Here is a 72,089-nt window from a genome sequence, read left to right as displayed (position 1 = left end):
CAAAATGGGTTGAATAGTAAGAGACTCTAGTATACTGAATAGGTAATACAGGTTTCCTGGGACATAGAGGGGGACCTATAGATTGCAAGGATATGGTACAACACCTTGTTTATGGTGAGTTGCACATGTATGAGTTCCACTGGGTTGTACACTTTAACTAGTCTGGATTTGAGATTGGTTTTAATATAGACTAAGACTCCTCCACGTTTAGTTCTTTGCTGTGCAGTAGCTGGTCTAAAGGCGTGAAAGGCATTATAACCTTGCACTGCTGGGGTACTCTCAGCAACTTTAAACCATGTCTCCATTACTACACAGATGTCTACACTCTCCAGGGTGAGGGAGGCTTGCACAGAGTGCAGTTTTTTATTAAGACATTTAGCATTGAGCAGTACCACCGTCAGATATTCCTTCATAGATTCAATTAAGTTGGTAGGTTTATCAGTTTAATTGCCTAAAAAAGACACTATGGGGATAGAAAAGGTCTTTACCAATATACAAAACTTAGAGTGGACAAGTGCAGACTATCCCTAGAAAAGCAACGTGGTCTGTCATCCATGTCCTCCCAGCTATCAAATATTGTACCCCCCTGTATTGACACCAGAAGCTAAGCCAATTGTTAAAATCAAACATTTTCTGTTGGTAACTTGACATAATTCTTCGAGAAGGTAGTATGCTGCTCAGTGCTAGGCTCATACCTACCTGAGATGGGTTCCTATCATGTAGTCGAACGACAAGTTTGAGCCACATATGGTCGAGACCATATGTTCAAATTTGTAAAAGTTTGAGCGTGTGAATGGAAATCTCCATAAGCTGAGGTTTCCATTCAGTTCAATGTGGTGCGATCTCGGAGTTGGTATATTTAAGTAGAGGAGGGTGTGGGGGGAGCAGGGGGGGGCTTGCCCCTTGCATACAACAATTTTTTTTTGTCTGTTGTATTTTTATTTTTTTATAGGTAGTCAAAGTTCTGTAACTTCAAACTTAATGGTTCGACCATTGGGTGTTCGGAGTTACGGAACTTCGACTGTCTCATATAGACCCACCTGAGACATAATCAGTGAGCTCAATCATGTCCCACTTCATATTGTCAAGGGAGATATGTCTCAGGTCATTAACACCCACATGAACTATGACAGAGTCATACTGCTACCTGCGGTTCAGTGACTTTAGTGCCTGTGTGACTTGATGAATCCTAGCTCCAGAAAAGCAGATAACTGTGACTCTGTCCTTACTCAAGTCTGGTAAGGGGGACATCTGTGTGCCTTGCTATAGAATCACCAATGGCCATGAAATTTGGTATTGTACAGTGGAGGCAATGGATACAATATTACTATGTGTAGTTGTGGGTGGCGTTTTAATGGAGTGTTTACATGATGGCTGAGGATCCTTTCTTTGATTGTACTGTGCATGAGGTCTTAGTGTTTTAGGAAGGTTACTTCTAAGTGCTTCAACATAACTAGTTTTATGTGTAGGATCTTTACCCTATGCAGTAGGCGTGGTGCAAGTGTCACTGACAAGCTCTATAGGACTAGTTTTGATTGTATGAGAAAGTTTTGCTTCCAGTGTTAAAGTGTATTTACACAACTCACATACACTATCTGTTTTATCAAGAATAAGTGGGTTGCCAGTATGTGGGAGGCAATTGCTACAATGCCTCAAAATACCCACCTCAACCAGACTGGACAGAGAGAGAGAGAGAGAGAGAGAGGGAGAGAGCCAGGAAGTGCATATTCATGGCCACTGATCTACTAGGGAGGAGTGAGGGAAATTTAAATATTGAACAAGTCAATAAGACAAGGAACTTGATAAGCAACACTCAGATATAAGCAAACTTGATGATCTAGTAGCTGAAAATAATCTGTCTAGACAGTAATGCCACAAGAGTATAGCTCACAGGACTTCTTTATGTAAAATAACTGGTTTGGAGTCCAAATGCTTAAATCAGAATAAAGCCACTTAGAATGACAGGCACAATAAGCCTTCACCAGCAATGCCCAGCTCGGAAGGGTGGATGCTACCCTTTCATCCTACAAGAGTATAGAGCACAAACCTTCCCAATGTAAAATAACTGGCCTGGTGCCCAAGCGCTTAAACCAAAACTAAGACATTTTTAGAATAACAGACACAATAAGCCTTCAACCAGCAATTCCCAAGTCAGAAGTGTATAAGCTACCTCTCTCGCCACAAGATTGTAGACCACAAACCTTTCTTATGTAGGATAAATAGCTTGAAGCCCAAGTACTTAATTCAAAACTAAGAGCCTCAGAATGATAGTTACAGTTTGATCAGGCTACTAACAAGTAATAATAAATGCAGCAGATTAAATTCAACTAAACACTTTAAGAACATGCAGCAAAAGCCTAAATAAAGTAATAAAGTAGGAAGAAGCACAGATACAGTAAAAGCAGTTGAATAAAGTGATTTTTTTTGTTTTAGTAAGTGGGAAAGGAGGAAACAGAATATAATTCAATTTTGAAAGACTAAGGGGGAGGGCCTTCCCAGCTGATCTCTTAGTGCTCAGTAGAATAAGCTGATGAGATGGGACTGGGAGAAGTGTCCAAAATCAGATTTATAGTAGGGGTGGGCAACTCAAAAGCCACCAAGTTTAAAAGTACTGCAACAGCACATTCTCATTTTTATCAGTGTGGGTTTTCTGTACCATTGTTACCTGTACCCTACATGTCTTAATATAATTCAATACTCTTTGCTTCTTGACCGTATCTGCAATGACATTCACAATCCATGGCATAAGTGATGACAGTCATTCTAATAAAAAATCTATTGCTTTCACGTATTCTGTATGACAGTTTTTGAATATATGTTTCTAGTTTGCAAATCAAATGCAGATATTAATATTTGAAAGGCTGATCTTATAAGCAGTTATGGCTTCCTATCTCTATTTGAACCCATATTGTATCTTCCCAGACTTTTTAATTAAAAAAAAACTTCAAAGCAGAAAAAAAACTATGTACATTTCCATTTTAACCACCTCAACACCTTTTAACTCACAGCAAACACACAAAACTATATATACTTTCCAAAGAGGGTAATGTTTTCCATATAGGGGTAATTACCTCAAACATATAGCTACACTGACATGCTTTACATATTCAAACATTAAATTTAATAATGTTGTGCATATTACAGTCTGTGTTTCCTTTTGCACTAACACCATCCACTTTTGCCCCATCTCCAGTTCCCTCTCAGATGTGAAAATCATCTTGCATATTGCCAAATCCCAGATAAGTGATTTCTATACTTAAGAGAAAGTGTTGTGGCTACTCTTAAATGAATAACCTAGAATGTGCAGTGTTATCTTTTATAGTTGTTGTTGTTGTTGTTGTGTCTTTCGGCTAGGGGTCGCCACAGCGGAACTCCGGTCTGCTAATGATTGGTAGTTGATTTTTACGTGCTGAGTTACTAGCCCTGACACACAACCTTCAATGAAGTACGCCCATTCATGCATGTCTCCATGCAGAAGATGCTCTAGCTGAGAATCGAACCGTACAGTGTCTTACTGTGAGGCGACAACGCTACCGCAGCACAAATACTGCTATGAATGCAACTATCTACAAAATGTTCTCTTCAATATATCAAACTTCATTTATTTTTATTGCACTGCTTGCTAGTTCTCTTTAGGTACCAATTATAGTGTTTATCACACAAATGCTTCAGAGTTCTTGGTTTGGTCATTTCTGATAATTACCTGTACCTGCAGACAAACCATCTCCAGCTGCACAGCTTTGCTGGTGGAGAGGAAACAGTTAATAGTTTTACAAATGCATGAATTAGGTCTTCTCAGATGTGAAAAAAACTATCAGTTTACATGTTTTTTATTTTGTAGTCTGTTGCTCAGAAAAAGAAATTAAAAATTTGCTTTGTCTGCAGCACAAACCAAGAACATTAGTCTACACATCCACTTGTATAACACCAAAGGAAACCCCCATAATTTAATACACACATATGCTCAGTGCACTTCCACATCCACATCCTCCTCACCAGTCCAAGATCACAACATTACACTGCTTATATCCAGTAATTACCTTGACACAGTATAAAGTCCAGATACATTACCTTGAAGAAAAAATACTTTCTTACTTCACTATCACTAACCTAAGCAGTAATCACTGATAAGACTCCCCCACTTCACATTTACAATATCTCTGCATAGTGTGCAGAACTGTTTTGCAATGTAACATAATTTACTTCAGGAAATTTATTATGCATACATTACTAAGAAAAAAAAGAGTTTTTAAACTTACACTAACATCATCAGTCCCATCATTATCCTTCCAAACAGTAACGAAAAAGTGGGAATTATGCTTCAGAATCCTCCCACCAATTTAACACTGTCCACAATCTTCCAATCATTTTAGCCACTTCTTGCAATCTCTGTTATATTTCTTGTACTTGTCTTAAAAATGCATCCTTTGTGGATGTCTGTGTTGCAGTCTCTTGGATGTCAGTGTGTACCTTCACCAAATCCTATTGTTTGGACTACTGGTTCAGAGTCATGTTTCCTTTATCAGTTCTGTACTGTATGGTTTAGCTTTCTTAGTCTTGACCTTTTGGGTGTCTTCTGTTTCTGCATCCTGGAAATTTTTTCCCCTCTCTGTTTAGCATCCCTTGCAACCATCATCTACTACAGCAAGTAATTTGTTATGGTGTAGCAGATTTGTGAGTACTTCCATGACAGTTATTCTTCAAAGGATCACTCCATAGTGTGTGATTACTATTCACCCTTCATTTACTTTTGTATGGTCCCTTCACCCACAGCATGTGAGTATAAAACATTTACAAATGTTAAACCTTGTTTAGTGGCTTGTGTCTTTTGCATGTTGCTTGTTACGTTATATGGTGTCAGAAGTGAGGACAGTGGCTAGATGTGTCCTGCTAGTCTGATGTAGTGATGCCATGTGCCTGCAAGGGGAGGTGTATCCCAGGTTCAGTGGTTACAGGTCTTTGAATAACCTTTGCCAAGGTCTACTTCTCAAAAATGGAGATTCCAGTTATTACCTAGTTCAGAGGGTGTTATGCTAGTTGGACACCATTTTCTGAATGGCATGGAATCCCTTTATGTATGTGCCATGCTTGTATGCCTGGTCTCACTAAGAGGCTAATGCACTCTTTTAATGCTTTCTTTTGTACCTTTATACTACTGTGACATACCAACACTTTCCACACTCCATTACAGACATGCTCCAACAGGTCGCACTACTGTGCCGTACTATATCACATGAAAGTCAATAGGAATGACAGTGAGAGGCGTCCTATAATTCTGTAGTAGGAGCCCTGGTGAATGAACATGGATTTTGAGGGTACTGTTTGTGTCAGGGCACCTCAGTGATGCAGCAAGAAGTCAAAGATCTTCCTCCATCTGCTGTATAAGGACACCAGTAGTGCTTCACTGATGACTCATATGAGGGTCTTGCTAGAGCAGCATCTGGTACTACTGGCATACCCTGCATGGTGAGCAGTGCAGGCACCACTGCAGTGACCAGCAGAGATGCCATCTGGACCTGGTCAGCTGATGGGAAGAAGAGATCAGAGTAACAGTACCTGAGATGTATTGCAAGTATCTGTCCAGTCTACACAGCCATTACATGTGTGCATAATAAATGTATGTGATGTAGGCATGTAACTTAATGAAATGTATTTGTTTTTTTTTACCTCATAAGGACATATATGAAAACAGTCTTCTGTATCTTGTTGCAGGGGTGAATATTATTTCATTTCTTTCCGTAATTACTAATTATTTTATTTATTTATTTACCATTTTTCTGACTGGGTATAGTAAAAAAAACTTTTCAGTGGAGCAGTAGGTATAAGTATCACCCTGGACAAGTAAGAGTATGGTGGGGAGATATAAAAGGTATTAGGTTCATATGTTAGTACTAAGCTAGCTGCCCTTGCAAGCCATTTTAAGCCTAGCCATTTATCCCTTGTGAGACTCAAACCCTGCACATTTTGCTTGCAAGGCAAACACCTTAACCATTAGGCCACCCTCCCAACCCCAATTATTAAAAATTATAGAAAAATTTATTTACAAATAAAAAATTATTTCTAATGCAGTTTGGATGGTATTCAGAGAATGAACATTAAAAATGGGTTGTTTGTGTGAAACCTTTGCAGTTCAAGTCCTGTATAGGTGCTAGTGTTAGAAAATAGGATAGTTATAGCATAGCAGGTGGGCACAGGCTCACCATATTGCGCCAGCACTGTATAGACATATAAGGATTCCTTCCCACAAGTTAGATAACCACAGCTACATGTCAGGACTAACACCTGTGCTCCCCCTGTTCAGATAGCATCAGACTTTCATGCAGTTAGTCAGACTTTATATTTATATGGCTCTACTGATATAGCTGGATGGTGTTAAGCATTAAATATGTTTGATATACTAGCTGTTTTTCTGTTACAGTAATGTTTCCCTTTGTCCCCCCCCTGCCCTTCCTTCTTTACTATTGTTGCCTTTGTTTTTTTTCCCTGGTTGTTATTTTAGTTCTTTCTGTTTATTTTTAATTTTGCCCAGCAGGCCAATCCATTCCCTATGGCCTCATAAGCAGTATCAAGCAGTATCTTGGTCTGCTTGTCTGATAGCTACAGTGGGGAATAGCAAGGTGGTCTCCTCTTGTGCCCTGGTGGTACTTCACCATGAAGGTGGTGGGGAATATGTTGGACCAGCATCTGGAAACCTGCATCACCCACTTAGAAAGGCTTCTCTTGTGGCTGGTCTAGTCACATCACTGTCCTGCCCCTGCCATCTTGACCTCTGGCAAGGCCCAGTGGCAAGGGAGAACTGAGTGTTGTCTGACCTCCCTCTGGGTATTGCACAGGCAGTGGAAAGCAGAAGGCCATACCCACACTAATCCCTCCCTTATGTGCCAGTGTTTTCTCCATTTGTTGTCTTCTCCTCCCTCCCATCTCCAGTGTCCTCCCTTTGTTTGTGTGTCTGTGAATCCCCAATCTTCCTTCTCCCTCAGTGTGACAGCATGCAGCACTATGTGCAGACAGGTTTAAGGATTTGAAGTAGTCAGAAATAGATTAGCATGGTGTGGTACTGCTGTGACAAAAGATATCATTAACTGTTCAGCACATTTTATTGACCTTGGTAACCCTCTGAAGCACTTAGCAAAAGAAGGATGTAGAACGGAAACTGGACAAAAGGAGATCAGGCTGACTTTACTGACAATTGATAGCTGCATTGGAGACAGGGAGACAGTTTAGGGCAACTAGATTCTATCATTACTGTGTTCCTGCTTTTGAAACTGAAGCCCCGCCTTCTTTCATTACAGCTTCTTTGTTGCTTCCTTATTGCAGTACTGGATAGGCTTACTGCAGTGTTCACATTCATATTGGCAGACCTCAGTCCATTCATAAAGTCAGGCAGATCAAATTACGTTATGCTGTCACCAATAATGTGAGCTGAATGCTGATTATACAAATGTTACATGCATATACTTTTGCAATAATTGGTTATCGTGTAATTCTGCAATAATTGGTTATAATGGGGAGGGGGGGGGTTGCACGTGGAAAGACAAGTACAGAAACGTTGAAGCTACAGTGGAAATTTATGCTACTAATCAAAAAATCTTTTGTTTCAGTCGCACAGTGCGTAGCATTGTCTGTTACATTGTAAAGTTACAGCAAGAGGTTCTCTGTTTAAATTCTTGGGTGGTGTACCTTCTGTAAAGACTCTGGATGTCCTCCTTGTGTTAATAAAGGTTTTCTTTAGGTTCTGATGAATTTAATTGTGTGCATACCATGTGCCATGTGTTTGTAAGTGATGCAGAAGAAAGGACTGGCAATGTACTTTTGTTCTCTACTTGTCTAGTAAATGGATACCAGCAGCCGTTTACAGGGTCACTGTATGAGGCATATGTAAATATAAGCATAATGGATGGAAACTTTCTGTTTACTGATTTGAAAAAAACTGCCTTCCACCCTCTTTCACAGTGTGGACAAACCTGTTTGGTAAGATAGGTTGCATGCCATGATCTTACCACAAAGTGTCTCGCTAAATGTATAATTTCACTGTTTAAACATGTTTTGTGAATTTCTGACAGAAAATAGTTGTCGAACAAATGAAAATTGGGTCACATTTTTATATTGCTAAAATCAAAACTGTTGTACAGACATTGTTGCCTGAAAGGATGAGGCTCCACAATATTCAGAAGCCTGGCTGTGAAGTTATTATACCATATTTTGAAAAATAATTAGATTCACAGCTGCAGCCTCCCCAGATATTTATCAATAGTACTGTCATAATAGAAAGCAAAGGAAAAAAGTATGTGCAGAACTAATCTCGAGGTATAGCTGTTTTTAAATTAAAGAGCTGTGGATGAAGCATTTTTCCCCCAAAGTCTCCTAGTACAGTTGTTTGTTTCAGGCCGAATTGCCTGGTGCACTCGCATCTCAATCCTTCCACTCCCTTATCGGCTTCTCTTTTCTTCCCTTTTCTCTAGCTTTCCCTTATTTCTTTTTATTTTCTCCAGCTTCTTCCTATTTCCCTTTCCTTGAATGTAATCCAGGCTAATAGTATTCTCTTTATACTTGTCAGTCAAGGTCTACCTCCTACCATCATCTCCTGAACTCTTAGTTGGCTTTCAAGGGTCCACTATTTATGGCATTGTTGAATAAGCCTTCGATGGTTGATTACCTCTGGCTTAGTATAAATTTCTGAAACTATGAATTTGTACAGGCAGTGCAGACTATTTAAGCAGTATGAAGTAATGAAAACAAGAAATCATATTTAAAATAAAATAGTAGATACTGTTAATGGTAATTTGGAGATTTTTATTATTCACTAAGTGGCTTAAGTTAAAAGAGGTACAGGGCATACTAAAACCTTGGTATCAATATATTTGTCCCTATGGAGAGGTGAGCTTCAGGGGTAAGGGGTTTAGTAATCTGTGAGCTTCAGGGGTAAGGCGTCTAGTAATCTGTGAGCTTCATGGTTAAGGGGTCAAGTAATCTGTGTGACATCTTCACCTGACCTTGACCTTTCCTTAAGATTCATGTGGTGCGGTGGGTAAAGGCCAAAAAGTGTTAAACTATATTCCAAGGTACTTAAAGATGTCCACTTGTTCAAATTGCTCATCATTTGGCTTTTTAGGGAGGAAAAAGCATCATCACCCAAACCTCTCAACCTCTTAGCAAAATAATTCTAGACAAAGCCATAAATAATTGTGGGACAATCTCCCAAAATCAGGGACAGATTTTAAATATTGATATTACAAACTTAAAAAGTTAACAGAATAACAGGTTTTGCATTAGCATGCATTTTCTGAAGGATACAAAGTTTGAAATCCAAATGTCAGTTGATTTCAATCTTCAATGATTTCCCAGTAAACCACACATTTTTATGAGGAATAGACAAAAATATAAGGCAAAATCTAGACAATTGGTGAAATTCTGGACAGTGGAGATGTATGTTAGCAGAAGAAAGCAGCAACTTACTACCAGAAATATACATATTGAATTTATAGCATTCATTGCCAGCTGATTCTTGAGGAACTAGATTCTAGATTAAATTAACATTGTCTAGTAACAGCTTTGCATAATAGTGCTGAGGTTGCTGGTTTTAGAAGAATTAAATCATCTGAAAACAATATGGCCAGCAAGTCAGTGACAAGTTAAATCAGCAATGTAAAAGAAAGTAACACTGATCTCACTCTGCCTCCCGAGGACACACCTGTGGTTGCAGGTCCAGGTCCAGGTCCAGAAATGACACCTGTAAATTTTGCCCATGCAGTCCAACAAACAAGATTCTTAGAGAACTATTTCTGACAACAAGACCTGAAACCAAATCCATTTAATTAAGACATGAATAATGTATGGTTAGTATAATAACACGTCCGTTAAATGCAGTAAAGATAAAGTAAGCAGAATCCATGTTGGCAGCCAGTAAAACAGTGACTGAGAGCAAGAGTGTGACAGTACTATAACCTTTCCACAAGTGTCATGCACACACATATAAAATAGCTGCCCCTCCCTCCAAAATGCATTGCATCATTTACTTTGTGGTCAGTGTTATCATGGTGCCCCATTCCAAGTCTCAATTTTTCCATATGTGACAAAGAAAGGAAGTAACACTTTTGTTTGTGTGATATTAAATGGAAACTCTACAACTATATTAAGTAGGTAGGTAGCAAATGGAGGTGTGATGTGGAAAAAAGAGGTAACTGGCAACATGTATTTTGGAAATGCAATGAGATGGTAGATTTTAAAAATTCCCTACAGAGTACTCTGTTAGAATTTTTGAGGGCACTTATGGTTGTAAGTAAGGAAATTATTCTTTTGAACTGGGACACAGGATCTGAACTGCCTAGACAAAGTAAAGCCTTGTTGAGTTTAATTCTGTTGGCTGCCAAAAAAGTAATCATTAGAACATGGAAATCAAAATCTATATCTACTTTATTTGAAGTATTGAATATTATAAAAGAGCTAAAATTACTGGAAGAGGGTTCTTTAGAAAAGGGAAGGGCAAATTACTTAGAAACAAATGGAATTTTTGAGAACAATACATGCAGAATAATGTTCAGGAGGAGGAGGAAACTGAGGTTTAAGTGAAGGTGGGAATTGAGCAATTACTGTAATGATGGACTGAATGTCAGTTGTTATAAAGACAGAAGGGATATGTAATATATAATGCAGATAAATGGAAAACTATGAATTTGGTTTGTTTTCTTTTCTATTGATGTATGTGTGCCTACATCTTAAGTGATAATTTAATAAAGGTGTTTAACAAAAGCAAAAAGTAATGCTGCTGAAATGCTGTCTTGTTTTGTACTTTATGTGCCTCTGAATAATGTGCAGACTCTTTTATAGTTTCTGAATTGCTGTTTATGTTGGCTGTGATGATATTCTGCCCACCCGATACATCACAAGTTTCACATTAATGTGTCTGTGATGATTGGGGAGAGATGGGCGAAAGCTGCCAGCCTAGTCAAATAGAATTTAATATATAAATTCTATCAGCTGTATAAATAAATGTAAAATACAGGTTTGTGTTTTTAAATGTAAGAAAACACTGTGAAATGTGGAACTGCAAAAATATGTGACAACATTGCACTCTACTGGCCCAGTGAAGCATGTTGTATCCTTTCATGTTAGAATTTGGCCCGAGGGTGGCTGAATGAAGATTTCATGCCCATTGTTTTAAGGCTAAAGTTTATGACCAGAATTTAGATGTGGAAGGTGCTTTTATTGCTTTAGTTTCTGTTAGCATATACATGTGAAATATCTTGTATCGTTGTAAGTTTCTGAGGAGGTGTTAGATTGCTAAATAATGCAGTTTGTGTCCTGAGAACTCAGACCAGGTGTTAAGATGATGCAATATGAATACTGGGAAAACCTAAGTGTCAAAAATGATGTAATTTTGGGAGGGCCTTAGAGACATGTCTGTTAGTAATGTTTGAATACTATTTCTCACAAGAGACCTGAAGCATTTTTTATCTGGACATCTAACTTATCAGCACTCTGCTTATGCTCACATGTAAGTTTTTTGCACTGTGATATGTTGTTGGAATAGTTAAAGCTAGTAAAGACTAATTAGGTATTTTTCTTTGAAACCAGACCTGTCCTACTGTATTATTTTAAGATTCTGTGTGATCTCTGAACTCTTAGATATCTCTGTGGTGTAGTAGATTTGTCTTGTGTTTTAATTATTTATTATTAAATATTTTTAAAACCTTCTACCTGTGGTTGCTTTGTGTAGAGATAAGCTCTAGAGTACACTGCATATTTATATAGAGTTTATTGTAATAGGCCACTCTGCTAAGCCTTAGACTGTATAGTCACATTACCATTGGATATTAATATTGCACAGTAATAATTGGACACCCTTTTAAGGGCCTTTTACTAGCTGATATTATTAACTGGGTGGTGGAAGTAATTACTACCGTATAGTCTGGGTAAAGGGGTACAGCTGGAGAATCTGTGTCAGCCTTTCCCAGGAGTGTCTGTGAAGTTGTATAAATACTTATCTCAAAGTGTGTGTGTTGTGTCAGCTACTTGGGCAGGGACACAAAGCGCTAGTTGGACAGAGAGGGTACTGGAGGTTCTAGCTTGCCCAGTTAGGCTGAGACCTGGACCCTATAGCTGTGCCAGTGGGGAGTCTTATTGGGGACCTGGTGAGCAAGGGAGCAGCCAGCCCCAGACTGACTGTGATCTCTGTGTGCACTTATGGGAAATTGTACTTTACTGTGTGTATTAGTTATCCTTTCCTCCTCTAGGAGACACCCTCTCTGGTGTCAGTGGTGAGGACTGAGGCTCCTTGACTGCTGGGCCAGGGCACGGTCGTCACAGTGTCCTTTATTACCTAATTCTGAAATTAATAGTCTACTACCATGGATTCTTACAAGGAAGCCAAATACTGTTGTTTATATTGTCTAATTCTCCTTTTCTGCATTATGATAACTGATAACCTCACAGTCAGCCTGCAAGTTTCTTGAGTTTATACAAAACATACTGATGGCTTACAGAGAATCCACCAAAACCAATGACACAAGAATTTAAGATGTGACTTCTCTTAATATTATAAATCGACAGAACTGGATAAACAAAACTCCAACAGATAAGTAGAGAAGCAAAAGTCCCATTGAGCATTGTTGTCTTAACATGTACACCTGCTACAGTTGATAGGCTAAGACAGAATCTGTCAGGTATCAGAAATGACCGAATGCAGTCTTTCTGTGCTATTTCATTACTGCCATCTTGTGGAACATGTTTGGTATAGCAGACATTCTCTGTCATACAGGACAAATGCTTGAAGCCTGTGCTTTCTGTTATCTATGTCCGCAAACTGCTGTAGTTCAAGGACTGTAACTGATGAAAATGATCCCCAGAAGACAAGATACATTTGTGACTTTGAATGTAGTGCACAGAAATTGCCCATGGTATTCAGTCACATGGAAAGATGGAAAAGCGTCAGCCTTATCAAAATAACTCCCTTGTGGTTGGAATGAAATGATATGAAAATAAGCTGCTAAGAAAAATGGAACCGGGAGTCCACCTGGATAATACATTTGTTGTTGTTCAAATCATTCAGTAAATAAAGCCAGTCTCCTTCAATTCAGTGCCGTATAGGGAGGGTTGCATTCATATCCACAGTAGCTGTGTGAACAAACACATTCTTTTTTTAATACATGCTTTTTATTTTTTTACTTTGTTTTCACTGTAATAATATACATCTAGAGTAATGCGGCTTCACACTAACTTGTTTAAAATAGTATCGAAAGGCTGCACACAGCATGTGCCAGTTTTCTTCTTTCTCTCTCTCTTTTTGAGGTACTCTAGAAAAAAATGAAAACTGGTAGTATTTTTGAAATGGATTTAATATCATGAATATTTCTTGATGGATCCCAAGCTTGAATTTATCCTCTCTGCTAGCCATTGTTGAATATCTTTTCCTGGCAGTTGCTACACCTGAAAATGGATGTGTGCCTGTAAAGCTACATGTCGTGATATTGTCCATTAACTGCTTATCACAAACATATCCAACTGCTGATAGTTCTTTTCTACTGTGCACAATTTAGATCGCATTCCTTACTATTGTCAGTAAAGCATTTGTGCATTTGAGTGGCCTTTAGATAGTCTCTTGCTGCATTGCCAAATTTGAGAAAATGGCAGCGAGTGACTGCTACTCCTTGCTGGACTGGTTGGAGAGTCTCATTCAGTATCTTGTGGTGAGCCGGATTTACACTTGAGATTTTTCTTGGAGGATAGGCTGCTAAACTTATACTTACTTGAGATAGATTTACTTTGTTTGCAGCTTTCTGGGTTTCATGAAGGCAGAGATCATCCCCAACTATTGGCTGTTTAATCTCATTCTGGTCCTCCATTTCTGTTAGAGAAATGAGGCCTGGGAAAGGTGCGCCCCCTGATTTCTAGTCCCAGAGATTCATTTTAAGCCTTTTCTTTGCTGGCTGGATTGATATTCTGCCTAGGCTAATTTATGGGGAGTGATTCCTTGAGTCATCTGGTTACATGCTAGGGGCACTCAGGGAAGAGACTTATTCTTCTACCTCCAGGTGGACTAGTCAGCCCTGGTTGAGAAAAAAAAAGTATAGTGATCTTGTGCCAGGGTTCACAACCAAGCAAAAGAAATCAAGCATTTTGTTTAACTCTGTGGAAACTAGAGCCAGGTGCATGAGATTTTACTGACAAGAACCTCAGATAGCTGTCAGTCACTGGCCCAACACAAGATCTCTTCTTAGACTGCCATCTTCAGTACATGCATGATGGCCTATGGGCCGTATTTGGCCTGACTCCTAAACAAGAGCCAGCCTCTCACATATGCCTGTGTTAGTCAAGATGCACTTCAACTTCTAAAGCTGTTTGGCTCAGGTATCCATTACTGGGATGACTTCTTTTGGGGGTCAACTTGTGTAGGCCTTCATTACAAGATGGCTGAAGCTCCAGAGTCCCAGGGGTCCTCCAGATCGTTGTGTGACAAGATCTCCTCTAAGGAAGTTGTTAGTACAGGAACTTGTTTACACCTAAGTTCAGGCTACAGCTAGAATATGTCATCATTCTGTTTTGATATTAAGTCCACAAACATGAACAAACCAGTAACTGGCTATAACACACAAATGACCCTGAAATAACTTATCGACTGCAATGCACATTCCTTAATTACACAAATAAGAGCAGTCCAGTGGATAAGCTATTTCGGGGTCATTTGTGTTTTGTATTAACACAGAAGCTTGGCTGTATCCTTTCTCTGCTGGTACAGCTAGTATGATGGCTGATGCCTAATACTGTCCTCTGCCATATCCTGACAACTCAAATCAACACCAATGTCTACATGATCATTGTAAACATTAAATATTCTCTTTGTTCATGACTCATTCCATCCCATTTGGCAGATAGGGTGGGCCAAGAAGTGAATAAGGTGGGCAGAATGCGTATTTCTCTGCCATGCGGGTACCTACGACTCCCAAATATGTATTTGCCTAAAACATTTGGGCCCCCCAAGTTGTAGGTGGACTTAGCTGTGAGTGAGACCTCCCTAATTCTCAGCTGAGAGAGGGGAGATCCTCATCTTGGCTGCTGGCTTGGTAATTACGTATTGATTAAGTCACTGCCAGATGTCTACAATGGATTCCTTGATGGGGACAGCAGACATGGCAGTGTGCTTAGGGTGTATGGACCAGAAGAAATCATACCCTAGTTGATGACCTAGACAATCTAGACAGCCTCTCCATGCTGAATCATTCCTTTGACAGGAGTGGGCTGAATGTGGAGGGCTTCAGTCTGTACTGGAAGCCTTTTTCATATTCTAGAAAGTTGTATTCACATTTTTATTTTATTATTTCTAGTTATTGTTCCAGTTTGGTTGCCTGTGTGTCAGTTTGTATATTTGAATTGCTGACTATAATTTGTAGTGAGGTGTGTTATTTTAATTTGAGTATTAAACAAATTGTTTCTAACATTCTGGAAGTGTCCAGTATCCATCCTGTTGCCTGGAGTTATATTGGAGTCAGGTGTGTTACTTTGATCAGCTTGTGCTGGTCTTTCTCTCAGATCATGATCGGACTGTTTTACTGAGCTTTACAATATTGCTCTTGAAGTGGCCTTTTCGTGAAAATATAAAGGATGAGAGGTGCAATGACACTTACCCTTTCGCCAAAACATGTATTTACATCTGAGGTGGCTGTATATTTGCATTTCCACAGAGGTCACAAACTCTTGGAATTCATGCCACAGACACCTGACTGATCTGAGGTGGCTGTATATTTGCATTTCCACAGAGGTCACAAACTCTTGGAATTCATGCCACAGAGACCGGACTGATTTGATTCAATCTAGTGCCATCTGAGCGCATGTAAGTGACTTAAGATGATTTCTTGAACTTTCTTAGAAACTTTAAATGTACTGCTTTTACTTTATTGCATTATTTGCCACATTTCTAAATGTTACACTTTATGATTGTAATGTACCCCTAAATTGCACTGCAACATAGTCATTTTTTGAGGTATTTCCTGGTTGTTTATTATTTGTCTTGTAGGTTCTTGGATAATTTAGTTTTTTTAGCAGTTCTGTACTTTTGGCTGGATCCAGTGTAATGATACATTAATAAAGGTCAAATATGTGCTCTAGTGGCAGTAGAAGGCAGCCTGGTCTGTTCTGAGCTGGTAACCACACAGAAATGCTTCAAGTATGGCTGCTTGATTGGTCAGAGGGCTATTTGCTTTGTTTACACAGTTTGCTCTGCCACTATCATGCAGGAGCGGGTAGTAATGCCCTGTATAGATGTAGAAAATTAGAATTCAAATTTACCTATAAAACTACCTCAGAAATATCCTAAATACTTTTTAGTTTGCTTGTTGAGTAGCACCGCACCACGAGTTCTGTCCCTGATAGTCTTGAATGTAGCCTATACACCTACAGTACCCAACCTAACCAGCTGTAAACCTTCCCCTTGAAAATCAGGTAAACAGGAAGGATCTACTATCATCTGCAAACATGGATTTGCAATCTCCAACCATCTTCGCAGAAAGGTTTAGTGGATATGGGCATTCTGAGGTAATGTAGCAATAGACTCATGTTTACAGACAGCCATTTAATTCTTAAACAAACTGATACTGTGTGTGAGTGATGATGTGTGTGAGTGATGTATTTATACAATGTCACTAAAGTCAAGGCTCACATATACAAGCAATTGTAATGACAAACAGGTTTTCAGTAACACTCACACTACACCCACAACACCTAATAATGTCCAGATACATAGACCATCATATGCTGAGAGCTTCAAATATAATTATCTTAATCCCCAAAGACCTCATAGACATTGTGCCTACAATAAAACAACCCCAAAAGCACTTTATTAAAACAACGTGACACATATTGCCACATCTTACTGTGCCTCGTAAGGCAATCCACTACACAGCCAAACATTCCGGTCATAGGAGGCTCCATTGTGAAGCACACAGTTGCCGCACTCACCAAGCTGAGTGAGTGAGAGAGAGAGAGAGAGAGAATCATGGTGAGTTGCCTATCAGAGGTCAGGATCTACCAGATCACACATGCACTCAGGTCATTGGAACACAAGCACCATTATGACTCAGTCATAGTCCATGTGGGTTTAAATGGCTTGAGATGTACCTCCTTGGACTATATGAAGACAGAAACATTATGGAGGTCTCGAACTATGTCTCAAAGGCTGGTATGAGCACTGTACTGAGCAACATTCTACTTTCTGCAAGGATGATGCCACAGTATAAACAGAAAATGATTGACTTACTTAACTTAGTTTTTGGTGTCACTCTAAGGGGGTATAGTATTTGTCAGCATGGAAGGATCTATTCTCCCTAGGCTTTTCAATTTTGACAAAGACATTCTCCTCCTACTCCACAGTATCATGTTTATGCAATGTCAACCTAACAAACCATCCAACTGAGCAAAAACAAACCAATTTATTTATTTTTCCTTTGCTGACCAGGTTAGTCCTGCTGGACTACTAGCATCTTTTCAGAGGAGACCCGAGGTGGTATTTATACCACTAGGGGAAATTTGGCCAGGGTGTTAGGAAACTTCCTCTACTTTTTTCAATATGTGCCTTGGGGTATTTTACATCCATCTTACACAACCTTAAACTTGTAGGCCTAGAGGTTCCTGAAGTTTATAAATGCAAACACCATGGACAAGGTAGTCCATACACCCACTAAGGGCACATGTATACTAGATCTGGTCCTCACTAACATGGGAGATTAATGCACCACCCTAGTGTAATGTCCTCTCTGATGAGGTTGGACCATAAAATTACCTATTTTGAAATAAAAATAAATCCTGGAAGCTCCAGCTGACCCTGGAACATTTAAAACCTATTCTAAGGCAAACTTTCTGTTATTAAGTGATAACTTGGCAACAATGTTACCACTCTCCTCAAAAGCCATATGTCAAGAAACTCCATCAAACATAACCCCTTCAGCTATCACAAGGGAACACTGATCAAGGCCAGGAACATGTCATTGATGTGCTTCGATAATATCCCAGGATGCCTTCTAAATAGCACGAAACATGACCTGTTAGGACCACTACAGCCAACATTTAACCATGGCTTCCAGACAAACTTTTGTGCCATGTAAATAGAGAACTGCAACAACATCCCTCCACACCAGGGAGGGCCATCTGCAGACCACAGCAACTGCAGATCCATAAGTCTAACTAGCCTCATATGTAAAGCCATGAAAAGAATTATCATCTAAACAATTAACAGTGACACAGAAAACCTTTAGGCACTATATCCAACCAAATGTGGTTTCATCAGCAGCAAGCCATACCTACTTGACCTGAAGGACTTCTTCAAAAAGGTCACCAAAGCAATGGATGATGGCAATATTGTGCATACTGCCTATCTTGACCTGGCCAAAGGATCTGATAGAATAGCTCACTCAAGCATCATAGACAAACTCACAGAGCTGAGTATAAGGGTCTATATTACAAGACCAAAGACACATTCTTTCAAATGCGTCTTGGTCAAACTTAAAAGGCTGAAAACGCAAAATATCAAAGTGGCTGTTAAGCGAATTCTTTCCCTGGGAAAAAAATTGCTTGGCCGCTTCGATACTTTGCCATTCTCGGCACTATAGTGCGGTCTCAGAGTTGGTATATTTAAGTAGGGGGGTGTGGGGGGCGAAGCCCCCCACTTAATGTAATATTTGAAATTGATTTTTATTTTTATTTTTTTTTTTGCTGGAACAGCAATTTTTTTCCCTTGGAAAAAAATCACTGTTCTGACACTTCAACATTGTAAGCTTTTGCTTACATAGGGTCGATTAATCACTGTTCGCTTTTTTAAGGGTTCGGTGATTTAATATAGACCTGAGTATAAACCACTATGTTCCCCACTGGATATCTAATTTACTCACAAATGGAATCCACTTCATAAAGAGGTAGGTGAGCAGTATAGTCCCTCAAGCCTCTGAGCTGAGTCTGCTTCAATAGTATAGTCCCTCAAACCTCTGAGCTGGGTCTGCTCCATTTTGACATTTACTTCTCTGAAGTCATGACCAAAATAAAATGCCTCTGGCTGACTGAGTTTGCAGATGATAGCAAACTTGGTGCAGTTATAGAATCTCCTCTAGAGACTAATATCCTCCAAGAAGAGCTGATACAGACAAATAACTGGTGCCAGAGCTGCTTTCTAAATCTTAGTGCCAGGAAATGCATAACAGTTTGTTCTCCTTTGGGAAATCCTGGAAACTACCACATTGATAACACACCCCTAAGAACAGACCCAGTAGTCAGGCATTTGGGGGCACATGTAGACAACAGCTTGATTTTCAACCTTCATGTGTCTATGGTAGTAAGGAAATCATTCTGTGTTGCACAACTTAATAGCAAGGGTTTGGCATCTTGGTATCTAGTAACAAGGAAGTTATTATTCCACTCTATTTGGCATCATCAGACCAATCATTGAGTAAAATGCCCCCTTCCGTATATACCTGACCAGGCACATGCAACAACTGGGACATCCATAAAGGTTACTCACAAAAAGAATACAGGGGCAAAAACAACTTGTCCTAAGTGGATTGCCTCAGAACCCTATTCCTGTATTATATCTCCTACAGTCTGCTGAGTGGCAATCTATGCCTGGCATACAAGGTATCCTTGGATCCCACTCTGATGGATCTTCTGCATATCCACAAAACAAATGTCATTATAATTACCCAGTCCAGGGACTTGAACCTTGCTTACAACATATATACAACACTTTGGAGAGACAGGTATGCATCTCAGAGACTACCTCTTCTTTGGAACAGTGTTCAATTCCATGTGAAGCAGAGTTCTTCCCTAACCCAATTCAAGTGTAGCTTGGACCAGTGGATGAGGGATCAGAAGTTCACTCCTGGTATTGCACCTATGTCTCTAATGGACAAAGGACACCTGTAAATGCTTGATCATCCAAGCACTAGCCTACATACTCCCCTTAAAATAACTGTACATTTGGGTTGCATGGCTAGGCTTATAAAGAACTCTGTGGTCATTATCCTAGACTGCACCTATGAACCAAGGAACCTATGAATGGAAAGCTTTATTGGAGTACTTTTGAAGCATTTTATCAATGCAGGCAAACAGTTTCTTAGAGTGATATATGAGGAAATTAGTTTTAAGCAATGAGAACTGAGCTAACATAATAGATACCAGCTGGATACCTTCTTGAATAGCAGGCAGTTTTGTCTCCAGTCAGGGGTAATTTTCTTCACCAGCTAAAGTCTTGCTGTTCCAGAAGGAGGAAGAGACACCACATGTATCCTAGCCCCAGGGTAATGCCCACCCCACTTGTAGAGGGAGAATTGGTGAGGACCCTTGAGACAGCTGAGCTGTCCTAAGGTCATTATCCATCTCTTCTTTACAAACAGGTTCTCTGGTGCTACAGGCTCTACTTGGTGATGCCTCAAGGCTAATCCAGTGTAGCCCCCCTTGGAAGCTGGAAGGGGATGCACCTCTTGAATTACTATTGTCTCACAAAAAAAAAAGCTTGATAATAGATTCAAACTCTTTCAACTTGTGGACTGGGGGCTTCTCCACTCTCTTGAAGATGAATACACCTGATACATCCTGTCCTTGGCTCACAAGTTGTGATTGGTTGTCTGTTAGCCCTAAGAGCCAATCCTCCACTTTCTGGAAGAGGGTTTCCTAGGATGATTGTTTTCTCACTCATTCTGCAGAAACTAGGTTCCTTTAAAGCTCTTGTTGGGCTGTAACAATCCATCTGCAGGGAGTGCTCTTGCTGCTCTTAGCTTAGCATTGTTAAAATGTTCATTGCTGGCAGTGATGAATGATGTTGAACCCCCTACATCCCTTCCCTAGGGTGTTGACATTGAGTTCCACTAACTATGATTTTAGGAGTGTTGAGAAATATCCATTTGGGCTTGCAAAGTTCTGAAGGAGCAATCCTTAGAGAAGCCTTCATCAGTTCTAGGCCCCTTCCAGACTACCTGCCTAGATAGCCTTCTCTATTAGTCAAGGATCTTCTTTCTCAATTCTGGTTTCTATCTTTCCTTTGGAAGGCCAAACTCATATGGGCTCTCTGTCTGTCTGTGTATAGTGAATTTTGGGTCCTTAAGTCCAGAACAGTCTGTATTATTGAGCTGAAAACTTTCACTTTCAATTCAGGTGCCATAGCTTCCTGTGTTGCAGGGTGGTGGAGGTTTGAATGGGATTGATATAGCACACCCGATATCCAACCCTCTTCTTCCAAGGTTAAGGACTGAGATCTAGGTTCTATAGGACTCCAACAAATTTGGTGTTGGTCTTTTCTTCAAAAGTCCTTCCATTTTCTCTTTGGAATTAGCATCTGATGTTGGGAAAAGAGATTGACTTCGATGTTTATTTAGTTTTGAGTTGCTGCATGTTGATTTGAATCCTCCTGGTTAGGGAGTTTGCTTATTAACCCCTCATCCTCTCAGTTCAGCATGATGCTGATTATTTTTATGTATTTGGGTAAGAGAGGCATGATATCTGTCCATTGCTTGGTGGGGAGCCCACCCTTCTCCACGGAGGCTGTGGTTTCTGAGTTGGGGTATGCTAGGGTTTTTATTTAGGTAAAAATATCCTATGGCCATCACTCTGGACCCCCCTTTGCAGAGAAGAGAAGAGAAGCTCTTGGAGCTGGTTTTGCATTAGGACATTGTGGTTTGTGGTAGTGAGTGAAAGCCTGTGACTGCTCAGGGAAAATTGCAAACTTCTCCTCTCCTCTTTCTATGGGGGTGAAGAAGTAGGTTGCTGTATTTATCCATAGGAGGTTCCAATTCTTGGCTGTTCCAAACCTCTTATTTTCCTCAAGGTCATATTTCTTTTCCTGGGCCTTTGCTTTACAGATAGCTGAGTGACAGCACAGATTATTCTTTCCCCTTGAAGTCTGTGGACACTGTCCTATGGGCTTGATCAGGATCCCCTTCCCTTTTTTTTCTGGGGAGTGATATAGTTCCCTTATGCTTCTTGAATAGGGTCTCTCTCCCCTTGGATCTTGTCAGCTTCAGACACAGTTCTGCTTAATGAGTTGAAAGCTGTTGTACAGTCTTCTACTTTTGCTCATATGTGGATGGCTGGGATTGAACTGATGCCTGGTACTTCCTCTGTCAATTTGCTGCAGAGATCTGGGTTGTGTTGACTACTTGTTATTGGTCTTGTACCCACTCAATGGGCCAGGACAAATCCTACCTTCCTTTTCCAAGGGCCTTTCAGGAGCAAGGGTGGCATCCTTTACATTTTAAGGATAATGTTGTCTTCTTGAGGTAGTCCTCATTCAGGGACACTTGGTTTGTTAGACCATTGCTCAGCTCCTAACACCCTGTGAGTTACGGGTTTGTACTTCCTTTTACCCTTGTTAGAAGGAAGAACTTTGGTTCTTGGTGTGCCAGCAGTCATTCCACCTACCAGTATAGACTGGTGATTATACTGCTCTTCTCAAGAGTTGTTGCCTCCAGTGCTTCTAGTTCTATTGTTGATCACCTTTGGTTCCACTGTGTTCCTTTTCCAGCCACTCCTTCTTGCTTTTTGTGAGGGTAGTTGGACATTCTGGTTGATTATTTCAGATCTTTCAGCATTTCTAACTGGTCCTTTTGTGATATTCCAACTCCTTACATCTGGATGGTTATCACTGCTTGGGATTCAACCCAGCTATAAAACCAATCAAGGTGAGTCTTTAGTGATAAATATATTATATATTTTCTTATTGCATTAGTTGATCCTCAAAGATGACTCTCCTTATAGGGTTAGAAGTGGTCTCTCTCCACCTTCTTGTAGATCAAAAGCCCTTCCACTAGGCTTTGACTGATGAATTTCCATGTAAGCCAAGGGAAGTATATACTTTTATATCACTTTTGTACAATGAGGATGCCAATTCTTCATTGCTTTTCTTAACTTGTAAGTGACTGCCCATTGATAAGAAGGTGTTAAAAGGTCAGGCACTGACAATGAGCATGCTTATTTTGTTATTCTGTGATGTCATATTATGCATCATTATGGGCATGTGTCTGTTTCTGAGTATGGGAATGTCTAGATAAAGATACCCATTGTTGATTCATAGAAAGGGTAAACCTTTCCAGGAGATACATCACAGAGAGACTTCTTCATAGATGATTACTGTACTTCCTTTAAGTTCTGCTTCAGACTTAGAAATGGAAATATCCATAAGATTAATAGAAGGCATACAGGTCAGGGGAGTCTAGCTCATTTCATAGAAACGGTCTGTCAATGACACAACCATATGTCTAATGAAAGTCATCCTCACTGCTACCAGTTCATAAAGCCCTGCACCTCAATGCTATGAGTAATTGCAGACTTATACTGTTACTAAATGGCTAAAATATTAAGTAAGGCAGTTTTTTCAGCAGTCCTCTAAGTAACGGTGGCAGTATTACACATTACTGGGTTTCCTGCATGGGTTCAACATTATCAGCATTATCAAGGGAAGAGATAGAATTTATTGAGTTTCCACTGACGAGACATGCATTAGACAGGGAAGTTACTACAATGGAAATGAATTTTGATGATCATATAGCATGTACAATAACCACAAAAGATGGGCTTAATGTGTACAATTTTTCACAAATGATTATTAATGATGTACACATATCTTTATTTACTAAAGGCTTTTCTTTTGTACCGAATTTCAAACAAGATGTAGCTAAGGTTCTCACTAACCTAAGATTGTTTACTAGGCAATTAAACTTGAAATTGTTTTGCATGACAAACAAGAGATCATTAACACACAAGTATTTAGTTTGAAAATGAAAAGTATCTTTATTCCACCAGTAAACACCACTATTGCTACTTTTGAAACTGTATGTGAAAATGAAATACATGGTATGATTTCGAGTGTTGCAACAAAAGTTGACAATTTAACTGGTGACTTGATATGTTTTAAGACACTTGAATGACACATGTCAGATTAGAGTTATGAAACCAGATAAAGGTGGGGGGAGGTTTTTATAATGAATCAAGAAGACAATGTGTTTAAAATGTATGAGTTGTTAAATGATAGTAGTACTTACGAGAGAATGTCTGTCAACGAATTGAGGAGAGCATACAGTAAAATAGACTGGGTCTTATTTGATTGTTTAACTCAAGATGTGATAGACCAACTAGAATACAAATTTATGACAGTGGATTTTCTAGTGATTACTCACATTTTCAGGATCCCAAAAATCCACAAAAATATACACCTCCCCCCTCCCGTTTAGATCAATTGTTGCTGCAACAGGTTGAAAAACTGAACCAATAGCTGCATATATTGATTTCTGGTGTAAGAATGTACTCAAGTGCTATAAGCATATTTTGAAAGATTCATGCCACTGTTTATAAACACTAAGAGACATTTCTATTACAGAAGATTTTTTTTATTCATCACAGTAGATGTGATGAACTTATTTACAACAATATCACATAAAGAAGGGTTGGTATTGTTTGAAGAAGCCCTTAGTGGGAAGGAAGGCATACATAACGTCAAAAGGTTTTTACTGGTGGAACTTATGGAAATAGTACTAAACACCAACTTTTTGCTGTTTGAAGGTGAACATTTTCACCAAATTTCAGGTGTAGCCATGGGAGCCAAATGTGCACCAATTTACGCTAATTTGTTGCTGGTGCAATGGGAGGAGAAATGGGTCTTTCCTTCAAAGTTTTACAGCAAAGTTATCACATGGCTAAGGTTTTTGGATGACATACTCATCCTTTGGAGGGGTACAAGAGCTGTGTATGGTGACTTCATGAAATATCTAAGTAGTACTACAACATTCTTAAAGTTCATGCACAGAATTGGCACGGACAGGATAGACTTCTTAGATATCTTATTGACTTGGGATAAAACTAACAATAAATTGAACTCTAGGGTGTACAGGAAAGATACATATTCTAATTCACTCCTTCATTATAACAGTTGTCACCCAATGCATCAGAAGAAAATATTGTAAAAGGTCAGATGGTCAGGAATTTGAGGTTGACTAGTGATGACAGTGAATTTACAAAGGAGATGTACACCCTAGTAGGAATGTTCAAAGAAATGAGTTACCCCACTAAATTGTTAATTAAAACTAGAAACGAAATTTGTAAGAGAAGAAAAGAACAAGTTCACTTCCATTTTGTCCACTGACCATGGATTCACTTTTGATACAAGAAACAGCACCACTTTAGACAGTGTTTTGGTTCTTACCTTTAACAATGAGGCTTTGAAAATTAGATCTATGGTCAATAACATGTGGAATTTAGTTTTGGGCCCTGAGCTGAAAAACATCTTAAGTATTAAACCAAAAAAAAAACACTTTGACTAGAAGTGCAAATCTAAAGAATTGGTTTGAAAAACCTAGAAACAACAAAAGGCTCAGATCCACCATGTAGAAATGTAACATGTGTAGAGCTTGTAAATACATCAACCCAGGTCCTTATGTGGCATTAGAAGGGTACCATCATACCATCCCATGTCCTGGCCATTGTAACTGCGATACCAAGATGGTGATATATGTGGCTACGTGCATGTCTTGTCCAGCTTTTTACGTGGACAAAACCACTAGAAAATTAAAAGAAAGAATTTTGAAACACATTAGAGACAGATGCGTTTAAGGTAGAGGTGGGGTTACATCAAGGATCAACTCTGAGCCCTTTATTATTTGTAATGGTGATGGACAGGTTGACAGACGAGATCAGACAGGAGTCCCCATGGACTATGATATTTACAGATGACATTGTGATCTGTAATTAGAGTATGGACAGGTGGAGGAGACCCTGGAGAGATGGAGATATGCTCTAGAGAGAAGAGGAATGAAGGTCAGCAGGACTAAGACAGAATATATGTGTGTGAATGAGAGGGAGGATAGAAGAATGGTGAGGATGCAAGAAGTAGAGGTGGCAAAGGTGGATGAGTTTAAATACTTGGGGTCAATAGTTCAGAGTAATGGTGAGTGTGGAAGAGAGGTGAAGAAGAGAGTACAGGCAGGATGGAGTGGGTGGAGAAGAGTGTCAGGAGTGATTTGTGACAGACAAGTACCTGTTAGAGAGAAAGGGAAGGTCTACAAGAGGGTAGTGAGACCAGCTATGTTTTATGGGTTGGAGACGGTGGCATTGACAAAAAGGCAGGAGTTTGAACTGGATGTGGCAGAGTTAAAGATGTTAAGATTTGCACTGGGTGTGACGAGGGTGGACAGGATTAGGAATACGTATATTAGCGGGTCAGCCCAGGTTGGAAGGTTTGGAGACAAAGCCAGAGAGGCAAGATTATGTTGGTTTGGACATTTGCTGAGGAGGGATGCTGAGTATATTGGGAAAAAGATGCTAAGGATGAAGCTACCAGGTAACAGGAAAAGAGGACGGCTTAAGATAAGGTTTATGGATGTGGTGAGAGAGGACATGCAGGTGGTTGGTGTGACAGAGCAAGATGCAGAGTACAGGAAGAAATGGAAACAGGTGATCCGCTGTGGCAACCCCTAACGGGAACAGCCGAAAGAAGATGATGATGATGATTAGGGACATTAATAGGAAAAAGAATGAAAGTGCACTGCATAATCATTCCGTGAGGTGTGTTAGTTTTAATACATTTTTATTTTTTATTACAGATGGAGTGATTGATTATGGAAGAGGTGGTGATATGAAAACTTATTTTGAAAAGATAGATTTGGATTGGCAGTTTAGGACTAATGCCACTATCCTTCCTGGTGTTAATGACAATGTTTCTTTAAGTTCAGTGTTGAAATTAAAAGATGCACAGATTTGATTTTATTGATTAAGAACACAACACATTTATTTAAAGTAGATTTTATGTTTTTATGAGATCTGAGTCATTTATAAATGAGTTACAAAGTGATTAGTGTTAGTTATATAATTATAATTTTGTATTAGATAGTTTTTAAGGTTTGAGGTCACAACCCAGTTATTTAGAATGAATATTATTATTAATGAATAAATCAACAGTGTGATGTCACTTTTTGAATTTAAAGATGGTTTTATGAAGCCACGTCACTCTGATGAAGCCCTGAGTGCACAAGGTGAAAGCACTTGGTGGATTTTATCACTATTAAAGTTTCTCCAGTTCTCTGATTGTGGTCATACCAGTGTGGTGGCGTTTTTATTTATTTTTTTGATTTAAGTAGATCAGTGACTACCTATCTAGTAGACCATTTATGAGTAAATGAGTTTCATTTATTTCATTAGGTGGAACTCTGCCACTCAGTGTTAAATACTTCGACTTCTATCATTATGATTCTTAATCATCAGTGCCAGGAATACCAAGATGGCAGATAACAGATCAATAAGTTGATTAGAGCTCTACCAGCATAAAACTGAGAAATTGTTATAAAAAGCTAGTAAAAGATAGAAATGTTGGCAACATCCAGTTTAAGGTTGCCACCTCTCTGGGTTTTTTTTCGGACTATCCAGAAATCAAACTGATTCTCTGGTAGTCCGGAAAACACTGTACAAACTCTGGTATTCTGTTTCAAAAAGGAAACAGACTATCAGAGTTTGTAAATCAGCTGATTTATTATGCTTTTTTTTACAGAAATGCATAGTAAATCAGCCAAAAGGCTGGCAGCAGGAATGGAAAAAGAGGGCATTCCTCGCTGAGTGATGTCACCGTGACATCACAAAATGGGTGTAATGTGCATGGGGGTGGGATGGGCAGGGTTACTGATGAAGTGAGGGGTGTGGCTTTACTCCGGTTTTAGCCACGATGAAAGGTGGCACCTTAATCCAGTTACTGGCTAGTAGTAATCATGCTGCCTGGATGGCAATAAATAATACTTTTGTTAAAAATAAGTGAAAAGCAACCAGATGAAAAAGCTCCTACTTGGAGGAAAGTTGTAGCTGGCTGGAAAGAAACTTGCAGCTGTTTTCAAATGGCAGTTCAAGCTGCAGTTTAGCACAACAATCATATTTGAAGCAATTTATAGAAAAAAAAAAGAAATCAAGTACACTCAGAGCTGTTTAAAATAAGTGGACATAGGAAGGATATATAAAGTGAAATGACAAGATTCTAGATAATAGAAGAAGCTTTAAGTAGCTATCCTGATAATTTTATTTTATCTATTTTGCATTTGTTTACCGGGATAGTCCGACTGGATACATGTCCACTTTCAGTGGAGGCCCGTGGAGAAAAGCTCCAAATCACAGATACAAGCATAATAGACATAAGCATAGCAGAAAATAAGAAGCATAGAAACTACAGAGGAGGTACATAATCTGGTAAAACTGCTGAAATCAGAGACTGAAATGAAGGAAAGGCTGGATGATCATAAGACTTCTCAAGAAAAAAGTTTAAAAATAGAATTAGAAGACAGTGCATTCAAAAAAATAAGATTTTTCATTACACCAGAGAAACTAGAAGAAGTAGACTGTGTTAATTTTATGAAAGTACAATTAAGGAACTAGACTGCTGTTCTACAAAATTTGTTCCTTGATAGGGTACATTATCTCCATACCTCAATGCTAGCTATCAAAAACAGTCAAGACCTGTTAGTATATATATGCAATCATATCAGCAGAAAGAGCTGCTCCACGCAAAATTATGGTAGAAAGGAAAAGGACTAAAAATCTGGGACATATGACTCGTTGCAGCAAATGATTGTTCACTGTATGCTAGGCAAGAGAAAAGTAACGTTACCTTGGCAACTTGCAGATGTCAAGAGGTCAATGGGTAATTCAAGTTATATCCATCTGGCTTCAGAATATTTGTTTTCCTGGAGAATCAAAGACATTTTGGAAGCAGAATGGGCTATGGAAGAAATAAAAAGTTTAGTTAACTAAGAGTGAGCCAGTAAGCTGAGGAGAGTCTTCTTCCCAATCTTCTGTCAGTAGAAATACTAAGACAGAGACTTTGCCAATGAAACCGTTCCATTGTTACAAAGGAAAATTCTTGAGCAGCAGAAAAAAAAGCTCAGAAACTGATCAGAAGACTAGCAGAAAAGTGCATTTTGTGAATAAGTGATCGAACTATAAAGCATCAGTCCCTCGAACTATAGTTCAGACATATGAACCGTGGCTCTGAAAGAAGAGGTGAATTTCAAAGATTAGAAGTTTGTTGACCATGTTAAATGGATGTAAGCACTAGGCTAGCTGCATTTTGAGGACATTTTAAGCCTAGTCAATTTCCCTTTTGTTGCTTGAATTAACTTATTCTGTTTGGTGCTAGATTATCCTTACCCATCCCATGTGCCATGGCTAATAATTATATATTACCCCAAGTGATAATTAATAAAAACATACCATAGATAATGTCAGGGGCCCCTGACATGGGAAAAAAAACATTAAAAAGCTGCCTCTGTCCATCTGTAATTATAACATCCCCATTTTACAGCAGTAGATGTGTAAATTAGTGTTTTCACTTTAAGCTATAGACAAGTTTTAATTAAAAAGACTTAAAAAAATTAGGAAATTATGACAAACATTAAAAACGGTAATTATTTCTTGAATTTGCAAAATAACTAACTGCTTTTTCAACTAGCACCCTCTTTGGGCTGAAGGTAAGCAGCTTGCAGGTACAGACAATTAATTAGGAGATATCTAAACCATGGATATTGAGTGAGCATTTGATCTGCAAAATACAATGTAACTAACCTTTAAAGGGATATTGACAATTCAGTGAAAATAAAAAAGTAAAGAAATGAAGTCTGAAACTGGACTAGAGACATTTTAAGTAAAACGACTATTGAAACAAGAGAAAATGTTAAAAATGACAAAGATTTCTTGCAATTGTAAAATAAGCACCTGCTTTTTTTCCACTAGCAAATATTTTTGACTGAAGATAAGCAGTCTACAGGTGCGGACAATTAATTATAAGGGGGCTGGACAATGTGTTATAAGTGACCAGTAATGTTAATCTGTAAGATATTGTAAAAATAAGTTTGAAATGGACACTGACAAGCAGCTCAGTGAAAATAAAATAAAGTATTAAATGATGTTTGAAACCGTGGGAAGCAAATACTTATATAAGCAACTGCTTGCCAAGCAGCCCTGGTACTTTAAGGCATTAAATATAAAAGTACACATTTTAGTTTATTTAAGTTTGGCCTTTTTTTTTCTTAAAGCTAAATGTTAGGTTGTTTTTCACATTGGTGTGGGGGTGGGGGGAGTGAGGTAATATAAGATACAATAGCATATGAACAGATAGAAATCTGAAGAAATAAGAACAGAGACTCCACCATGATTATTAAAATGGCTAAACCTAACTTTAGAATAGGTAATGCCAGCTGTTGCATCTCTCAGTTTTGAGTAGCTGCACCTCTATGGGAGGGATATATTCCTTTTTGGAAAATATAATTAGCTTCTGAGTTTGCTCTCAGTTAAAAGTGGATGGATTTTGAAAATGTATTTAGGTTTTTGTTTATTTGTTTCTTCAGCGCTGTTACAGAAGCAAAAAGTCTGGGAAATGTGACCTGGTTTCAAACAAAGATGAGAAGAAACATCTGCATACAAGAGCAACCTGCCAAACACTCTAGTGTATATGAAAGCTGCAAAATTAAAGCATATATTCAAAAGAACTGTCATGCATAATATGTAGTAATAATAGCTTTTTATCAGCACGTATACCTTTTGTTGCTTCACAGTAGATCAACTAACATACTATCATCAAAAATGATTGATCTCAAAAAATCACTCTGGCAATGTGCATGCTCAAAGATACTACTTCAGAGCATGCAAATAAAAAAAAACACCCCTGCTACTTATATTTGCTAACTTCAAGACTGCATAATACCAGGGAAAGGGCATATTCCCCAGCCCCAGTATCACATCAATCTCATACTACTATTAATCAACTTATTTGTCATCCAAACAGTATAGACAAAAAAGCTGTTGAACATATGCATGTGTGTGTGTGTGTGTGTGTGTGTGTGTGTGTGTGTGTGTGTGTGTGTGTGTGTGTGTACCTAGGTAGCAGGCCCTCAATATTCCAAACAAACTGGTAAGATCAATTAATATAAATGGGGATAATAAATTCTTGGGGGAACCAAAGAGAGGAAGTCAAATGGAAAAATGGATACTTAACTACCCTTCCAACTCAGGTAGGACTTCCACCAGGATCCATCCTGGAACCATTACTTTTTAACATATTAACAAATGATATGTACAAAGCAGTCAATCTAAGATGCTTAATAAAGTATGTAAATAATTATACCTTGATTTGTTCTGCAAACAATCTCATTCAACCTTATAAACACGAATTATAAGAATCACAAATAGAAGACTGTCTCAGCATCTTACAGTTTATCTTAAATGGCAAAAATTATGACCCTATACTCAAATCCCATCTCAGAAAATACTCCAGAAGGTAAATATACTTCCACAATTAATACTACACTAGAAACAAAAGCCACACCATGCTACTTGGCGTATTAATAAACAACAAACTAAAATTTGATCACAGTATCAACCATGTTCCTCCTATAACAAATAAAAAACTAGGTACAATATACAGAATTAAAAATTACCTAACTCACAAAGTATATATATATATATATATATATATATATATATATATATATATATATATATATATAAAATTAAGAATTTATTTATTCCAACCCTGCTATATGCCTACCTCATTCTAATTAAAAAGTAAAAAAACTCTCCTAAGTAAGCCAGAAAAGTGCTGGTACTAACGCTAAATTTTCAGTGACTCTCCCCTAAGGAAACAACACAATTCAGCTCTTCCAACAACTCCAGTGGCCAGATCTATCACAAACACTAATAGTAGTTCAGCTTACAACATCATGGAATACATATATATATATAAACCACACAAATACCTTGCAATCACTCTTGCAAGCAACATCTAAGTCAAATCAACCTTCTTAGGTCTAACAACCATCACAGTGACTCACTTTACTCTTTGTTTGATGCTAAAATATCACGAAAGAAACAAACGTCAGCCTCTTTTCTACAGAAGCCAAAAGATTACTTAAAAATGCAGGGCCAAATTCTACTATCATTACTTTTCAGCTCTCACTCTTATTTATAAAATACTCTTTATCTTTATCTCTGCTCTTATTTCTCCTATTCAGTGCTCACTCTTGTCACATTTTGTCTTTCCCTTTCTCTTTACCTCCACATTTTATGTCTCCCAGTAGTCCCCCATAATGTAATTGATAATTGTAATCTTTCCTATAAAATAGCTAAGTTTTACATGGTTATATAGTAAATTAACATATCTATAACTGTGCAAACAGCAAAATGTCAAGTTAGTCTTTTAAATTCTTTAATAAAGTAGTAAACAAAATCAGACCATCAGAGTGTAAAATGTATAGTTATGTTTATATCTTACATGTCATGTATAGATGTCTGTTTAATATACTTGCTATCTGTTCTAATTACACTTGCATGCATATTAATGCTAATCCAGTATGGAATGATTTAACTATTCTAGCCTGATTTTGTATTTACCTGTGGAGGTTTTCTCGTCAGGATTCTTTTAAACAGACATTTCCTAAGCCCAGTCAGACTATTCCAGCTAACAAAAGGAATTAATAAAATAAAATAAGAAATGGAGACTAAATATAAAATGTGTAGAAGGGAATGTTTTAAATGTTATTACTATGTGCATTTTGCCAAAAATTGTCAAGTACTGTCAGAATGTATGCAATGTGATATTTGTACTTTTATATACCATCAAAATCAATGCATAAAAAGAAGAGCACATTATGCAGCTAGTCGAATGATATAATGCTAAGTTGTTAAGGAGGGAAAACCTTTGTTGGCACTAAGAGATTGATGTACCAAGCTGACCCTAGTAAATGAGAAATATGTACCTGAGTGGAAAAGGAATAACATTATTCAAGGGGCGATTGTCTGGACACATGGGGATTTTAAAAAATGTTTCTTGATAGAACTGGAAGTATGTACTGCTCAAGGGTAACTAAGCACCCTATAGACATTGCCCCTCATCTGATGTTTAAAAGTCATTATGAGCTAGACGTCCCTTGTTTTTAAGAGCTATGGAAATACTTGTGTGAGAGATGTAAAACAAGTACTATACTGAAGATACTAAAAATAAAACGAGGATGAATCATTGTCTTGGGAAAAGTTATAAAGTACAGGTAATCAGCAGAGTCAAAGCAAAAGATGGTGTAGAGTATACCCTTTTCTAAGACTAATCTCAAACATCAGTTTACCCTTCCCAATATGGAGATGACCGCACTCATTTTGACTGAGAAAGAGCCAGGTCTCTCAATCCAATAGAAAGATACAATAGGGGAACAAAGAAATGAAAACCTGTGAGGTTAGCCACATTCATTTTAAAAAGACTTAAAGGAAAGATTCTACATTATGAGAGGCTAGGATGAATATTCAGGATTATCAGAATACCCTGAAAGTTTGGCCAGTATCAGCAGTTACCCCTACTTTCAGGTGAATAATGTACTAGTGTATTGAGTGGACACAAGGGGAGACAGCAAAAGCAGGTTTTGGTGCCCCAACCATTTGGGAACATGGTGTTGTAGTTGACCCACAGTCACATCACAGGGTGACATCTGGTTTAGAGAAGATCAAGTGGAGAATATTAGGAAAATGTTATTAGCCAGACCATAGACTTAGGTATCCACTTGTATTGCTACTCATTCAAAGTCAAGTCTGAAAGGATAGTAATGGACATAGCAGGACTTGCAATGAAACAAACAAAAGGACATAAGTAAACCCAAGTAGCTGTATATTATTGTGCCAGACTCCCAGAAATTGTACCTTTGCAGAGAGTGACAGCTAAACTTGTTACCAGGGAACTAATTCCCCTATTTACTGGAGTTGGGACTGCTAGGGAAATTCTAACTGAATGGAATGGAACAGAGTGCTAGAGAGTCCAGCCAAGATTGCTGCCTAAAGCCCATAGCTCTGGACAAGGGCTGCAAAATTTTTAATAAAGTATTTCCAGACAGAAAGAAATTAAGAAGGAAAAATGAGTGAGCTGGAACAAAAGGTGGAACATACGTCTGCCAGTCTCTTGTAAGAAATGTTTAAAGGCTGCAAATAAGGAGCAATTGTGCATTTTGTTTGAAAAGGTAACCGGAGTAGGCTGGTATGGGGGCGCCTGGAAACAAATGTTAGAACAGTAAGAAACAGAAGTGGAAAGCCTAAAAGGGAAGCTGCAAGATCTGGATCCAGATAAAGCAGCAATTAGACCTGGGCAGCAAGAACAGATTCACATAATACAGGAACTAACAGGTATAAACATTGATATGGAGAAAACATAAATTACCTTGAATGTCAGGATAACTGGAATACAAGAGAGTGTGAGCAATGATGAAGTGGAACAATTTGCAGTGCAGCTGTTACAGGAGAGATTTGTGATGCTGGGAAATCAGAAAGAACTAATAAAGAGGCTACATTGAGTAGGATGCAGGCAAGCAACTGCAGAAAGCAGTCCCAGGCATGTTTTGGCATGTTTATCTTCCTTTGCTGTAAAATGAAATAAAGTAAGCAAAAAGATGTAAATTTATCACATTTGCAGCAATATTCATAAAGCTGGTTGAGGATTACTCATTACAAACTCTATAACAGAAGGAAAGCTATGCTGGAGGCAGTTGCATAGCTAGGGTGGGGCAAAGCAAGCAGTCGCCCTGGGTGCAAGTTGTTAGGGGCGCAATTGAGAGATGCCGATTGATCAGTAGTGCAGTACTGGCACTCATTTCTCTACCAGCATTTCTGAATGCAGATAGAGAAATACATTTCTATGCTGCATTTCTGTAGTACTGAAGTGCTTCTGCGCTTTGCATGGTGTAAGCTGTAACAAGACACGTGCTACATTTAAAGCAGAAAATTAAGGAATGGCAATGGGTGTTGGATGAGCCAGCTTTGGATCTGGATGGAGGTGTTAAATGAACTAAGAATTAATGGAACAACTGCATGGTTGAAATACCCTGAAATTCTGGAAGAATAGCAGGAAGGTGAATAAGTTAGGCTACACTATATGTAGGATGTTCAAAAAGCTAAACAGCACAGGCAGTGAAAATCAGAATTTCCTGCAGAACATGGACAGGGATTGCAACCATCAATATTGGAGAGATGATGCAGAGATGCTGGGAGGATGTGCATTGTCAAATTCTGAAACCTCAGTAAAGAAGAAGACAAGAGCTGGATGTCCAGAAGGGTCACATTCCAGATTAGCAGGAAACATGTAACTATACAAAGCCAACCACAAGGAGATGAGAAAAGAGACAAGTTAATGGAGATAAAACACATGAAAGAGTTATATCAAAGGGACAGAAGAAAAAGAAGACTTTCCTATGTGAGATTTAAGCAAAAAAACCAGAGAAAGATGTAAAAGCAAAGCCAGGCAAGGGAGAGCTCTTAGGAGATTGGAGGATGGTGCATTGGATGGTTCAGGCGACTCAGAATTGAACTGCTGGACAAAAAGAAGAACTACAAAAGCTGTGTAGAAGCATTTATGATGTGTAGCAGGTGGAAGGCAGAACTAAAGAAGGGCTGAAAGTGACCATCAAAAACTAGGGAAAAAAGTAATAATTGCTGATGTAACCACTAAGGGGGTGGGGTGGGGGCATGAAAAGGATCAATCCACAGACAAACATGAAATAAAGGAACAGTGGTGTATAAGTAGCAGAGTAAAGAGCTGTAAAACTGAAAACAAAACATGTTGGACTATCACACAAATGAATCTGGCACACCAGACTGGTGAGCAACAGGGAGGAGAGGAGACTGATGAGTGGGAATGCTATAATATAAAAAGATTGCAACATCAGTACTGGGTTAGAAAGCAATGCGCTATTGTGAGGAGTACTGGAAGGGAAGAAAGAAATGAAAGTCTTTAAAGGCCCATGTCCAGGGCATATCAATGCACATGCAAGAGCCAAAAAGCAGGGATCCAGAGTCCAGTGATGAGAAGGAGGGGACTGAGTGCAGGCAGCTGTCATAGAGCAACGTGTTCAGCTCATAGGGTTGGTCTGAAGATGGCAGCAAATGGGAACTCATAGGGTAGGCCTGGAGATGACAGCAAATGGGAGCTCATAAGGTAGGCCTGAAGATGGCAGCAAATGGGAGCTCATAGGGTAGGCCTGAAGATGGCAGCAAATGGGAAAGCAGGAAGGGGTGGACAAAAAGAACAAAAAAATACAGTTAAGTATGTGGAACTTGGGGATTTCATCAAATCTATCAGGAAAAAGAGGAAGAATAATACAGGAAAAGTTAAAGTGAATGGGGTGGGGGCATTTCTCTACTGCAAAAAATAAAACTTGAAATCAGAGACTGAAAGAAGATATTGCATTACAACTATCCAAAGGGAGAAATGCACAGCAAGGCAGGAGGGAGAAAGAAAGAGGGAAGTAGCAATTATATTTTGTAGAAAGCTTCAGACAACGAGAGAGAAAGTGATAAAGAGTGGAATAAGTAGATTGGCCATCTGTTGGAGAAGACTGGAAGCTGTTTACAGTACAATAGGAAACATATATGCACCAAACATGGATGAAGAAGGATTCTACAAGAGCATGTTTGCTGTCTGGGTACAAACAAGTAGCTATGGAATAGAGAGACTAGAGAAGGACTACAATGTCACCAAAGAACCAGCAAAAGACAGGTTATATGTATATAACAAAAAGGTGCTTCAAAAACTAATCTGAGGAATGAAAGAGGAAGGGTGGCTGGACATATGGTGGGAAAGGTATTCAAATAGGGATGAATACACTTTCATAAGAAACATTTTAGTATAGCCAAGTAAACCAGACAGGTTCTTAGGGAAGAAAAACTTAATGGAAATAATGGAAAACATCCAAATACATATGAGACACACATCAGATCATGTAGCAGTCAGACTGTCCAGGAATAGAACATGATGAGAAGGAGGTGAATGTGATGGAGGAGAAGGACTGATATAAAGGAGTCAATACAGGACAAAATGAAAGACATGGACAGACTGGAAGAGCACTGTTACGATGGGATCAAGGTCATTGTTAGGAGAAAATGTCAAACACAGAAGGAAAGAAGGAAGGATGACTGAGTAGCTAGAATGAGAGCCAGAAGAGGTACAGAAGAAAGCTGGTAGGAATGAAGAAAGTAGAAGGGAAGCACAAAAGATCAGAGAAAGATCTATAAAATTGGAATTAGAGAGTAAAATTATTACAGAGTAAGACATTTGACAATGGTACTTGAGGAACTACTGGTAGATAGTGGGAGAGGCACAAGGGAAACAGGCAAGAAATACAAGGTTGAGAGGGTAGCAGGTAAGGAGGATAAGTGGTGTAAAGAGAATATTTAAAAAGGGTAAACTAATCAATGAAATATTAAGGAATACTACAGGGATATACTTGGAAACAACAGGAAGGAACCCAAGTCTCATAAATGAACTGGTAACATAATGTAGAGGGATATATATACTGTAGGATGAAGAAAGATACAAGCTGAATGCAGATGTAACAAGGAATGAGATACAAGATGAAGGACTTGAAAGCTGTAGAAACAAATGGAAAAGGGAGGAAATATGGAAGGTCCTAGAGGAGGAATACAAGAGAATACAGGAACCTGGGCAAATTATCTAAAAGTATGAGGAGGGTCAGGATAACCACGACACTTAAAGGAAGGAGGAGAAAGGGAGGAAGTGGGAACTTCTTGGCCTAGCTCTTTGAGTAATATAGATATCAAGAATTTGGCAAATAAGATATTGGCAGGAAGACTGATAGAAGTATTGCCAAAAAAATAATACAACTGGGGCAAAATTACTTTATGAAAGGCAGGAAGAAAAAGAAATCTTGTGACTTACTGGAATTTATACAAAGGGAAGTTCAGAAACAGGAAGTAAAAGGTGGGCTTGTGTTCTTTGAACTGCAGAAGGTTTTTGATATGGTGAGGTGGGAATTCCTATAGATGGTAGGTAGGAGAAAAGTTCATACACTGGATGCAGGCCATATACCAAGGCCAAGAAATTGAAATACTCATAAATGTAGGAGTACCTGAGAAGGCAAGGATACAGATGGGGACCAGACAAAGGTGTCCACTATCCCCAGGCTTGTTCATGCATGTGATCGAGGAGATGGCAGTGGAATTCAGACACAATTTAGCAATGGTTAAGAAAAGGAGTGTATAAAATCTTAGTTCTGTGTTAAATGCAGATGACTGCATGTTAATGTCGAAGAACATGCCTGCAGCAAAGTGAACTATTAGAGAAACATTCAAGAAGTTTAAAGAAATGGCAGTAGTCAGATGCAACAACAACAAAAAAAAAGATAGTGATAGTAAGATTAGGAAAAGGGAAAGTGAAAGGCGGAACAGGTGAGATAAAAGAGGTGGAGTGCCCCAAGGACTCTAGAGGGAAAGGGGGCGAGAAGACGTATACATTATTTGGAAAATGTAATGCAAGGGTGATGATCCCACCAATAATACTCCACCTACTCCACCTACTCTGTAACATACAAAGAGACCGCTAGGACAAAAGTCTACAGCAAATGCAAAGAGACATAGAGGACTAGATCAGTAAAGGCAGGGGAAAGGAGCGAGTAAGTCAAAAATGAGACTGAATATGAAAATGGTGGATGGGGGGGCTCACACATATCCTGATGTTTGCTCTGATGGGTAATATCATTTATTATATAGAAATAGAAGAGAAGGAGGTTAAGCAAAACACAGTATGGGGGGAGGGAGTCATGGAGAAGCTTGCTAAATGGCATGAATGAAGCAGCACTAGAAGAACTGGGATGTGTGAAGTGGGTGAAGGGAACCTCAAAAAACTATGAGGAGCAGGAGGGTGGGGGCAAAGGTAAGGAAACAAAAATTATCAAAATCGAGAGGAGAAGTGGAATAGCTCAAAAAATTTGGTATGCAGAGAAAAGGATGATAGGAAAATATTTAAAACAATGGAGGAGTTAATACATAAATATAGAATACAGAATATAGAATAACAGAGGCCCAATGGTGCAACTACTTGGTTCTCAAGACCTTGTAAATAAAGACAAACAGGGTAACTGTCCATGCTGGCGTGAATGACCTGAGATGTACCTCCCTGGACTACATGAAAAGAGACATAGAGGAGCTCTCTGATTATGCAGCCCAGGCTGGTATGACCCTGACCCTGAGCAGCATCTTGCCCTCACCAAGAATGATGCCACAATGCAAAGACAAGATGATCAGCTTTAATAATTGGCTCAAGTACTGGTGTCATTCTAAGGGGATCCAATGTCTGTCTGCCTGGGATGACATGTTGGACAAGCCACGCTGCTTCACAAGGGACGGCTTGCACCTGTCACCACTGGGCTTCCGGATATTGGCCAAGGCTCTTGCCATCCCCATAGTGCCTTTTTTAGGCAAGGTTCAAAAGACAAACCCACCTCCTTAGAAAACAAAAATGAAAAAAAAAACTAAGGGTAATGCTGCTCAACGCCAGAAGTCTAAATCTCAAGATGCAGGCACTCGATGCACTCCTCAGTATGGAGAACATCGACGTCTGTGCAGTAACTGAAACCTGGTTTAAGGCTCCTGAGAGCACCCCAGCGCTACCAGGCTATACCTCGTATCATGCTTTTCGGCCCCAAAACCCAGGCCGAACCACAAAAGGAGGGGGAGTGTCCATATTCATCAAGGACACCCACACCTCCAGGTTAGTAGCAACACATGAAGCATCAGAGACCATACAGGTGCAACTAACCATAGGCAAAACTGCTATACAACTGGTAGCATGTTACAGACCACCCTCCCAATCTCAGGAACCCCACTCAGCCTTCCTGAAGACATTGGAGGATATGAATGTATCACAAAATACCATCATACTGGGAGACTTCAACTACCCAAACATAGATTGGGTACATTATTCTAGCCCTAACACCCTAGCCCAAAGGTTCCTGGAATTCATAAATTCAAATGCACTGGAACAACTAGTCACCTATCCCACTAGTGGAGATAATATACTAGACCTGATCATCACAAACATGGGGACAAAATGCTCCACACTGGAGGTATACCCCTCACTAGTGAGATCTGACCACAAACTAATCACCCTGGATATACATATCCCACCTCCACCCCCAGCACAAAAGACCACAGTGAAAAACTTCTCAAAAGCAGACTTCACTCTTCTTAAGACTGAGATGGTATCCTTTAAGCCCACTGGGCCAGTGGATACCACATCCCACAATGCCGAATCCTTCACAAATGCTTTCTATGGACATCTCCAAGAATGCATGGATCATGCAATCCCAAATAAATCCAAGTCCCTCTCCACCAAAGGCAAGCGTCCTGTCTGGTGGACCTCAGCCATTAACAAATTGTATAACAAAGAAGGAAGCTACTGCACGACAGAGCAAAATCCCATAAAGGGAAGACATCTCTGATCAACATTAGCAGAAAACTACGTTCTCTCATAAAAACATCCAAGGCCAACTTTGAGAGAAAAATCGCTAAGGACACTAAAGATAACCACAAAGCCTTCTTCAGCTATGTTAGAAACCTGGGCGGAAACCCTCAGATATGCTCAGAGTTAGTTCACAACAACAAAAAATACACTGAACCCACAGATATTGCCAACATTCTGGCTGACAGGTTCAGTGCAAATTTCTCCCCTCCCTTACCCCCAAAAGAAGAAATACTTATCCCAGCTGAATGTAATCTCCCTGTCATCTCAGATGCCCAAGTAAGAACCGCCCTCAACAAAGCTAAAAACACAGCATCAATGGGACCTGATGGTATCCCGGGTTGCGTGCTACGTGAACTCCAAGAGGAGCTAAACCCGCACATAAAAATGCTATTTAACCTTAGCCTTACTACAGGATATGTACCTGAACACTGGTGTACAGCAACAGTGGTCCCACTCCACAAAGGGGGTACCTCTACAGACCCTGGGAACTACCGCCCCATAAGCTTAACCAGCCTGGTCTGCAAAGCTATGGAAAGAATCATTATGGAACTCATAAACAGAGACATAGGGACCTACAGACACTTGACACCACCCAGTTCGGCTTTGTAAAGGGCAGATCCTGCCTTTTGAACCTGGTTGACTTTTTTGAAACAGTCACTAGAGCCATTGATGAGGGCAAAGCAGTCCATATAGCCTACCTGGACTTGGATAAGGCCTTCAACACAATACCCCACTCAGGCATCATAGATAAGCTCACCAGCTTAAACGTAAACCCTTATGTCACTAGATGGGTTGCAAACTGACTAAAGGACAGAACTCATAAAGTTAAAATCGCTGGAGCAATGTCAGACTCAAAGCCAGTCACAAGTGGTGTCCCACAGGGATCTGTCCTAGGACCCCTCTTGTTCGGCATTTATTTCTCAGATGTTAAAGCAAACATGGGAGGGTTGTGGCTGACAAAGTTTGCAGATGACTGCAAATTAGGCGCTATAGTCGATACACCAGCGGACACATACATCCTACAAAAAGGCCTCACAGAAACGGACAACTGGTGCCGGAGTCACGGCCTTAAACTAAATGCCAAAAAATGTATAGTCATCCCCTTTGGGAAAAACAAAGTACCCACAAATTATCACATAGACAGCAACCCACTGAGTACGGAAAAAGTAATCAGAGACCTAGGGACCCAAGTCGACAGTGACCTCTCATTTGACACACACATTGCCAAAGTGGTTAGAAAAACATTCTACCTTGCACACCTCATCATGAAGGGATTCACATCCAGATCCAAGGATGTCATTGTACCCCTATACTCCTCCCTCATCAGACCCATGATTGAGTACAGTGCCCCATTTGGTATGTACCTCACCCGGCATTTGCAACAGCTGGAGAGACCACAAAAGTACCTCACCAAGAGGATCAAGGGTCTCCAACATATGTCTTATTCTGCCAGACTAAAGAAACTCCAGCTCTATTCAGTAGCATACCGCCTGCTCAGAGGTGATCTCTGCCTGACGTACAAGGCCATGTCCAATCAGGAACTGATGGACATGCTCCACCTCAAAAAATCCAAATCCATCAGAACCACGAGAGCTAAAGACTTAAACCTCGGCACAAGTATGAATAGGACATGCTGGAGGGATAGATTCATAAACCAGAGGCTTCCCATGCTCTGGAACAAGATCCCAGTTCATGTTAGGCAGAGCCCCTCACTGACTCTCTTCAAGAGAAATCTTGATGAGTGGATGGGAGATTGTAAGTTTACCCCAGGGGTCACATCTGTGTCACTGCTAGACAGGGGCACAGTAAACTAATTCTATTATATAAGGGGGCCTTCATTGTGTCACTACTAGACAGAGGCACAGTATTCTAAATCTATTCTGTGCATTTTTGTGCATTTTTGTACCGTTTCATGGGGTGGCGAAAGCCACATCACTATGGCTAGGCTTACAAATGCCCCAGGGCAGATAGCCTAGTACTAAACTATGAAACTATGAAGAACCAGGCAGGAAGGGAGGGCAAAAAAAGTGAGGATGGAACCCAGGGAGGCAGAGGACCAAACAGATCTATGAAACATTTAGGAAAAGAAGAAACAGTCAAAGAGGATAAAATGAGAAGGAAATGGGGAAGAGAGGAAGGATGGAAGGGAACCATATGATACTGGTGAAGATGATTCAGGCAGTGAGACACATGCAGAAAGTACATGAAGCCAGAGAACCTGGGAATAGTGCATAAATGATATCTAGCCTCCATGAGATTGGTAAATGACGACAAAAAGGAGGATAGTCGATTCTTTAGGTGACAGGAGGAGAGGCACATGTCCTCACACTGTGAGTGGGCACAAGAAGTCTGGAAGTTGGCAAAGAAGATTTGATGAGAAGTATTTAAAGGGACATAGTGCATACTTGGGAATTCTTTACATGAGGCATAAAAAAGGAGGACAGAATCTGGAAAGATAGAGAAATGAACATTATCAGATTGCTGAGTACCAATCTTAGAACCATCATCACTCAAAACTGGAAGAGGACAAAAACAGTATGGAAGCAAGGATTACACAAGAGTTTCCTGGCATGGGGAGTGGATGATAGAAAATAAACAGAATGAGGAAAGAAGGGGAGTGGAAAATGGGAAAAAGCTTTGAAAAGTGGTATTAGTATACTACAAAAATGAAAATCATACCAGGTGGAAGGAGAGGGTGAACCCAAAGGGAAACCACAGAGGGTGGGGGAAAGGGATAGGGTAGGAAATAAAGCCATCAGCTACTGTGAGATATGGAGCACAATGCAGGAGAACTGCACATGAATGTAATACACTGGTTTAATTTCTAGACGTCTTTTGGATTTCTGATACCATGACTGGAATGGTTCCCATTCCTAACTCAGGGTATGATTTAAGTTTGTGAAATTAGTATTGTTTCAATCTTAGATGAACCCCCCCCAAAAAAAAAAAAACAAACAAACAAAAAAAAAACACATCAAAGCACCATACCCCTGACAAACAATACCAAACATCATAATGCTGAACCCTTCATACAGACCTTTACCCCGCTCCTGTACTTAACCCAACCCTGCTTTTGCACCTAACCACACTACACATCGCCTTCTAAAAACCCTTTTTCATAACAGAACCACTACAGCAGAAACTTACATACATATTACAGAGAGAGAGAAACACACAAACATAACACTAGACATATCCAGTTACCTATCCCTTACTCCAACCCTAACCCCAAACCACTCCATCCCCCCCCCCCACACACTCCTACCTGAAATATCAAAATTTTTGATATATATATATATATATATATATATATATATATATATATATATAGAAAGCTTCAGCATTAATGCAAACAGCCATTCACTGTAACCAAAAGCACATCTCCCACAATAGATAAACATTCAATATTCCTCCATTCCAAAAACCTAGCATTTGATAACTACCTCTTTCATTAGAAAGGCGTAGTAGTACAGCTTGACAATAAAATGAGTATTCAAAAGAGTGAATTGCTGCCACACACACACACACACCCACACACACACACACACACACACACACACACACACACACACACACACACACACACGCACACACACACACACTTGTGTTTTCTAGGGTGCCCCAATATCAAACCCATTCCATGCTTATTAGCACTGCTTAACACTTCTGGAACAATTATGAAGTCTGTTGCCATGGATAGCAGTAGCACTGCAATCACCTCCACCAACATATGATCCAACTGCACCCAGTGGCTTTTATTACATGTCAGTAGTGCTCCACTGATGCGGGGAGAAATAGGAGAAACTCCTTCTGTAGCTCAGTAAAAATGACCTTCCACTTCCATCTGGCTGTGAGTGTATTTGAGAAGTAAAATGGACCACATATAACTACAGGGTCTATATTATATTCTCGAAAGCCGATAATGTTGAATCTGACATTGTTGGCATGAGAATATCGAATGCTCAGAATCTCAAGCATCTAAAAAGACAAAAGCAAAAAAGAAAAAAGTACCCTAATGGGTTTAAGCAGGGGGGCAAGCCCCCCTGCACTCCCACAACCCCTGCTACTTAAATATACCAACTCAGAGACCACACTACATTGCAGTAAATGGAAATCTCCCCTTACAGAGATTTCCATTTACACATTCGAGATTCTGAGCATTTGATATTCTCGTGTCAACAATGCCAGATTCGACATTGTCGACTTTCAATAATATAATATAGACCATAACTACAACAGTCCAGGAACAAGACATGACCACTTAAGACTATTATACATTCATGCATTGTACTTGCAGACTTCTGGAAAGAAAGAGCAATATGAAAAGAAATAGAAATGAAAAATTTTAAACTTTACTTTTCTGTTACATTTTATGTAATATACCTTTTAGTTTTTTCATGTACAGTTATGGCTAATTGCTTGGAATGTAGCTGAAAAGTGTATTCAGACCAGTCCATTCTCTCAGTTAGCAAACTAATAACTAAATAAATATATAAATCAATAATATACACTTCAGTGACATTGCTGTCTTGTACTCCAGTATAAGTACGGTATTATTGAGCTGGAATTTGTTATAATTAGGCTTTGGCTGTATGAATATATAACTGACCTTTTAACTTTATCTGTTTTTAGAGGTACATACCTATTTTCAGGCATGATTTACTCCTTTGCATGATGTACCTATTGTTGGAGGTGCATTCCCATTTTTCAGGCTTTATTTACAATTCTGTACAATTTTCTGACCCCCACACACACACAGAATCTGCTTAGTACACAGGAAACCAGACTACATGACCAAAATGTTAGTGGAACCAATAATTAAAAGAAAGAAGATGCACATGTTACAGCTCCCTTTTTCAGAAACAAAAATAAGTGACTTTGTGAGATGGATTGCAATATTATTTATTAAAGTCTACAGATTTTACCCGTGTTTTGATAATATGCTTATATTTTACTCACTCTCAGTTTTTTAAACTTGTATTTATGAGTAGTATCCCACAATCCTACTAGGAGCAGGAGGAGGTATGGGTTATTAAGGATTCAAATTTTATGCTAAATAGGTGTCCAGATTTTTGGCTGAATGTCCACAATTTCTAAATGCCTTTGTAACTATTTTTAATGTCTGCAGGATGAGAGGTATTCTATTGGATGACAAGGATGACAGGGCACTGTGACAAAGCAGACTGAAAGGATTCTGGGTTGGTAGGGGGTGTTACGGACTGGTACCATAGTTGTAGTAATATATGTGGGATGTCAGCGAGACAGCTTATTTTACTTAGTATCTGTTGTTGCAGATTACACATCAGAGTTGGAGCGCTAGAACTGACCTCATATGGCATAACGTCTAAAGCCTGCAGCTCAGAAAAGAAGTTACAGAAAGCACTGCTTATGAAAAAAGTTTTGAAGATCCCATCTCATTAAGAATTTGTAAACTATCTTATTAAGGTCCTTATCTGTGAATGTTGCACATTAGTATGAAAACGCTGAAGGTCACATTTCAGAAAGAAACTGCTGCTGACCACTTTTGAAAATGAAGTTATAGAAACCACGTCTCATGAAAGATTGACATATCTTACCCACAAGATGATTTCTAAATAGATATAGTAACCAGAGAATGGTGGCTAAGTTACAGGGTTAGATTCTGAGCTCTGGTTATTTGAGAAGCATGGCTACACTTAAAAGGCCACCTGGGTTCGCTAGCCTAGTAATCACATCTGAACCTATAAAGACTGCTTCAGCCTTATCATTTTGACAGAACAGAGAGCCATTTTGTCAGAGAAGAAACACACAAGCACAAAACAACATGACAAGAGGCTATTTGGGAGTCAAGCCAAGAAAGGTATGAGGAAGCACATGTTAAAGGTAAATTAATAATAGGAATTTTGGTAATTAAAGGGGTGCACTCTAATCATAAGGGACTGAAGCAAAAATAGTTAAATGACAGATAAAGAACCCCTTCTTGTAGTATGAACATAGCTATTTATTGCATTGCTTTGCTATGTTTTGTCTGTCTGGGACATTTATATTACTGTTGTATTTTTGCACCTGGGTTGAGCTTGAAATGGGTCATTCTGGATCAGTGCTATACCCAGGTTAACAAATCTAAATTTTCTTATTTATTTATTTGACATTTGTTTACTGGGAGACTCCAAAAGGGCATTAGAACTACTTTCAGCAGAGGCGCAGGGAGAAAAGCTCCAATAGCAAGGCATTTAATACATGCACAGTAATACACAAGTTGTAATCCAAGTGTGATGACATAAGAGACAACAGTGTGATATTTATACGATGCAAATGAGATGGCAGAAAAAGCAACAGTATTTACATTTATAAGTGTTTACAGTTTTCTGTAACTAGCTGGTTAACATTATGGCTACTGGACAGTATAGAAGATGGGAAGAGTGATAGAAAGAGAAGAGAAAGAGTAACAAAGGAAGAGAAGGAGAAGACGGTGACCAGGACAAGAGGAGTGATGATGTTTCAGGCTGGGGTAATGAAGGTACACAGCCACGATTCGGTGAGAAAGTGTTTTAGTAAGTGTTTAAACAAGTCAATGCTCGATATTGGAGTAATGTCCACAGGGATCCTGTTCCAAGCTTTGGCTACTAAGTTTGAGTGTTGTGATGCCCGATGGACTTTTTTGGTTTATAAATTGCAAGGAGTTCTTTTCTGGAAGAGCAGTTAGGTAGTGATAAAACGTAGAGCTTACAGCAGGACAAGCTAGGGCCTGTATATCATTTTGTATGCCTTGGGAAGCTGGGGATATTTGAGATAAAAGGGTAGCTCCAGCCAGTTTAAGGATTTGAATGTGATGCAATGATGGGAACTATTTGGATGACTTGCTGCTCTGTGAAATAAATAAAAATAAGTAACTAAACATCATGTGCTATGAGCCTATGTTTCTATAGCAAACACTTATGTTACTATCCTATTTTTGTAGTGTTCCCTGGGAACTGAAAAATATTTTGTCAACAAACCTTGTATCAGTTCTTTCACAATGTTTCTAATGAGAAGACAACACTTGAATTTATTTATATGTATTTATACAAAGTATTTTGTGTTAGTTCTGTATGTTTCAGGTAAATGCACCAGAAAAATGTTCCAACAGGGAAGTGTAATTCCACAAACTGTTTTTAGTAAATCTTATCATATTTACATCTTGTGCAAATATTAACTAGGATTGGTGCTGTTTATTACTTTGTTTCTTTCTTTTTCTTGATCACAGCACTGATTGATATTACCAATATTGCAGAGATATGACAGTATTTCCCTCTCTATATACATATATTCTTGTTAGTGCACTCATTATTTTTTATAAATTGTCCAATACTTCTTTTAAATGTACATTAATATCTCTCATTTGCTTACATTTTTTCTTGCTCTTATTAAAGGAATGTAGTCTTTTGCCTTTCTGTGATCAGCTTTTTATTAAACTGCTTCTGTTATTTTCTAGAAATAACATGAACCACTGCTACACGCACAATATATGTATATATATATATATATATATATATATATATATATATATATATATATATATATATATATATATATGTATATATATAATTGATACATTTGATAGCTAATTCAAGGCTATAACACGTCTAATTTTTGCCTTGATTTTTATCTCCCCTTTCCCCCCATCCACTGGGTCTTGCCCAGTGGTTCCTCTTCCTATCTCACAACTGAGTCATTCGTTCATGTCCCAGGGTGAAAACCAGGCAGCTTACAATATGGGCAAGAGACCTACAGATCATTGCTTCTTTAACTGGAGGAACAAATTAGCCCAATTGTTCCCCAGTGCAATGAGAATCAGGCAGTAGAGAGTGGGTCAGTCTGTTGGACCCAGCAGATTCCCATCTCAACCTCCTAGATCTTCTATTTGCTATGACAACTGTCTCCCCTGTATTGTGTGCTTGTCCTGTGGATAGCGCGCATGCATCCATGTATATATCCTGTAGTGCTATGCAACACTTGGCAGCATACTTCTTAACTGTCCAGAATTTTGCAGGATGTCTAGATTTTTGCCTCACATTTTTGGTCTGTTCCTCATAAAATGTATGATTTTCGGGCAGATGATTGAGAATTGTAGTCACTTAATAATAAGATATTTCAGTTTCAGACTTTGTATCATTTAGAAAATGCAGGCTAATGCAACACTTGGTATTCTGGCAACTGTATATGTTTATTAGAGTAATTTACCCTTTCTCCCTCAATTATTTTTGATTTTGTCCTGAATTCTTGCATTAAAAAGTTAAAAGGTATGCTTGGCAGCACATGCTCAGCAGGCCAGTTTTTCATTGGTACTCCTTCTAGGTGTCACCAAGCATACCCCCCCCCCCACACACACACACACGGATTGGTGAGTCATTGGCCCACCCCTTGCAGCATCCATGCCACTAATCAAACACAGGTTGTCTGTGTCACAGAGGCAGACATTTATTTAATTCTTTATTCTGATATAGTTGTCCTATTATCTCCTGCATCTCTTTTGTAGAAAACTTGTATCATAATCTCTTGAAAACCATAATTACTTCACACAGCTAAGAAACCAAGCCAAATGGTCAGTATAGACAAAATCAGGCCAACCACCTCACGTCTACTCAAAACTCAGTCTGTTGCAACCAAAATAAGTTTTAGATGATGGTAAACAAAATAACAGGTAGAACCCCTCCAAAAGACCCAATACAAAAGGACTCCATTCCTATATCATCCGAAGTCTTCACTCCACATGACTTTTTGCAGGAGTTCTCCAATCTGTCACACAGTAATTATTCCATAAACAACATTATCCCCACCTCTGCTAACAAGTCCTATTTTAACTCACTGCTATTCTATTTCAAGGCTATAACTATTAAAGACATTGCCATGGTACTCAACAATATCTCATCAGATTCAAGACTGCCTTCATCTTTGATTTATTATAATATGTTAAGATCACACCCTTGTCCCATTCAAACACTTGTGTAATAAGTACTTCAACCTAAGCCCCTAAGGCAAAACAGCTTGCCCAATACAATAATCATAGGTGCCTCAATAGTGAAGCACACTGATGTCCCACTCACTAAGTTGAATAAGGAGAAGGTAATAGTCAGCTATCAGGTGCCAGAATCTGACACATAACACACGCACTCAGGTCACTCCACAACAAGTACAAGTATGACTCTGTTATTGTCCATGTGGGTGTGAATGACCTGAGACACACCTCCCTGGACTACATGAAAAGAGACTTGGTGGAGCTCTCAGATTATGAGGCTCAGGCAGGTATAACCCTAGCCCTGAGCAGCATCTTACCATCACCTAGAATGATACCGCAGTACAAACAGAAAATGACTGGCTTCAACAATTGGCTAAGTTTCTGGTGTCATTCTAAGGGGATCCAGTATCTGTCTGCTTCGGATGACATGACTGACAGACCTCAATGCTTTGCCAGAGATGGCCTGCATCTGTCACCCCTGGGTTTCCGGGTACTGGCTAAGGCTCTTGCCACCCCTATAGTGCCTTTTTTAAGCAGTATTCCAAAGACCAAATTACCACCATAACAGCTTTAAATAAATGCAATCTGAGGGTCATGCTGCTCAATGCTAGAAGTCTAAATCTCAAGATACACCCACTCAAAGCACTCCTCATAATGGAGAACATTGACATTTGTGCTGTAACAGAGATCTGGTTTAAAGCAGCAGAAAACACCCCTGTGCTACCAAGCTATAACTCATTCCACACCTTTTGGCCCCAGAACATGGACCGAAGCTCCAAAGGCGGTGTTGTCTCCATATTCATAAAAAGATATGCACACCTCCAGTCTAGTAGCTCAACATAACGCATCTGAGATACTACAGGTACAACTAGCATTGGGTAAGACAGCAATTCAGGTCAAAGCCTGCTATAGGTCCCCAACCATGTCCCAAGACTCTTACTCCACATTCCTAAGCACCAGGAAACTATTAAGATCAAACCCTACACTCTCATGCGTGACTTCATCTACCTCTCCATCAGCTGGGAAAACTACTCATGCACCAATGCACTGGCCCAATGCTTTCTGGAATTCATCAATTCCAATGCCCTGGACCAGCTCATTTTTACTCACCCCAGAGGAAGCAGCACTCTTGACCTGGTTATTACTAACATGGGCAACTGTTGCTCTACACCAATAGTCAATTCATCCCTGGTTAGATCTGACCACAAACTAATCACCATGGAAATCCACATCTTACCCACACCCCCCGCAAAGGTATCCACCATGAAAAACTTCTCCAAAGCTGACTTTGGACTCCTAAAAACAGAGGTGGCTAACTTCATGGCACCCATGTCAGTGGAAAATAGATGCATGACTGCCGAATCATACACCAATGCACTGTATGAACACGCACATAAATCCGTGGAACTAGCTATACCCAAGAGAACCAAGATGCTCTCCTCCAAAAATAGGAAGTCAATCTGGTGGTCCCCTGCCATTAATAAACTCTACAACAGAAGGAAGAAACTGTTGCAGGAAAAGGTGAAGTCCCAAGACTGGAAAAATTCCCTTATTAGCCTCAACAAAAAGTTGAGATCTCTCATCAAAACCTCCAAAGCCAGCTATGAAGGCAGAATTGTGGCAGACACTAAAAACAACCACAAAGCCATCTATAGTTATATCAAGAATCTCCACAGCAATACCCAGATCTAGTTATTGCACAATGGTACTTGCTATACTGAGCCAACAGATATTGCCAAAATACTGGCCAACAGATTCACTGCCAACTTTACCCCCTCTATTCCCCCCTAAAGGACCAATCTCAATACTGGAAGAATTCCAGGCACCCAGCATTACTGCAGCACAGGTTAAAGCTGTATTGTTCAAGGTTAAAAATACCACTTTCATGGGACCCGACAATATCCCTGGCTGTGTTCTACATGAATTACAAAGTGAACTGGCACCACATCTGTGTGCCCTGTTCCCTCCCAGCCTCACCTCAGGCTTTGTCCCTACCAAATGGTGCACTGCTACAGTCATCCCTCTCCATAAAGGAGGAGTGACTACAGACCCTGGAAATTATCACCCAATTAGCCTGATGAGACTGATATGTAAGGCTATGGAGCACATCATCATGGACCTAATTAACAAGGATATAGGGAATCTCCAAACTCTAGATCCCACACAATTTGGTTTTGTGAAAAGGAGACCATGCCTGCTTAACCTGGCTGACTTCTTTGAGTCAGTCACCAGAGCTGTGGATGAGGGTAATGCACCTCAATCTGGCCAAGGCCTTTGATACCATTCCTCACACAGGAATTATTGATAAACTCACCAAATTAGGCAATAACCCCTATATCGTTAGGTGGGTTGCAAAATGCCTCGCAGATAGAACTCACAGTGTGAAAGTAGCCAAGTCAGACTGCTGACCAGTCATGAGGGGAGTCCTACAGGGATTGGTCCTAGGTCTTCTCCTGTTTGGCATCTACTTCTCAGAAGTCCAGGCCAACACGGAAGGACTCTGGCTGACTCAGTTTGCAGATGACTGCAAGCTGGGAGCCATTAACTCCCCAAGTGATGCAGACATCCTTCAGAAAGGCCTCACTGAGACCAATAACTGGTATCGAAACCATGGCCTTAACCTTAATGCCAAAAAAATGCATCATCATCCCCTTTGGGAAAAACTCAGCTACTACTGATTACCACATTGATGGGAGCCCACTGAACACTGAAGATGTTATAAGAGATCTGGGGACACGGGTTGACAGCAACCTCTCCTTTGACCACCACATTGCCACTGTTGTCAGAAAGTCCTTCTGTGTGGCACATCTCATTACCAAGGGTTTTGCATCCAAGAAGAAAGAGGTCATCATTTCTCTCTACTCTTCCCTCATTAGACCAGTCATAGAGTATAATGCCCCATTTGGCATGTACCTCACTAGACACCTGCAACAGCCAGAGCGGCCACAAAACTACCTCACAAAGAGGATCTTAGGCCTTAAACACATGTTCTACATCGACAGACTCAAAAAACTCCAGCTATTCTCTGTCTCATATCGTCTACTAAGAGGTGATCTCTGCTTGACTTACAAAGCCATGTCTGACCCAGTTCTGTTAGAAATACTACATCTAAAGAAATCCCAGTCCCTCCACACCACATGCTCCAGAAACCTCAACCTCATTATCACACATGCTGGTGGGACAGGTTCATAACCAGAGACTGCCCATGCTCTGGAATAGACTTCTCATACATGTCAAGCAGAGCACCTCACTGACCCTCTTCAAGAGAAATCTTGATGAGTGGATGGGAAATAGAAAGAATCACTCCAGTGGCTCTACTTGATAAGGCACTGGGAACTAAAGCTGGCATCACAATGCCAGGGCACTTCTATGGGCTAGGTTTGTAAAGGCTCCAGGGCCATTAGCCTAGTACACACCTATGAACGTATGATCAAAAACATCATGCGCCAACTAAGGAAAAGAGCCAAAGTAAAGCATATGCCAAAATCCCCCAACGCATCCTCATTTAATCACTTCAGACCCATCTCAGTCCTCCCAACTTTGGGTAAAGTATTAGAAAAACTAGTTTATGACAAATTCACTGATCACCTTCAAAGATACCAAATCTTGTCCTCCCATCAGCATGAAATAAGGCAGCAATCTATATCCTCACTGAAGACGTCCTTCAAATCATGAAAAAGGCAAACCTCATAGGGGCAATTTTTGCAGACCCTTCAAAGGCCTTCAATACTGTCCATCACTTTCTCCTACTAACTTCCCTAGTAGACGTCCGTATCAATCCATGAGTCAGACAGTAGTTTAAAAACTTTCTAAAAATAGATAGAAACATAAAAATAATAACAGGCAAGTGACTGCAAGGACCATAAGGGACTAAGTTGTACAGTAGATATACTTAAAAGCTCTTGCTCCCTTTTATGAGTGCTTAATAGTGCCCACTTCCCAAGTCAAGGAGAGCCATACATGACTACCCCGGTGTAATGTATGTCTACCCATCCATTTGGCAAGACTAGCCTGAATGTCAAAGTATTACTTTATTTGACCTCTAGTGGTACATTATTCCATAGCTGGGAATATCCTGAGTTAGGAACCTAGCACCTATCCAGTGAGTTATTTTTATTTGTTGGTGTAAATTTTGGTCCCTAGTGTGCATGTTGTAGAATCACTGGCTTTGTGAAGAAATAGGAGCTCAAATACAGTTGGGTCTTTCATGACTCAAACATGGCTCACGTTATGGTAAGATACTGAGTACAAGGAGAGCAGGGGAGCAGGTGCGGTTCAGGGGAAGGGCTGCTGCCCCGTTGTGCTAATCTGTCCAGATACTTGAAATATTTAAGTCCTTTAATTTTTATTTTTGGTTAAAAATCATTGGGGTCTTTCCAGTTGAGCAACATGCTTGCTTTTGTACATACCAACTGAGACATTATTTTCAAAGATGGGTCTGATAAGAGAATGCTAAGGTAAGGAGAGGTGGCCTCTTTCGACCTTGAAGATATTCACTTGAAAATTAATTGGGCCAGATAGATGGATTTACTGACTGTGGTGGAAATATGATAATCAACAGAGAGGGTTGTCCACATAAGGACCCGGGTCTCTTATGACTATGCCTGTTTGAATAACAGTACCACTTGCAACACATGAAGTACTAACAGCTCTTTTGTGAAATTCCTTCATGCTGCACTTTTTTTGCATTTAGCTTGAGGCCATGTTCAGTGCACCATGTATGTATATGTTCTAGCCTTTTTAACAATTTTGTCTCAGTGGCTGAGCAAATAACAATGGCCAACCTGTAGCCATCAGCAAACCTGGTCAAAAACACTTCAGGGTTACTGGCTTGGATATCTGCAAAATAAATGACAAACAGGAGCAAGCCAAGCACTGATCCCTGTGGTACCCAGAAGTTGCAATTTTATGTTTATGGGGGCACCAGCAACTTTTGGGATATGTTGGATAGCCAGTTTGCAGTTCATCAAGAAAATGTATGCGTTTACATAGGTTCATAGTTGTATACTGGGCTAACAACTACCGGTGCGTTTATTAGGAGGGGGTATGTTAGTAAGTATCTAAAGATTATGTGGGGGTATGTTAGTTTGCGCATTACTGTCTGCCTCTTTTTATTAGAGACATGGGATCCAGACCCTGGTTGAATTTCTGATTTCCCATCCACTGGTCAAAGTTATGCCTAAATAGGGTTAGGAATGGACACAGCTTCACATGGATGGGGATCCTGTTCCAGAGCATAGGGATCCTCTGAGACACGTATCTGTCTCATCAACATGTCTTATTTATGTCACAAGAAAAATGTAAATCCTTGGATCTGAGTTGTTCTGATATTGTTCATTTTGTGCATGTACAAAAGGTCCATCAAAACCGGATCTGAGGATCTGAGGATTTTTCTTCTTCAACCTCCCACCTGGCTGCTGTGCATCCTGTTCCTGTGCTAGAACTGCATTGTGCTCCAGTTTGTCCCTGCAACAGCTACCTGCATTGTCCCTTTCAGGAAGTCTCTGAACATTAGGGCAACTAAGAGAAACCACCTGGCATCTCCCTGAAAGCTTTGACCTCTGTAAAGGCATTGAACACATTGTGCTCCAGTTTGTCCCTGCAACAGCTACCTGCATTGTCCCTTTCAGGAAGTCTCTGAACATTGGGGCAACTAAGAGAAACCACCTAGCATCTCCCTGAAAACTTTGACCTCTGTAAAGGCATTGAACACATTGTGCTCCAGTTTGTCCCTGCAACAGCTACCTGCATTGTCCCTTTCAGGAAGTCTCTGAACATTAGGGCAACTAAGGGAAACCACCTAGCATCTCCCTGAAAACTTTGACCTCTGTAAAGGCATTGCACACACTGTGCTCCAGTTTGTCCCTGCAACAGCTACCTGCATTGTCCCTTTCAGGAAGTCTCTGAACATTAGGGCAACTAAGAGAAACCACCTAGCATCTCCCTGAAAGCTTTGACCTCTGTAAAGGCATTGAACACATTGTGCTCCAGTTTGTCCCTGCAACAGCTACCTGCATTGTCCCTTTCAGGAAGTCTCTGAACATTAGGGCAACTAAGAGAAACCACCTAGCATCTCCCTGGAAGCTTTGACCTCTGTAAAGGCATTGAACACATTGTGCTCCAGTTTGTCCCTGCAACAGCTACCTGCATTGTCCCTTTCAGGAAGTCTCTGAACATTAGGGCAACTAAGAGAAACCACCTAGCATCTCCTGAAAGCTTTGACCTCTGTAAAGGCATTGAACACATTGTGCTCCAGTTTGTCCCTGCAACAGCTACCTGCATTGTCCCTTTCAGGAAGTCTCTGAACATTAGGGCAACTAAGAGAAACCACCTAGCATCTCCCTGAAAGCTTTGACCTCTGTAAAGGCATTGAACACATTGTGCTCCAGTTTGTCCCTGCAACAGCTACCTGCATTGTCCCTTTCAGGAAGTCTCTGAACATTAGGGCAACTAAGAGAAACCACCTAGCATCTCCCTGAAAGCTTTGACCTCTGTAAAGGCATTGAACACATTGTGCTCCAGTTTGTCCCTGCAACAGCTACCTGCCTTGTCCCTTTCAGGAAGTCTCTGAACATTAGGGCAACTAAGAGAAACCACCTAGCATCTCCCTGAAAGCTTTGACCTCTGTAAAGGCATTGAACACATTGTGCTCCAGTTTGTCCCTGCAACAGCTACCTGCATTGTCCCTTTCAGGAAGTCTCTGAACATTTGGGCAACTAAGAGAAACCACCTAGCATTTCCCTGAAAGCTTTGACCTCTGTAAAGGCATTGAACAGTATGTATTGACAGCTACTCTGAAGGGTTACATGTTAAGCAACTGCTTCTAACCAGGATTGTAACTTTACTAGTCTTAGCATACTATTCAGGCAGGCTAGCCAGCAGCCTACCCTCCCTTCACAGATTCAACCTTTTCCCCTATTATTCTAACCCCCTTACATTACCTGTTCCTTCTCTTTTGCACTTTAGTCCCCCATACCCACCTAGACAAGACCATTGCTATACTATAACTGGCCACCAGGTGGCGCCTCGTGAACTAACTTTCTATAAAGAAAGCTTTCTGATTTGCAATTGTCTACCCCATATTGTAACCGTTCTAAATTACTAGCTTCTGCCCTGTAATCCCCACATCTTTTCTGTAAGCTTTCTGTAACCTGACCCCTAGTCACACTGCTCTTAGTCCCCTGATACACTTATCACCTTTTCTTCTCTCCCCAAGGAATCCTGCCTTCAGTGCCCTCTACCCTTACATCCTGCCTCTCTTCCCCCACACCTCTGAATCAACCTTTCTCCCACCATCAGACTTACCTGTTGGTTAGCTCTCTCTTTACTGATTGTCTCCCTCCACATTTTACTCCCTTGTCTCTTCCCGCTCCGTTCGCCCTATGGGCTCACTCCGCTCCCCTATCCTACCCCCAAATCCCACCCACCCCCACAACGTCTACCTTTATAGCCTGTAAACCACACCTACTTCCTCCCAAACTATCAAACTCCTCCCCTTCCTCTTCCCATCCCCTCCCACCCCTCTCTATACTCTCATGACAACTTCCCCTCATCCTTCTCGAAATAATTTTATATCTCACCAACACAACATGTCTCTAAGTTATTCATCCTACCCAATTCAACTATTACTCCTTTTCAGCCTCACTTATTTTTACTCTCTTACACAACCCTCTCTCATCAACCATTCTACCCACTTACATACCACCTTTCATCTCCATACATCAGAATCTCACTACAATAACCACATCTCTCCTAACCTTTACCCCCTCTGCAACAACCTATGTTTTCACTATAAACTTATCCTTCCTCATAAAGCCATCACACCCTCCCTATTCTCCATATCCCCCTCTAATCCTTCCACCCACTCCATTCAAACTAAACAACCCAAATACCTCTTCTTACTAACCAAACTTCTAACTTCAATACTTTTATCTGGTGATATACACCCTAACCCAGGTCCAAACCACTCCTCAAATTATAAATCCATCCTATTCACATCTCTTAATGCACAAAGCTTAGCAAACAAAATCCCTAACCTTCATGCATGGGTATTCCATAACAAACCTGACATCTTAGCCATTTCTGAAACCTGGCTAAAACCCCACATTAAGGATGCCGAGATATTACCACCAAACTACTCAATCATTAGATCAGACAGATCCTACAAAAGGGTGGTGGAGTAGCTCTACTCTATGCATCCTCCCTATGCCTAACACCCTACAACAAAACCATTCCCCAGTTTTCTAATGCAGAACTACTACTAGCTCATCTCCAACTAAATACACACAAATCCATTTCTATAGCCTCTCTCTACATTCCCCCTGGAGATAATATCCCAATACTTGAAAACATCCTCTCCTGGCTATCAAGTAACATTAATAATGAAACTATAATCATGGGAGATACCAACATAAATTGGTCCTCCATACAGTCAACTACACACACCCTCAACATCAACCTTTTCAAATACTCTCAATTAATCAACACAATAACTAGGCCATCCAAGGACTTCTCAAGGGGCAACATCTTAGACTGGATTCTAGTCTCCCATCCCCATAACTACCCTGACAGTGGAACCCTTCCTGACCCCCTCAGTGATCATCTTCCCATCTTCACTACACGTCTTCCAACTCCCCTACAAGTTACTCACAATTACATAACTACCAGATTCCATAAAAACTTCAACCCTGGAGCTTTTTCCAGTAACCTTAAATCTATTAATTGGACTCCCTTAAAAACCCTACCACTCGAAAATGCAGTATCCCACTTTAACACTACCTTCCTAAACATCCTAAATAATCATGCTCCCCTAATAACCAAAATAATAAAAAGGAAAGCAGCCCCCTGGCTAACAAAAAATACAATTACTTCCATGCGACTCAGAGACAAAACATGGACACAATACAAGAAAAACAAATCTACATCAAACCTCAATCAATACAAAACTATACGTAACTCAGTAAAAAAACTTATCTCAATAGACCGGCAAAATTACTTTATCCACCTTCAAAACAATCATAAAACTAACCCACGAAAATTCTGGGCAAGTATAAATTCACTCTTAAAACCTGGTACTATAGAAAACCCAAACCCCAGCCCAGACTCACAAGACATAGATATTGCTACCCAATTCAATTGTTTCTTCATAGACTCTATTTCTAAACTTACTTCCTCTTTTACACACAACAACTCACCTAGTACCTCCTCTTCTGACAACCAACATCCCCCTCCTACTCCTTTGTCTCATTCACCCCCACCTCAATCTCCCCCTCCTACTCCTTTGTCCCATTCTTCCCCACCTCAATCACACCCTTTTTCAATTAAACCTACTCCTACTTCTACCATAAGAAAACTCCTACAGAAATTAAAACCATGCACCAATGCCCCTGACAACATTCCCTCATACTATCTCAGTATAGCTGCTGATGCCATTGCCCTCCCTATCAGCATCCTCATCAATCGCTCTATCCAAGAAGGTCTTGTTCCCGAATCCTGGAAGAAAGCCTATATTATTCCTCTACACAAAGGTGGAAATAATACTAACATCTCCAATTTCTGTCCTATAGCCATCCTCTCTCCCATTTCTAAAGTCCTGGAGAAATGTATCCACCTTCAACTCCTTCCCCACCTCTTGGACAACAATCAACTAACCCCCACCCAACACGGATTCAGACCCCATCATAGTACTATGACAGCCCTTCTATCTTTCCTTGAAACTGTGAACAAAGCTAGGGATTCTGGACTCATTGTATCTACAACTCTTCTTGATCTTTCTAAGGCTTTTGATACCATCTCCCATAACCTACTTCTTACTAAACTATCTAATCTAAACCTTTCTCTCACTTCACTCCACTGGTTTAACAGCTATCTCTCCAACAGACAACAAGCAGTCAAATGGAAAAAAGCCACTTCCTCCTTTCTAAATACCCCTACAGGTGTCCCACAAGGCTCCATCCTGGGCCCTTCTCTTTAATATTTTCATTAATGACTTTTACCATGCTATCCCTCAGGCTAATATTATTCAATATGCAGATGATTCCACAATCATCTGCACTGCCTCATCCATACCAACTCTACTAAAGCTTACCCAGGATGCCTTCTCTACCACTGAAAATTGGATGAAAGACAACCATCTAGCTCTTAATGCTACTAAAACCAAACTCATGATATTTACTCCTTCAAAAAACACTAACATCGATCTTAAATCATTCTCCATCTACAGCCATAATAACATTCCCCTTGAGCTTGTATCAGAAACCAAACTATTAGGAGTCCAAATCGATGACCAGTTTAAATTCCACTCCCATCTGCTAAAAAACATAAAAAAAACCACACCAAAAACTTGGCATGCTCTACCGTCATAATCGCTTTCTCAGCTCAGCTACCAAGATTACACTCTCAACTACATTTCTCTTACCCTCCCTTCTCTATGGAGCACCCCTTCTTACTAACCTTCAATCTTCCCTCAAAACCAAACTATCCTCTTGTTACAATAAAATTGCCAAATTTGCCACTTCTAACAAATCATCTACACACCACTGTGAACCACTCCACAAACTAAAATGGTTAGAACTACCTAATTACCTCTCATATACTCAACTCACATATGCTCACAAACTGATTTTCCAGCCATCCCTCTGCCCCTCACTCTCTTCTACCTTTAAAATGCACCACACACAAAGACGGCTAAGATCAAACAATCAAAACCTCATAGAAATACACAGACCCCACCACCCTCCTGGACAAAACCTCCTGTCCTTCTCTCTAGCACGCTCATGGAACTCCCTTCCTCCCTCTATTCGTACCATCACAAGCCTCCCATCCTTCAAAAAATCACTCCACTCTTATCTATCCTCCACATGGCAATGCTCCTGCTCTCACCCTTCGTAACCTACTATTTCATCTAGTAACTCTTTCAGTTCCGACTGTATGAACACCAGGCAGCATTACCCTTGGCCTACCTGTATACTACACTAACTCTATATATATATATATTAAAAAAAAAAAAAAAAATTTGTTTTTATAAATTTGGTGTAACTCTTATTGCCTTGTTTCAGCTGTCTCTGCATGTTTAATTACATAAATTGTACTATGTTTTACCCCATCAAATGTATATGTATATCCTCTGTATTTGGTACTTTGCTCATGTTGAACCCCATGTAATGTCTATGTATATCCTCATTCTCTGTTAAATATGTATGTGGAGCTTTTCTCCCCAGGACTCCATTGAAAACGGGTTCTTGAGCCCAATGGACTATCCTGGTTAAACAAATGCAAATAAATAAAAATAAATAAAAAAATACCTTTATATCTTCTTCTTCTTCTTTCGACTTTCCCGGTTAGGGGTCGCCACAGCGGATCACCTTGTCTGCTCATGATTGGCAATGGAGTTTTACGGTGTCAAGTTGCCAGCCCAGCGCCCAACCTTTCACAGAAGGCACACACACACACGCACACCTAGGGCCAATTTAGAGTGCCCAATCCACCTACAGCATGTCTTTGGGATGTGGGAGGAAACCAGAGCACCGGGAGAAAACCCACGCGACCACAGGGAGGACATACAGACTCTGCACAGAAGGCACCCCAACCGAGGATCGAACCGGATACCTTTATATACCAGGCATAAATTGTATCTCAGTAACCTGTAGGAAATAATAGAGAAAGGGCTTTAAGGCAATCCATATAGATCAATGTGTTTATACCCTGGATTCTCTTGGTAAGGAACTTCTGTGGGCATTCCAAGTGTTGTATATGTCTGGTCAGGTACATGCCAAAGGGGGACATTATACTCAACGATGGGTCTGCTAAGGACAGAATAACATGACACTATGACTTTCTTGGACCGGGATGCCATACCCTTACTTATAAGTCAGGCGACATAGAATGATTGTCTTATTACTTTGGTCACATGTTGGTCAAAGGCCAGATTATTGTCTACATATGTTCCAGATCCTTGACTACTGGATCATCTCTTAGGGGTGTTTATTCAATGGAATAATTAGCCTGGGTGGCATTTTTCCAAAAGGCACTGTAATGCATTTCTTGGCACTGAATCTTAGTCCACGACTTTGACAGAAGTCATTTGTTTGTGTTAGAACCTCTTGTAAGATGTTTATGTCATGGGGGAAATTTATAATAGCTCCCGATTTGCAGTTATCTGTGAACTTAGTTAACCAAAGGCTCTTGAAATTAGCCTTTACCTCTGAGAAGTAGATGCCAAATAGGATAGCTCCCAGCATGGAACCCTGAGGTATCCTGCTGGTGACTGGTCTCTTGGTGGAGATGGCATCACCAATCCTGACTTCCTGGGTCCAGTCTGTGGGCCAGATGGCACTCCCATGAGTTATATAGGGTTTTATGCCCAATTTGGTGAGTTTGTCAACTATACATGAGTGTGATATTGTATTGAATGCCTTAGCCAGGTCCAGGTAGGTGATATGCACCATTTTTCTCTCATCCATTGCCTTGGTGACTTTCTCAAAGACATCCACCAGGTTTAGTAGGATGATCTTTCCTTGACAAAGCCAAACTGGATTGGGTCTAGTTTTTGAATATTATCTATGTCTTTGCTGATCATATATATGATAATTTGTTCCAGTCAGACTAATAGGTCTGTAGTTTCAAGGGTTGGATGATGGTCCACCCTTGTGAAGTGGGATAACTATTGTAGTTAACATGGTACAAAGTCTGTTTTGAGACTATAGTTGAGACTCAAGTTGTCCTGATAGCTATTTATGGGGCATCCTGGGATATTGTTGTGGCCCATTTTGGCTGTGTTTTTGGTCTTAGTGAGCTCCTCAAGGACCTGCTTCCTGTTAATGGTGCGGGAGGCACTGATGCTAGTAGGTATTTCATGGAGGTAGGTGGGGGTGTGTGGGTGAAGTTGGAGCTGAATTTGTCATCCAGCAAATTCGCTATGTCACTTAGTTCACTAAAGATGGCACCATTGACCTCGGTTTGGTACACTGGTGTGTGCTGTCTTTGAGGTTTTGAAAAGAGCTGTAGAAGACCTTGTGGTTGTCTTTAGCCTGTGAGACTAGCTTGACCTTGTAATTGGACTTGTTGGACTTAATTAGTCCTCTTAGTTTCCTGTTTATTTTAATTAGAGAGCTCCTATCTTTATGGGAATTACTCCTCCTGATTTTAGCCATGACTTTTTTCCTTTTGTTATCTACCCTGTTAAGGTTAGGATTCCACCAGTGTGGCTTGTTTTTAGAGTTTGTTTTGGGCTTACTTCTAGTAGGTAGAGCAGCCTCTATAAAGCCATTTACATGGTTGAATAGGGTCTCTGTGAATAGTTCTGCATAGATTATTGTGAAATCATGTTTGGGAGAGGCACTGAATTTTGATAAATTGTCATTTAATAGGGTAAAGGTGCAGTTTGCTTTGGAATAGTTCCTAACTATTACAGGTTTCCTGGGGTTAATGAGATGATTTTTATTTTGAAGGAGAAAGCTTTGTAGTCCAATCTTACAAGTGAGAACATGCCACTGGGGGTGGTGTTGATGAGTACCAAGTCCATTATATTTGGTGTGTGTGTGTGTGTGTGTGTGTGTGTGTGTGTGTGTGTGTGTGTGTGTGTGTGTGTGTGTGTGTGTGTGTGTGTACTATCTGCTCAAGGGTATTTGTGTTAATAAAGTCCTGCAATCATTGTGCCTGCGAGCATGAGGCATTGTATGTTTCTCAGTCTATAGAGGGGTAGTTAAAGTCTCCTGTGAAGAGGTATTTGGTTTAATGGTGAGTGTCTCTGGTATCTCTAGGTATGAGTTATTGGATTCTAGTGGCACAGAAGGTGACCTACAGCTTGCTAGGATATAGTATGGGACTTTGTCTATGGTGCTTTGCATGTGGATAATTCTAGGGCATTGTCCTGTTTAACCAATATAGAGTTATGCTTGTTGCTAATATAAATTGAAACGCCTCCGTCTTTTGTTCTTGTCTGTACAGCTGATGGTCTAAATGTGTGGAAGGCCATGAAGCCTTGCACTGCCAGAGAGCCTTCTGCAGATTTAAACAGTGTCTCTGCAACAGCACAGATGCCTGTATTCTCCACAGTGAGGAGAGCATGTAGGGAGCAGAGTTTCTTGTTTAGGCTCCTAGTATTGAGCTGTAACACTTTTAGGTTTCTTTGAGTTTTATTTGCTATGTTGGTAAGTTTTTCAGTGTGGCATTACCTAAAAATGCTCTAAGCGGTGGATAAAGTTTTAGCCAATATTTGAAAGCCTATGGGAGACAAGTGCAGACCATCCTTTGCAAAGCAATGTGGTCTGTTAACCATGTCCTCCCATGGTGACAAATACTGAATCCTCATGGAAAGACATCAGAAACTAAGACAATTATTAAAGTCAGTCATCTTTTGTTCATACTGTGGCATCATCCTTGGTGAAGGTAAAATGCTGCTCAGTGCAAGGCACATACCTATCAGAGACATATATTCAGAGAGAGATCGACAATGTATCTCCTCATATAGTCCAGAGACATATGTCTCAGGTGGTTTACATGCATATGATCAACCAACCGATAAATTGCGTAAATGTCAAAAGCAGAATCCTTAGTTTGCAATATTTCGAATTTTCAGATGCCGAACCCGGAAATACCGAATGCTGGCCAGGCTAATATTCCCCCCTCTTGACCCATGATAGCGCTTGTTGCAGTGGTTGTGTGATCGCAAATTTCAAATTCAAAGTTGGGTATGACATTATAAGCATTCGCGCCTGCGAGTTTCGACATTGTGGTTCAGAATAACGGCCGTTCGGCATTTGGTCGCGCGACCAAATGCATGTATTCCATCTCAGGTCATTAACACTCACATGGACAATGATAGAATCATACTTGTACTGGTTTTGTGGTGACTTGTGTGTGTGTGTGTGTGTGTGTGTGTGTGTGTGTGTGTGTGTGTGTGTGTGTGTGTGTGTGTAACTTGATGGATCCTGGCTCCAGATAAGCAACTAACCATTATGTCCTCCTTTCTCAGTCTTGTGAATGGGGCATATGTGTATCATACAGTGGGGTTCGCTATAACTTGAGTCCTGGTAATGTGTAGACTTGGCTTATGGGCTTTGCTATTGGAGTGGCACTGGGTGTAGGAGTATGCGTGGTTATTGGTGCTACTTTTGGTGAGTGCTTTATAAATTGCTGAGGATAGGCATTACCATTTATAGGCTTAGGAGGTCTTTGAGGTTTGGGAAGACTGCTTTTTTGTGACTCAGCATAGGTTGGTCTATGTGTGTGTGCTGGATGCAGATTGTATGTATGTTTTTGACAACCTAGTTTGGATGTGAGATTTTTGCCTCCATTGAAGTTGTGTATGTGCATCTCTCACATTCTGTTTGTTTTTTTAATGATTAAATAGCTGTCTGTGAACATGAGACAATTGCTACATTGTCTCAGGATGCCCATATCTACCAAGCTGGCTATGGAGACATTTGGAAATTGCATATCCATGTTGTCCATACCTGTATTTGGTTGGGCAACTACAGGTCATGGACTGGGTTATACAGATGTCTCCTTGGGTGGTCTCAGGGGTTTGGCACTAGACTAGGTTAGATTATACTAAGATTTGATAGTAGTGCTGTTTAATGTGAAGACTGTGTGCTCTAAGCTTGCCTTTGCACAATGGCTTTGTTTTAGCCACACTAAGTTACAGCCTTCAGTTCTAAGGGAAGTTTTATTGATAAAATTTACTTTCTGGGCATTTGTGTATGTACAGGGCACTGCTAAACTCTTGATGTAATAACACCAAGAGCAATTGCTTGCAAGTGCAATTCTACAATAAAACTTAAACTATCCTTACAAGGTAATTTCAAGTATTAGGGAACTTTAGAAAGATTTAAAGGCAAAATCAACAAATAAAGCAGCGACTCTAAACTGTAAACTGAAGTGCAAAACAATAAAATAAATCTCTCAATTGTCAGGGATGGAACATGATTAATTTAAGTCCCTCTCAGAGTGTGGCTAGGGTGACAAGCAGATGGCAGCTCTGTGAAAATGAGCAGGAGACAGTTTGTAGTAAGGGAGATTTACTCAAGTGCAACACTGGTTTGTTGAGGGGGCACTAAGTATTATGGATATATGGTATACGATGAGTGGGAAAGTACGTAAATAGGATACACAACAGACAATAGCAATGAAAGAATGGAGGGAGGGAATTTGAAAGTCAGATTGCCATAAGGGATGGGAGCCAGAGACAAAGCCTTTTAAAATCACTGTAAGAGAAGGCTGGGAGGGTTGGGGAAAAAATTAAAACTGGAGCTTAAGTCTTGTAGTTAGAATTTCAGAAATGTTTAGCTTAATGCCTTGGGGGGGTGCAGACTCAAAGACAAGGGAGAAAACAGTGGGAAGGTAAACAGAAAGGCACTGTAATGCAACTTTATGCAGGTATATATATATATATATATATATATATATATATATATATATATATAGGTTCATAGGTTCATACTAGGCTATCTGCCCTAGGGCATTTATAAGCCTAGCCAGAGTGTGTTTGGCTTTCACCACCCATTTTAAATTAATTTTGCTATGCCCTTTTTCGAGGTTAGTATACTGTGCCTCTGTCTAACAGTGACACAGAAGTGATACCCGGGGTAAACCTACGATCTCCCATCCACTCATCAAGATTCCTCTTGAAGAGAGTCAATGAGGGACTCTGCCTAACCTGGACTGGGATTTTATTCCAGAGTGAAGGGAGCCTCTGGGTTATAAATCTGTCCCTCCAGCATGTCCTATTTATTTCAATGCTGAGGTTCAAGTCTCTCGAGTGCGTAGCTCGATAGGATTTGGATTATCTAAGGTGTAGCATATCCATTAATTCCGGGTTGGACATGGCTTTATACGTCAGGCACAGATCGCCTATGAGCAGGCGGTATGCCACTGAGTAGAGCTGGGGTTTCTTTAACCGGGTAGCATATGGCATCTGTTTGAGCCCTTTGATCCTCTTGGTGAGGTACTTTTGGGGTCTTTCCAGTTGCTGCAGGTGTCTGGTAAAGTACATCCCAAAAGGGACATTGTACTCAATTATGGGCCTGATGAGGGATGAGTAAAGAGGCACGATGACCTCCCCTGATCTAGATGTGAATCCCTTCATGATTAGGTGGGCTATATAAAATGTTTTTCTAACCACCTTGGCCACGTGGTTGTCAAATGAGAGACTGCTATCAACTTGGGTCCCCAGGTCCCTAATTACTTCTTCTGTACTTAATGGATTACCACCTATGTGGTAATTTGTGGGCACTTTGTTTTTGCCAAAGGGGATGACTATACACTTTTTGGTGTTTAGCTTGAGGCCATGGCTCTGGCACCAGTTGTCTGTTTCTATGAGGCCCTTTTGGAGGATGCTTGTGTCAGCTGGAGAGTTGATTATGGCGCCCAGTTTGCAGTCATCTGCGAACTTGGTCAGCCACAGTCCTTCCATGTTGGCCTGTACCTCCGAGAAATATATACCGAACAAGAGAGGTCCCAGGACTGAGCCTTGTGGGACACCACTTGTAACTGGTTTGGAGTCTGACATGACTCCAGCAATTCTACCCATGTGGGTTCTGTCCTTGAGCAAGTTTGCAACCCATCTAGTGACATAGGGGTTTATATTTAAGCTGGTGAGCTTATCTATAATGCCCGAGTGGGGTATTGTATCGAAGGCTTTTGCGAGGTCCAGGTAGGCTGTGTGGACCACCTTCCCCTCGTCAATGGCCTTGGTGACTGTTTCAAAGAAATCAACCAGGTTTAAGAGGCAGGATCTGCCCTTAACAAAGCTGAACTGGGTAGTATCCAGTGTCTGTAGGTCCCCAATATCTTTATTTATGAGGTCCATGATGATCCTTTCCATAGCTTTGCAGACCAAGCTAGTCAGGCTTATGGGGCGATAGTTTCCAGGATCCATTGAGGCACCACCTTTGTGGAGAGGGACCACTGTTGCTGTACGCCACTCTTTGAGTACATATCCTGTAGTAAGGCTGAGATTGAACAGAAGTTTTATGTTTGGGCTTAGCTCTTCTTGGAGTTCATGTAGGACGCAGCCCAGTCCCATTGATGCTGTGTTTTTTGCTTTGGAGAGGGCGGCTCTTACCTGAGCATCTGAGATGTCAGGGGGGCAGCACTCTGCTGGGATAGATATTTGCACTTTTGGTGGGGATGGGGGAAGAAGTTTGTGCTGAACCTGTCAGCTAGGATGTTGGCAATGTCTGTGGGTTCGGTGTATTTTTTGTCATTTTGGACTAATTCTGAATATATCTGGGAATTCCCACCCAGGTTCCTAGCATAACTAAAGAAAGCCTTGTGATTATCCTTAGTGTCCTGTGCAATTTTTCTTTTGAAGCTGGCCTTAGACGATTTTATGAGTGCCCGTAGTTTTTTGCTAATACTGATCAGAGATGCCTTCCCTTTTTGGGATTTTGCTCTATCATGTAGTAGCTTCCTCCTTCTATTGTATAGTTTGTTTATGGCTGGGGTCCACCAGAGAGGACGTCTGCCTTTGGAGGATTGGGTCTTGGTTTTATTTGGGATTGCATGATCCATGCATTCCTGAAGGTGTTCATAGAATGCGTTTATAAAGGATTCTGCGGTCTGGGCAGTATTTTCCACAGGCCTGGGGGCTTTGAAGGATTCCACCTCGGTTTTGAGGAGTGTGAAATTTGCTTTAGAGAAGTTTTTCACTGTGGTTTTCAGGGCAGGGTGTGGAGTCGGGATGTGAATATCCAGTGAGATTAGTTTATGGTCTGATCTTACCAGTGAGGGATACACTTCTGGTCTGGAGCATAGAGTCCCCATGTTGGTGATGATCAGGTCTAGTATGTTTTCCCCTCTTGTGGGAGTGGTAACAAGTTGTTCCATAGCATGTGAGTTTATAAATTCTAGGAACCTTTGGGCTAGGGTGTTGGAGCTAGAGTAATGCTCCCAGTCTATGTTTGGGTAGTTGAAGTCGCCCAATATAATGGTGTTTGGAGAGACCTTCATATTTTCCAGTGTTCTCAGGAAGGCCGAGTGGGGTTCCTGGGTTTGGGAGGGTGGTCTGTAGCAGGATATAAACTGGAAGGCAGTTTTACCCACTGTTAGTTGCACATGGATAGTCTCTGATGCTTCGTGCTGTGCCACCAACCTGGAGGTGTGGGTATCTTTGACGAATATTGATACTCCCCCTCCTTTTGTGGTTCGGTCCAAGTTTTGGGGCCGAAAAGCTTGGTATGAGGTATAACCTGGTAGTGTTGGGGTGCTCTCAGGAGCCTTGAACCAGGTTTCTCTTACTGCACAGATATCGATGTTCTCCATGCTAAGGAGAGTTTCGAGTGCGTGTATCTTGAGGTTTAGACTTCTTGCATTGAGTAGCATTACTCTTAGTTTCTTATCCCTTGTGATACCTATGGAGGTGGGTTTGTCTTTTGAGCCTTGCCTAAAAAAGGCACTATGGGGGTAGCAAGAGCCTTTGCCAATATCCGAAAGCCCAGGGGTGACAGGTGCAAGCCGTCCCTAGCGAAGCATCGTGGCTTGTCGAGCATGTCATCCCAGGCTGACAGGCATTGGATCCCCTTTGAATGACACCAGTACTTAAGCCAATTGTTGAAATTGATCATTTTGGCTTCATATTGTGGCATAATTCTTGGTGAGGGTAAGATGCTACTCAAGGTCAGGGTCATACCGGCCTGGGCTACATGCTCAGAGAGCTCCTCTATGTCTCTTTTCATGTAGTCCAGTCCATATACAGCTATAAAAAATGCTGAAGCACAAATCCTGGAGAAGAATTCATAATACGGCCACTGCTGTAATCCTGCCACAGACTACAGCTGCAAAGTATAGAGAAATTTACCAGTAATTCTGTAATAAGTGATTAAATGAGTCTCAAATCCAGCAGCAGATCACAGTTCTACCACAACTGTGAAAGAAACTTTAAGATTGTCTAGACTGGATTCAAAATACAGAAAAGTTACCTTCTATATGTAATTCTACTTATGGAAATAGTACACTATAATGTAGAAACTATGCTAAAATCTTTCATTAATGCACACTGTTTAGACAACTACAAATGAAGCTACAATACTACGGTCCCAGAAGAAACTAAAACAATGTAAACAGATAAATGGACAAAAAAACAGAAAAGTTCAAGAAAGTATCACCACACAGATCATCAAAAGGGTAACTTTAAATATTCAATCAGAATTTAAGTACAACGTTTTTTTCTTTCCTTTTAATGAAAAGCTTGTATCGCAGACTGATCCCATATAAACATTATTTTTGGCCTTTGGAAGGGATTATAAGACTTGCTGTAAGGTGATTCATGGCAAACTAAATTTTCTGCTATAGTGGGTGCAGCAATGTGGGTAAGTGAGGTAATGTTAGCATCAACTTTGCTAATATATTTTGCTATATTCTTGGAATTGGAATGTGGCATAATATTATGGATGGGCTCAGTGCATTGTTGAACATTACTCCTTAATTTCCTGATATAAATGAAGAAAGACTGTAGTTCTCTTCATTATCTATAGTGAACTTAAGCTTGTACCCTTCTTTACATTTTCTAATAGTACTTTTAAATTCTTTACATGTGGCCTTGTCTCCCTCGTGGCAAAGAGATGGGGATTTGTTACGTTTCATTATTCTCCTTCTTTTGGATTACAGTTTGTTAATACAAGTGCTCTACCACAGAAGTTTATTCTTGAATTGACTATTATATTTAGGGTGGACAGGTACAGAATTTTCTATGCAGCTGCTTAGATGCTGATACAAATTGGAGGCGAATGTAGCAGGTCTCTCAGTAGTTTAATTTGCAGTGAATTTTTGGGAATTTTGCGGAGGTCTTACACAAGCTGAAGTAGGTTTGCCCTGGAGAAGTGCTTAAAATGTTTCATTTGCTCGTGGGTGGTACCTTTAACCCTGACAGAGAAGATAACTGACTTGTGGTCAGATTTAACCAGGGATAAAGAGATGCTTGGTGGAGTAGAGGCAGGGACCAGGTTGCTAAGGATCAGGTCATCGCTATTAGAGCATCTAGCTTGTAGTTTTAATATTTGCTTTACTGCAAGCAGGACGTAATATAAACTTATAACAATATATGGGCAGTATGTTTCAGACGCTGTATCATATATCATAATTGCATCATACTAAAAGGCTATAAGTAGTGCAGTAGACAGAATACTGCAAAATAGATCAAATCAAATAGTATATATTTCTGTAAACAAGCAACCGTGCAGAAATTACAAGGCTCAAAAAGCATTCTTAGAAAAGCAAATTATCAGAAGAAAAATGGAATTGGGATAGACTGACATTCTGGAATGAGGGTTGTATAGCTTAGGAGGATGACAGGAAGGCTCCAAAACTGAATTTGCCAGGTGAAGACAGTCAAACGAATGGTAGACCTTCAGCATATGTAATGAGGGCAAACATGTGAAATAGAAGAGAGTCAAGCCAGAATGAATGAAAGTTAGCAAAATCACAACAGTATGGTGAGAAAATAACACAAACAGGAAAATGGCATGGCATAATCAGATGGGAGCAAACCAGAAGTGGAAACAGGGCAAAGTTTTAAGAAGGAAGACAGAAAAAGGAAGGAGGCAAAGCTACTAGTAGTGAAGAACAAGACAATGGAATCTAAATAAGTGACATGGGTTATGGGCTGGCACAAAGGTTAAGGTGTTTACCTCACAGACATGGAGTATGAGGTTTGATTCTTACCTTGGAAAGCATAGTTAGGCTTAAAAAAGCAACCTCCTGGGGGTCATTAGTCTAGTAATCACCTATAAACATATAAATGTGAGGAGCATAAGGAAGATAGGTCAGTAGTATGGAAAGCAGGTAGGAGAATCATGGGGACCAAGGAAGTAAGAGGCTGTTTAGAAGGAGAGGTAGGCCAGGCCAGTGACAAGACTATTGAAGACAATGTTAATGATCTGGTAATCACAGACAAAGTGAAGAGTGATAAAGGCAATGGCAGCTCTACAGTACAGGAACCTAGAGGGAAGCAGGGCTTCTGGTGTTCTTAGATTCCACCAGAAGCAACCTAAGTATGTCAGGTCGGAGCAGAGGAAGTATGTTGGGTGACATAAAACTATACCAAATATAGGACTAGACATGAGTAATCTAGAAGTGCAAAACCCTCATAAAGAAGGCAGCAGTCACTCACGTATAGTAAATAATGCATATGAGTACCAGAGACTTTTATGTTATTGTTTACTTTGAGCATTTACATGTCCTGGACCATAGTGGCCTGTTTCCTTCTCTAATTTTCTTACAAAAAATATTAATCAAGCACAATTCACTTAAAACATTACTTGCAGGCAATGTCAAAGTAAACTAATGTATTAAAAGAGAAAGAGTTGAGTAATGAGCACATGTAGGCCAATCTGTAAATTAAGAATGTAATATGTAGTGGGACACACAGTGAAAGTGTATATTCAGTATGACTTAGATACCTAAACTAGGTGAGAAACTTGCAAATACTCACCACCAAAATGAATTACATTATAGTAATGTTACATTTATGAAATAAGCTGAAATATGTAAAGTTTAAATGCTCTGATAAGGACCGATGGGGTTTTCAACAGTTTGTCAGGGTCTAGGGGACATCAGATTAGGAGAATGTGAGTCATCTACAAGGAAATGTATTTAAGAAGGCTATTGGGGAAACTTAATCCTGTACAAGAGAAAAAAAATGAGCTGGCCTTTGAGCCATTCCTTTTGGTTTGCAAATAAGACTGGCAGTGGTGGTGGTGGTGGTGATGGGGTACAGCAATTCTCCATCGGCATGGATAGAGTTTTACACTTGAGCCTTAAGCAGACAGAGCATTTGCAATATAGAAGATATATAGGAAGATAGAAATGCTGAGAGATCTGTGAATAATGAAGGAGGGG

Source organism: Protopterus annectens, chromosome 13.part0, assembly GCF_019279795.1.
Source record: "Protopterus annectens isolate FY-2018-M chromosome 13.part0, PAN1.0, whole genome shotgun sequence".
In the NCBI taxonomy this organism is placed as follows: Eukaryota; Metazoa; Chordata; order Ceratodontiformes; family Protopteridae; genus Protopterus; species Protopterus annectens.
The sequence above is the reverse complement of the archived record's forward strand: the minus strand, read 5'-3'. Positions refer to the sequence as shown.